The following is a 72,089-nucleotide window of genomic DNA, read 5'->3' on the forward strand; positions in this document are numbered from 1 at the left end:
ATTGCAACCACACTGATAGCGTGCTGGTGTTAACTGTGAGAGATAATATATGAAATGCTATTGGTGATGCCCTGTGTGAATGAAAAACGAACCACTACACCATGTACTTATTTATTTTATATATTTAATGAGTTTATATAGCGCTGGCTAGACCCGTAGATATCTGAACGCTTTACATTAGGTTACACAATATTACAGAAAATGATAACAATTGCACATTATGTCAAAAATAAGCAACACATTGAAAGAGGAAAGAGAGGTGAGAGAAGTAGGGAGGAGGGGTGAGGGGGGAAGTGTGAAGGGGAGAATGAGGGAACAGACGCCAGGAGAGATGAAGGGAAGTCTGCCCAAAGACCGACTGGGTAGGTGACGTCCGAGGAGGAAATCCACAGCCAGTCTCCCCTTTAGCTAAACAAGGTAGCTCCATCGGGCATCATTCCAATAGCTAGGTCTCAACTGACGAGGGAAAGCTCACATAAGAAAGTCCAGTGGATAAACAGGGAGGGAACTGTGAGCAAGGACGGGTGAGGGCAGAGGTCCATAGCTGGAAAGAAGAGAAGGGTAGAGCGGTAGGGGAAAGGGGGAGGAGGGAGCTATGGTTAGGAGAGATGCAGGAGAGCTTGCCCATAGACCAGCTGGGTAGGTGACTGCCAAGGAGGGAATCCATAGTCCATCTCCCCTTTAGCTCATGAGGTAGCTCCACCGGGCATCAGTCAAAATGGCTGGGTCTCAGCTGTCGATGGAGAGTTCACAGAGTCAATGACTGAGGCGACCATCTTGAGGTCAGGCAGGGGGGGTGAGTCCTTGATGTACGAATTCAGAGGGTCCCCACAATTTTCTATAATCCAGATGTAAGGGGGTGCAAACTAAGCAGAGGATCAGCAAGATGAACATTGTAAGTACTAGACCAACACGTGTCTCTTCGTCCCCAATAAACAGACATGCTACCAAATAATGCAATACCCAATACTGTGCAGTGCGTGAGAGCCAACAACTCAAAGCTGAATCTTACCAAGTCCGAAAACAACTGTTCATACACTGGAATGAAACATAAACCGCAATTATAATTAAAACGATGCCAATATGAATCAGTAGCCGTAATAGACATACTGCTACTTGCAAATACAATGGTTACCTTAATGACTACAACGTGCTGCAGATATTGCAAACCTTTACAAAATCTGAAAGTATCCTCAAGGCTGAAAACAAAAATGTGCTGTAGTCAGTCACCGGTAAACGCGATGCCCGATGCACCTTAAGACAAAAACGCTCCGAGGTCTCACCTAATTCTGTACAAATCATCAAACCCGCTTACTCAGAAGCCCTAGTGATAGTCCTGCCGCGTTTGAATGAACCGCTTCCATCCATAAAACCCTGTTGCTCCTTAGAAAGAAAAAACGGACTCTTGACCAAATGCATTAAACTCTAACGTGAACCGGGGCAGCCATCTTGACCTTTTACGTACCTCTTCTAGTTCTATGGAACATACTACCAATAGGTGGTTTAAATGATATTGTAATATATTCAACATCAAAACTCAATTAATCTCTGCTATGAAAAACTATCAATGTAAACTAAAAGCGCAATCAATCCAGCTAAAATGACTGAATGATTAAGGATCCTATTGACATCATGAAAAAAAAGGTGGTGCTCAAACTCCCAAAGCTATGTGTACATGTACCAACCATGTTAAACATTTGAGTGGTGTAAATGCCCCAATCAGCTTATGAAATACAACCAAGAGCAATAAGTTTTGAAACATTCAAAATATTGACAGACACAAAATCAAATATTGTGTTAACAAAGTCAATGCTGATCAGCACTATAGTTATGCTACTTAATAACACACAATGTACAATAATTGCATTTCATAAACTCATAAAAGTGTAGAAGTGCTCATGTGATACAAAGAAATAATAATTGTCTACCACAACAAATGCCACTAAACAAGGATATATTTCCACTACACACTATACTAACATGCAATGCATTTTTGCCAAAGAAAGATTATGTGAAAAATGCAAGAGCTCAAAAAGGTAATGTGATGGGCAAATAGCATGATTGTTTAGACTGTCTAATGGATTACATCATGGTGGAGTTAATAAACCATGCTGGGTATTAGGTGCTTCATGTTGATCCACCTGCGTGGCATGTGTATGCTTTTGTCCAAGTTTATGGGCACCAGAATGAATATTCAGATGATTAAAGATGGCAGCTCATGTCCAGTTTGTCATTCAAACCTGCGGGCATCATGGTATTCAAATACTTGAGCCACCATATCTCTCTTTGAGATAACCATTTGGCATTGTCCTGATCAGACATTAAAACAATTTTCTCCAAGATCAAAAACTGTAGTTGAGGTATAGTATGGTGAAATTCTAACCAGTGGGTTGCTAAATTGGAATTCAGCTTTTTATTGCATTTCAAGCTTTTGTGTTCGGTGATACGGATTTAAATTTTTCTCTCAGTCTTGCCTACGTTCATTTTGCCACAAGGGCATTTTATGCAGTAGATGACGAACATTGAATTACAACCTGTAGAGTCTTGTAATTTAATAATCTTGCCCGTTTGTGGATGTGTGATTGTTTTCCCGAAAATGATATTGTTGCAGTGTACACAGTTATAAAAATATTTCATACGAGGTTCTGCTGTGATGTTAGGTGTTCCTTGATGTTACGACTCCTGGTATAAGCAAATCACGGTTTCTTGTTAAATAAACCTTTGAAATCAGTCTCGCACTGAAGTAGTTCCCATCGATTGTTCACAATTTTTTTGAAAATTTAGATACGAATACCATTTTGTCCTGATCTTACTTACTCTTAGTTTGTAAATAGAATTCTTCATTCCATTTGAAATAAGAGTGTGGTAAACAATACTGGAGTAACTCAAGTATGAAAACTTCATTCGCAGCGATGCCGATTTGCTGTAATAGAGCCCATTCACAAGCATCCATTCTCTCGTCCAGTGGTATGGAGGTATAGATTGCTGTAACACCGATAGTACACAGAATCCAAGAAGACGTGTCTAAACCTTCGATGTTGTGTAATAGTTGTAGAAAATGTGTTGTATCTTGAATATATGTTGTCCAATGTAACTGTAACAAAGCATTTGGAGATCTCCTGTATATACTTTTTTTACTGTAGTGCTGTCTCTCCCTTTTGGCGCTGTATATTTGATTGTATACGATGCTTAGTTGGGATACACTTAAAATGAGACCTTCTCTCACTTATACGGAGCTTCCATGATTCTCACCTCAAGTCTTGGTTGACATAATATTGACTGCAGCTTGTAAACTGATCTGAATAACTGGAAAAACACCACTGCCACTTCTTTTCAATCCTGTCAGAACTAGGTCTCACTTCTAAGAGGTGCTGATAATATAGCTCTTCAAAACTCTCCCTGACCTCAGATTAGATTTGTTTGGCAGTCACTCAACAACTATTTTGTCACTAGCAAACCTCTATGAACTCCTTCGTATACAATGTTATGGCCTTATCATCATCATTACTTACTATGTATGCCTCCGTTGTTTGTTGCCAAAATATTGCTCCTTTCTGAAAATTGTGCATTGCTTTATTTGTCCAGAGATCTTTCATGCCTCCAATTGTAACCCTCTTAACCAACACAATACTGTTGTGCTTTACTTCTTACTTAAGTCTTAGTTGTTTTCTCTTTACTGATATTTACCTGTTTTGTCCGTATATTATATTGTTTTGCACCATGCTAAATAGCATTTGTCGAAGTGATTGTACACTACACTTTTTTATTGCCTCTCATGTATTCGGCTCAATATTTATGTTGTCTGTATTTATTGTTTCTTCACAGAAAACCCAATAATGCCTTTCGAACTCAAAAAAGGTATGTTTTAACTGACTTTTTCTCCCAACTATAACGTCACTTTAATCTTAGTTTTTTTTCAGCGAATGTATATTTAACTTATAGAACTTTAGTTCTGAAAATGAAGTTTGCCTTAAATGCTTCTAAATTTGAAAATGTTGTCCCACTTTGATTAAGCACTTTTTTGTATGTTTGGTGTCGCACAGGTTGCAGCGAGGGCACTATTAAGCTTTGACGAGGTACTTTCAATATTACAGTTTTGTTGTGTTACTGTAATTGGATTTTGGGTTGTTTCATATCAGTAACCTGAAAGACTAATTGTATTGATCTACTTCGCATTTCTCAGGAAGTAAAGGATTATATTTTGTCACTCTGCATGAAAGCTAGCCAGTATTTAACGAAAAGTTTTTAATGCATGATTTCCATGTGCTGGCTGATCGGGCAATGACCTTGGAAAACGCTGCTTGTGACCTTCTATATTTTTTAAGAGCATAATTCACGGTGGCAAAATAGCTATCACGGTTGGATATACTGTATGATTTAGGTACAAGAAAACAGAGATGCTGAGCGCAGTAGATTGATTTGAGAGCATGACAGAGCTAGACAGTCACAAGTTTTTTTTTCACAGCATCCCTCCGCTGATTTCTCACTACAAGTTGAATATCCCGGGGCACCAATCAGAGACGGAGAGCAGCAGTAATATCTTCCTTTAGGTGAAAGCATATTACATATATTTATAATGAAAACTTTGTCAAAAAGGATTTTCAATTCTGACAGTGTGACCCTGAGAGTGGCTGTGTTGAAGTGATTAACACTAACTTTTCAGAGAGGCCATTTGGAGGCAGCTCCTGCTGGCAAGCGTGCAGTCTGACTTTGTGAGCAAGCGCCATACACTCTTGGAAATGGATCCACGCAAATGTGTTTACGCGTCAAGAAAACACAGTCATTGTTTGACTGGATCAACTGTGGTGTAGCTAATCCTTGAAACTGTCATCTTACAAAACAATGACTTCTGAAGACTAGAGAGTGCATCTGTTGAGTTATGGCACAAAAAATAAGTCAGAAGAAAATTCAAAATATTAATAAATCCAGCGATTATAATTTTATCTAAACACAAGACTAGAAACACGTGTAGCAAATGTATTGCATTTTTAAAAGATACGAAGACATTACAATTTAAACCAAATATATTTTCAAAATATATCCAGCGGGGCTTTTCTTTTAATGCATATTTTCCTCACAAATATTCAGTACAGAGCGTTCTTCATGGATATTATATTTAAGTGATATGTGGAAAACTCATCTTGCTTTTATATTTTAATGCAGGCAGAGACAGCCTTTGTTAAGATAGCGCCCTGTGCGTGGGCGGATAGAAATGTGGCACTCTTGCTGATGGTAATTAATTAAATGAGTCAGCAGGGGGTGCCTTCTGTTTGTAGTGGTCAGTTTCTGGAGGTGCAGGGACTGGACTCAAACAACCTTGGATGTTGCAAGAGCTCACCTAAAATCGCCCATAACTTAGCTGCCTCAAGGATATGATGGTTTTGTTACTGCGAGTCAGCAGGAGTCAGAGGGTAAAGAGAGGGCAAGGAAGTGGGCTAAAGCGGTGTTAAAAACATCACCGCCATTTTTTATTTTTTTTGCAGTTTTATATAGGTCAAACTCGATACCAAGATACTGGAGCACTTTATATGAGCACCAGTTACTTTACACAAGGACGCATTCATTTTCAGTAGGCACATGGAGATTAAGGGATTTGCCCAGAATCACATGATGTTGAGCCAACTCCAACTCTGTTCCCCAGCTCCAAACTCGGAAGCTCTGGCTGGTAGGCCATATCCACTCACCATATGATAATGAAGGACTAAAACCACTTGAAACTGGCTAAACAGACAGAATTGAACAGACAGGGACAATGGCAAGGCTGGGGCAAGATGAGAATGGCGATGTTGTTGGCATAACTTTAAAGCACACAGCTCCATGCACCCCTCAAAATATTGACGCCGTGGGCCTGGGACCAGCTCACCCATGCTAAAGGCTGGCCCTGCCTGCAGGGGACTAGTGACTTGACAAAGGACGGGCAACCATCTTCATCCATTGTGTTTTACATCTGAGAAAAAACACTGTTCTTTTGCATCAGCAATAGGATGCCAACCATACAGTTCCTTCTTCCAGCGCACAGACGCTACTCATGCGCCGATCCTTCTTCTTTCTTCCTAATCTAAAACAGCATACAAAATCACAAAGTGGACACAAGGCTTCAGTGGTGAAAATATCAACAAGTTCTCATCAGTCCCTGAATATCTGGTGATGTTTCGGGATGGGAGAACAGGGAACCAGGAGAAGGACAAAGCAGGCAGCAATGAGATCGAAGACCAATGCTATTAAAGCAAGCATTGATAAATGCATTTGGTTTTATCTATGTGAATAATAATAAGCTGTTTTTTTGTTGTAAGTTGTAGCTTGCTGAGAATTTGTACAATCTAAGTTACCGAAAGTCTCTTAAACCCCTTCGCTGCTAGGCCTCCCCCCTGTGATAAGCCTTTTTTTGGCTATTTGAGGTAGTATGCACTTAGGCCACTGTAACGTTTTGTCCACATAAGGTATCCATGTCAAATTTGCATAATTTTCTTTCAATACCTGGAGTATTTTAAAGGTACACAGGGTTTGTGGATTCCCCCGGAGGGGACCGAGAGATTAGCCAAAATACAGCTAAATGTTGTTTTTTTATGTGGGAAATGGGGAAAAAGTGCTGCAGAAAAATACGGCAGTTTTTTCCCTACAAATGGTATGACCAAAGGGTTTGTGGTGCTATAATCACCATCTTCCTAACTTTCAGGAAGAGGCAGACTTTTGTGAGAAAATCTACATTTTCTACACAGTTTGGGCATTTTACTGGGACATGGCCTATTTTTCCTATTTTCTGTACTCAACCTCCTTCCAGTTAGTGGTAGAAATGTGTGTAAAACCAATAATGGATTCTGGAAAGTTATACATTTATGAACCTTAGACATAATTCTGAATTCAGCAAGGGGTCATTTGTGTAGATCCTTCACAGTTTTCCTATGGAAACAGTTGAAATAAAAAAAGATTGAAATTGATTTGAGAAAAACAGCCATTTGTGCCAACATTTTCACTTGCAACTTCTTCTAAGTATGGCAGATATTTGAAAGCAACATACTGTTACGTTTGCTGCACCTTTATGATTGTGGTGATATATAGGACTTGTAGGTTCACCAAGAACCTGAGATACCCAGAGCTAATAACTGAGCTGTGCCTTGCAATGGTTTTTTATTGTGTACCGGGTATATAGCAATTCATTTTGCAAAAATATAAAGAGCGACAAATAGGTATCAAGAACACCTGTGCATTCCTGAAATGTGAAAAAAATAAAGAGTTTATAAGCAGTAGTTTTTTGCACATCTCCCAAATTGTGGGAACCCATTCTAGGATGTGAATTAGAGGACATTTTTCAAAATGAATTCATTTTTACACATTGTCTTATATTTGGAAGGCGGGATTGCATAAAAAGTCAATGGGTTATAACATTTGTTCTACAATTCTGTGTTCCCCTAAGTCTCCTGATAAAAATGGTACCTCACCTGTGTGGGTAGGCCTAGTGGCCGCTACAGAAAACAGCCCTAAAATCAACATGTGCACATCACATTTTTCTAGTGAAAACTGACCCCTTTTTTGTAATGTGCCTAGCTGTGCATTTTGGGCCCTAGCTCAGCCAGTACCATGAGAAACCTAGTAAACATGTACGTTTTTTAAAACTAGACACCCAGAGGAATCTAGGATGTGTGACTTGTGAGGCTCTCACCAGGTTCTGTTACCCAGAATCACTTGCAAACCCCAAACTTTGTCAAAAAAACAAATTTTCCTCACATTTCTGTGATGGAAAGTTCTGGAATCTGCAGGAATCTACAAACTTCCACCCACCCAGAATGTTCCCAAGTCTCTCAATAAAAACGGTACCTTACTTGTGTGGGTATCCCTAGTGCCACAACAGGAAATGGCCCAAATCACATTTTTCAACTGAAAACTAACCCTTTTTATGCAATGTGCCTAGCTGTGAATTTTGAACCCTTGCTCAGTCGGCACCTAGGGAAACCTAGCGCACCTGTACATTTTTAAAAAATAGACACCAATTTTCTGTGATGTAGAGTTCTGGAATCTGTGGGGAGCCACTAACTTCCACTGACCCAGCATTTCCCTTAGTCTCCCGATAAAAATGGTACCTCACTTGGGTAGGCCTAGTTCCCACGACAGGAAACACCCCAAAATGTACTGTGGACACTTGAAAATTATCAATCGCAAAACTATCTGGTTTTGAAAGGAAGTCACCTGCATTATTGGTCCCGGACTTGGCGGCCACTTAGGGAAACCTACCAAACCCAGACATTTCTGAAAACTAGACACCCAGGGGCGTCCAGGGAAGTGTGGATTGCATGGATCTCCCTACATTTTTCTACCCAGAATCGCTTAAATTTAGCTAAAGAAATCACAATTTCCTCACTTTTCTGTGTGGGAAATTTGTGGGATAACTGGGCTGACACAGATTTCCTACCACCCAACGTTTCCCTAGGTCTCCAGACAAAAATTTCACCTCACTTGTGTGGGTGGGCCAAGCATCCGCAAAAAGGAAGGGCCAAAACGTATTGTGGAGACATCAAAATTATAAATCACAAAACTATCTGGTTTTGCGAGGGAGTCACCTGCTTTTTTGTTCCCGGGCTAGGCAGCCATCTAGGGAAACCTACTGAGCCCAGACATTTCTGAAAACTAGACACCCAGTCCAGGGTCGAGGGAAGTGTGGCTTGCACAGATCTCCAAACATTTTCCTATGCAGAACGTCCAGTAAACCTCAAATTTAGCTAAAAGAAAATCATATTTACCTCACATTTCTGTGTGGGAAATGTGTGGGATAGCTGGGCTGACACATAATTTCCTACCACCCAACGTTCCCCGAGGTCTCTCGATTACATTGGTAAACCTAGAACAGCCTTGGGAGCTGAGGAAGCTATTCCCCAGCCCCTGAAGCTGTTTTGGACTTAAGGAAATCCCTCTGGGGCCCGCACCTGAGGGATTTCCTGTGCCATGTGCACGGACGGCCGGGAGTCGTCCGATGCACAAGAGCACTGTAGCGCCAGACTGCTCGCGGCCATCTGATGCATGGAAGGGGTTAAAGTGTTATGGCTTGTTTATGTTCAAAATGGCAATATATTGTGCTGTTACTAGTAGTATAGTGCAGGTGAGTAATAGCAACATTTTGAAAAATGAAATGAAAGAGGGAAGCAAGAGCAATATTATGTGTTTGGAGGAATTATGACAACTTTTGGGCCTGGTGCCACAGCACCTGCTGCCCCATTCCAATCATGCCCCTAATGCCTGCAAGTTTAAGTATTTGTGACTGCCTGTTTAGTAGTAACATATAGCAATATTTGGTGTTCAGAGCAGTCATGACAACTTTTGGTCCCTGTGCCTCTGCACCTGCTGCACCATTCCAGTCATGCCCCTAGTGCCTGTAAGGTAACAGCACTTATAGTAGTTAAATATAGCAATATTTGGTATTTAGAGGACTTCTGGAAAAATTTGGCCCTAGTGCCACTGCACCTGCAGCATCACTGAAATCATGGCCCTAGTGCCTGCTAAATAGCTGCATTTGTGACTGCCTGTTTAGTAGTAACATTTTGAAATATTCTGTGTTTAGTGGGGCCACCAGCCGCGGTCGGTAGTAGGAGTTCCTGCAGGGCGGTGACGTCGGGAGGGGGAGGGGCAGGGTGGGCGGTAGTAAACTATGGATTATGGAGGTTTACAGGTAAGTAAACATATAAATTAATAAAACGAATTTCGTTGCGTGCACTGCATCCCCAAATGCGATGCGGTGCACGCAACGAAATTCGTTTTATTAATTTATATGTTTACTTACCTGTAAACCTCCATAATCCATAGTTTACTACCCCCCACCCTGCCCCTCCCCCTCCCGACGTCACCGCCCTGCAGGAACTCCTACTACCGAACGCGGCTGGGGGTCACTAGAGGTTTTGGCCCTTGTTCCACTGCACCATTCAAATTAAGCTGCTAGTGCGTTCGACCAGTAGCTGCCTCCCCCACCCCCTTAACCCCTTTAGTCCATCACAGGTGAGTAGCGCGCTCTACAAATGTTTTGATTGATTGCTTGCAAGATAACTGCATTTGTGACTGCCTGTTTAGGAGTAAATTATAGCAATATTTGGTATTTAGAGGAGTTATGACTACTTTTGGTCCCCGTGCCTTTGCACCTGCTGGACCGTTCACATCATGCCCCTAGTGTATGTAAGGTAACTGCACTTATGACTGCTTATTTAGTAGTTCAATATAGCAATGTTAGGTTTTTCGAGGCGTTGTGACAACTTTTGGCCCCGTTGCCACTACACCTGCAGCACACTTGAAATCATGGCTCTTGTGCCTGCTACATAGCTGCATTTATGGGTGCCTGTTTAGTAGTAAAATATAGCAATATTTGGTGTTTAGAAGAGTTCTGACAACTTTTGGTCCCCAAGCCACTGTACCTACAGCACCATTGTAATCATGACGCTATTGCCTGTAAGGTACCTGCACTTGTGACTGCCTGCTTAGGAGTAAAATATTCCTAGAACTTTGGGCCCCGATGTCACTGCACCTCTGCACCATTGACATCATGACACTAGTGCCTGCAATGTAACAGCACTTGTGATTGCTTATTTAGTAGTTAAATATAGCAATATTTTGTGTTTATAGGAGTTCTGGTAATTTTATGCCCCTGTGCCACTGCACCTGTAGCACCATTGAAATCATGACCCTAGTGCCTGCTAAATAGTTGTACTGGTGACTGCCTGTTTAGTAGTAACATTTAGCAATATTCTGCGTTTAGTGGAGTCACTAGAGCTTTTGGCCCTGATGCCACTGCACCTGCTGCACCATTCAAATCAAGCCCCTTTTAACTGCAAGATAACTGCAATTGTGTATATCTCTATAGTAGCAAAAAATATAGCAATATTAGGTGTTTAGAGAAGTTCTGACAACTTTTAGGCCCAGTGCTGCACCATTCAAAACATAATTCTGCAAGGTAATTGCACTTGGGGTTGCCTGTTTAGATATAAAATATAGCAATAATAGGTATTTAATGGGGTGCCTGGAGCTTTTCATCTGGTGCCACTGCACTTGCTGCACTATTGAAATCATGAAACCAGTGCCTGCAAGGTAACTGCATTTGTCACTGCCTGCTTAGTAGTAAAATATTGCAATATTTGGTGATTAGAGGCGTTCCTAGAGCTCTGGGCCCAATGTGACTCCACCTGCTGCGCCACTGAAATCGAGACCCTAGTGCCTGCAAGGTAACTGCACTTGTAACTGCTTGTTTAGTAGTTCATTATAGCAATGTTACGTGTTTAGAGGAATTCTGACAGCTTTTGGCCCCGGTGCCACTGCACCTGCTGTACCATTGAAATCATGATTATGTTGTCTGCAAGGTGACTGCACTTGTGGTTGCCTGTTTATGAATAAAATGTAGCAATTATAGGTATTTAGTGGGGCGTCAGGAGCTTTACGTCCTGGTGCTACTGCAGCACCGAAGGAGTATGCAGTTCCTTTAGGGTGGGAAAAGAACATAAGGAGGCTAGGTTGGGAGTGTGGGTGTCTCCTAATTTGGGAAAGTGAGGCCGTCACACACCCATTTGGATGTCATGCTTCATCATAGGGCTTGCTCCTCATCAGGCCGGCGCTGCAATGCCTGACGGCCACCCGATGAGGGGCACTTTGTCAGAGATCTTTTTGCCAAGCCGTATAGGTGAGGTGCGTGTGAGGGGCCTATTTAATTGTAAAATATTGCAATATTAGGTGTTTAGAAGAGTTCTGACAACATTTCCTCCCCAAGCCACTCCAAACGCTGCACCATTAAAATCATGACCCTAGTGCCGGAAAGATAACTGCACTTTTGACTGCCTATTTAGTAGTAAATTATAGAAATATATGATGTTTAGTGGAGTTTTGACAACTTTTGGCCCTGTGCCACTGCACCTGCAGCACCATCTGAATAAAGCCCTTTTCAACTGCAAGGTAACTGCAATTGTGACTGGCTGGTTAAAAGTAAAATATAGCAATATTATGTTTTTAGAGGAGTTCTCACAACTTTTTGGCCAGGTTCCTCTGCACCTAGGGCACCATTCAGATTATGACTCTAGTGCCTGAAAGACTGCACTTTTGGCTGTTTGTTTAGTAGTAAAATGTAGTAAGCTCTTGTATATTCACTTTATTTTCAACATGCAATGTTTATTACAATATTTAGATTTTGGCCATAACGAGCAAATAGATTACGTTGAAAAAATCAATCTGATAATGCCTACAAAGTGCAAGGATAGGTACATAGGCATGAATTGGAAATGTCACAAACATTTCAAGGCTAGAGCATCCGTTTTACACAACTAAGTATTAAAAAGCACACATTCCAGCATACTGTTAGAAGCCGTTTGCATTTTCAGTGGGAAAAGATCTTATCTTGACAGTGAAAGGGGCTTTAATAGTATGAACAGCTTTAGTAGAATTATCGTAAATGCATGCAGCCAGGGAAAGTAAAAAAAAAAATGTTCCACATAAAAGCAAATTAACACAGTAATTTGGCAATGGGAACTGATAACAGCCTGCTTTTAAGATATATTAAATACAAGAGATTTCACAAGTGCAGCGCAAGCACTGTGCAGGTGAAACCTAAAAACAAAAGACCACAGCGTCTGCTTTAATGAATGTGGAAAAAGGTCTCCTGGGAGGGTGAGGAACGAGCTTTTGTGTAACATCACATAGAAATATTTTCAAAATTCGACACTGCATCATACACACACATAGATCATTAAGCGTCACAATTCATTGTCAGAGTCACTCATCCTGTCCAGATTTCTGTCCTTGAATTCAGGTACATGTAGTCCTGTATATCGTTTTATGAAATCAGAACTGCATGTTAGAGAGTGCAAAGAAACAACTTGAACTGGATGAGCTACTCGTGCATGGACCTGGGAAACGTTAGAGCTCTGCACATTCAAAAATTATGTTCATAGATTGTTAATGTTGATTAAAAAAAATTGAAAGCAAAAAACATTCCTCCTATTTTAATCATAAAATACCATCAAACTTTGGTTTAATAAGGATATATCCTGTCACCCCTGCATTCAATGATCAGATAAAAGCATGTAGCCTTATGCCTTTATACAGACTCCCTAGGATACTGTGGCATGGAGTGGCAAATTTTGCAGCACCAGAAGTGGAAATTTTGGACACAAAATATGTTTTTTGATGCATTTTTGGAGTGCTTTGTTGACCAACATCTGGTTGTCCTATCCCGCACAAATGCTGTGGAGCCAGTTAATCCACTGAACGTTATTGCTTGCCCCCACCTACTCTCCATCCTTTCTTTGTCAGTGTTGCTTGCAGCCACACCTGCCCTTCCACCTTCTTTAGTCCTTGTTGCTTGCCCTTGTTTATCCTCGGCTGTCCACGATGACCTTCCCACAATCTCTCTCTCTGTTGTTTGTGTTGCACCTCTCATCTGTCTGCCTTCCTTCCTTTGTTGCCCTCCACCCACCATAACAAAAAAGAAAAGACTCTGACACTGACACCAGTAGCTCCGTCATAGTTGTTTATTTCCTTACACCCTCCGTTGTCCTTGTTGCACCCACACACACCCTCCCTCATCTTGCCTCACGTCCCACCCTCCCTCATGCCAGTAATAAATAGAAACCCGTTTTAAAAATAGTTTCAACTAGGGTGCATGAGCAGCCACACTGCAGTACATCATGGCAAAAAAACTCTTTAACAAACCCAATAGTACTTGTCTCGTAGGTGAGACCTATTGGCTTTGTCAATGCTTGTTAACTCAGCCATTGGGTAGGTATTGATTTATTTGAGTACTGTTACAAACATGCATATTTTCATCACAGACATATTCTTGATATACAATTAGCTTTGCTTCACAAGTTAAGGTTGGTCTAAATCCAGTTTACCTGCCCCTCCAACTATTACTCCCACTTTTTGCTGAAAAAAAAAACTAAGCTCGGCTGTGCTGAACAAAAATGTAGACTCCTTTATTAGGTTGAAATCTTTTTATTGGTTTAAAATACAAGAAGGACTGGGGCAAGATGGCGGATGCATCTGTATCCGAGTGAGCAGCAGAGACGAGCTCGCTGCTAGTCACTCTCACCTGCAGCTGTCCCTGGGCGTTCGCTCTTCCTCTTTTCATCCGGCCGGAGTTGCTGAGTTGCGGGGGAAGATTCTCCATGGATTTTCGATCATCGGTGTGATCCACGAGTATGCGGCAGGCTGCCCTATTCAAATATCTTTGTTTTCTTCAAGTTGCCTGGCGTGTGGAGCCGTTACCACTGGCTTGCTATCGCGGCGGTATCATCTGGCTACTGAACCACGGCTGTGCTGGATTCGGGACTCTTCGTTAAGACCAGTTGCCATCAACAGACGGATTAAAAACCAAGAAGCACTGGGGAAGCGAGTACGGAGAAGGGGTCCAGCGATGGGACCCAAACCAACCACCAGGGCAGTGGCGGCGGCTGCCGCAACAGTTAGTGGTAAGCCGGGCAACTATGGAACTGTTTCGAATACACAAACAAAAGTTGCTGAACCTATACAGAAGGATAGCAGCCTTAGTAGCACTCCTGCTGATTCTGGTAATCCCACTCCACATAAGCTACACCAAGCCAACCTGGTGCATGCTGGGAGTTGTAGTGTCACTCCCCCCCAAAAAATACCGGGTATGTTTAAAAAAGGGAATAAGACATTAGATAAGTATAAGGATAATTTAAAAGATAACCTGAACTTAAAGACAGTTGGTGACTCACTGGTTGATCCTGAATCCTGTATATTACATCCAAGTGATAAACCCCTGGACAATCCTTCTGTGTTTAGTGGCGATAGCATGAATTTGGTAGTCCCGGCTCCTCTCCCCCTCTCCAGCAATGACGCACGCTGACGGTACAGACTGGTGCTTCCAAAGTAGATGGTGGTAAAAAGGATTTGGTTACCGCTTTGAACCCACAGTTAAAATCCCAGGGTATGTCTTCTGATAACATTGCTGGTTCCACTTCTGGCTCTATATCCCATGCTAATTCTCAGGAGCTGGTCGATAACATTGTGGACGCACATTTGATTGACTCTGCAGGGAATTTTTACTCAATGTCGGATCTATCAGCCGCGCTGGAGGTGGAAAGCTCAGATCAGGATAGGGATGAGGAATGGAGAGACGATGCTAGTATTTCTAGCTCAATTGCTGGGGTTCAAGATAATATTAATCACTCCAGTGAAAAAGGGTCAGTCAACGGTGACTCTCCGTCTGCTCGAATGGCGTGGGGGGGTGAGGAAAATACTGTCCTAATGGGGGGTTCCTTATCAGCAAATCTAGAGGCTGCTAATCATCAAGGATCTCTTGCTCTTATCTCTCCTGGAAATACACATCCAGATTCAAGCGATTCATTGCAGTGTTCTCAGACATCAGGGGTTACCTTAGATATGCTGTACCAAGTGATGGTTCAACACCGGGAAGAAACCAGAGCCGAGAACTTGCGAACGCAGGGGGTCTTACGTAAACTCCAAAATAATGTAAGGCGGGTGATAAAAACATGTAACGAAAACTATGCTAGAGTACAGGAGGCTGAGGGGAGGATCTCTGCTATTGAAGACGTGTTGACTCAGCAGAGTTCCCAGCTTTCTACTCTTGCTAATCTAAAGGAGGACTTTAATTGGAAGCTTGTGGATTTAGAGAACAGATCACGACGCAATAATCTGCGCATTCTGGGCGTTCCCGAAGGTAGTGAAGGGATTAATACTCGACAATTTATTATAGAGCTCTTTTCTGAAGCTTTTCCGGAGTTTACCCAGTGGCAGTGGGACCACGAGATTCTCAGAGCACACAGGTTCCCTTTCCAACCCAAGAAGATTTCTGGAATGGCCTCTAACAACCAACCAAGAGCTATTTTGATTTCGTTGAATAACTTTCTGGCCCGTGAAGCCCTGTATGGTCTTGCTCAGCCAGATCGTAAACGAAGGGGAAAGGGTCTGGACTTTTTTGTTCGTCCTGACTATTGTCACTTTACTGTTCAACAACGTTGGCAATTTCGCCAACTTATCCCTTCATTTCAGACGAAGGGAGCCCAAGCTTTCCTTCTTAACCCTTCGAAACTTAAGGTTATTTTTAAGGAGAGAACTCATTTTTTTACTTTGGAGAGCGTAGCAAAATAATTTCTTTCCAAGATGTGATGATCTAATCCCAGCTGGACTTGTTTTTGACTTTTGGACTAAACCCTATTTAGGGGGCCCACTTTCTCTAATCATTTATTTTGGTTCTATTTTTTCTTTGCTCTTGTTATAGGTGGGCCTATTTCTCTTTACAAGCATTTACTGGTTTTCTGTTTAGCAGATGAGAGTGCGCAGCGAGACGCATTATGCTTCTCAGACCATCACTATCAGGGACTGTTCAGTCCCTTTGCCCCTTATGGGACGGGGGTGGGGTCGGGGTTGAGGGGGGGGTTGGGGGTTTGGGGGAGTGGGGAGGGGGGGGGTGTGGGGATGGGTCAAACAAGTACAGGATTATTGCAGTTAATTTGTATTCCAGTTTAGCAGAGGAAGTTATGGATGCTTTGTATTTTATAGATTTAAGCTTTCTGGTTTTTTTGAATTCTGAATTATGTAAAGAGTGGGGAGAAATGATAAATATACAAAAAAAAAGAAAGGATCTTAAATGGCCAACTTAAGAGTTTGTTCTTGGAATATCTGTGGGTTGAACAATAAGCAAAAGAGGGGCATGTGTGCCCATATTATTCAAAGTATGCGACTAGATGTCCTCTGTTTGCAAGAGACACATCTGACTTGGAATAATAGAAAATGTTTAAATGATCTAGGAATGCATCTTGTGGGATGTACGAGTCAAGGAACTACTACCAGGGGGGTGGCAGTTCTCATCAGAAAGGGGCTAGGGTCATGTATTTGTGTCAAAACTGATCAGTTTGGAAGATGGGTCATAATAGAATTGTTTCTAGATGGTAGACAAATGACTATCTGTTCTATATATGGCCCTAATTCTGATGACCCTGACCTTTTAAATGTTTTAAGTGTCGAACTAGCTGGTTGGCCCACTCCATTAATACTTTGTGGAGATTTCAATATACATATTGACAGAGATGTTAACCTCAGTTCAGAGATTCCTTATTCTGGGCTTAAGAAGAAGGTTTACAAGGCACTAAGAGGTTTAGTTTCAGAGGTTGGCCTCTCTGATGTAGGGTTTGTAAAAAGAGATACGGCACCGGGATTTACGTTTTTTTCAGCCCCACACCGGAAAGTTGTTTGCCTAGATTATTTTTTTGTGTCTTTGGTACTTTTAAATAATATTACCTATGAGGTATTACCCAGAATAATTTCAGATCACAACCCCATATTAATTGAGATTAAGTATGGATTGGGTTTATCCCCGAAGATAAATTCTTGGACATTTGAACGTAAACTTCTGGTTGATCCATTGTATATTGAACACATGTCTAATTGGATTAAGCAATTCTTTGATATTAATCGTGGTTCTGCCTCCACTCAAATGGTTTGGGATTCGTTTAAGGCCGCGGTCCAGGGAGAAACTCTGTCATACTCTATTAATAAACAAAGGTCTTCCCGGGCCCAACTTATTATTTATCAGAAGTTAGTATTAGAGTGGGAGGCTAAATTAGTTTCCGCTATTACTGCAGCCCAAGATATTGAACCTATCAAATCAACACTTGCCATACACAAATCTAGGCTCTATGAGGTCTTTGCCTTGAAATTAGCGGAGCAGGTCACAGCGTTTCGCTCTCAAATTTATGAAGTGGGGGAAATGACAGGGCGGATTTTGGCTAAAAGGCTTAGGCAGCAGGAAGTGTTCAATACTGTGAGTGAGATTCAAGGTAACTCGGGTCAAATCTATACTTTACCGGAAGAAATTTTGGAGGTTTTTCGTTTATTCTATAGCAAACTCTATACTGAGGAAAATGTATCATACTCATCGGAATCCTTGTTAAATTTCTGTGGAACCGATAACATTTCCAAGCTAACTGAGGCCCAATCTGTAGCATTAGATGCAGAAATTTCATGGGATGAAGTAGAGGCAGCTATTCTCTCGCTGGCTTCTGGGAAAGCCATGGGGCCAGATGGTATACCATTAGAGTTTTATAGAGTATTTAGATCCCTCCTTAAACAAGATTTTCTTCGGATTTGCATAGAGGCTCAAAATGCTGTTGCACCCCCTTCCTGGAGTCAATTGACAATCATGGCGTTTCTCAAAAAAGGCAAACCCCATCTTCTTCCTTCATCTTTTAGACCAATATCCCTTATTAATTCTGATAGTAAGGTTTTTTCAAAGATCCTAGCAAATCGTAAATCCAGGGTAATCTCTACAGTAGTATCGCCTTTACAGCATGGCTTTATTCCTCATCGAGATACCTCGGACCATGTTAGGCGAGTAATCACTTTAATGGATTGGGCCGAAACGATGGGGTGTGATTTAGATATTACCCTGTTGGATGCCGAAAAGGCATTCGACAGGGTAGCATGGTCGTTTTTGTGGGAGATGTTAGCAATAAAAGGGTTTGGTCCACGCATCATCCTTGCCTTAAAATCTCTCTACGTATCCCCCACATCTTGTATAAAATTGGGCTCTAAAAAATCTCTTCCCTTTCCTATTTCCAGAGGTACTCGTCAGGGCTGTCCTTCTTCCCCACTTTTGTTTGCCATTTATATAGATATATTTCTAAATAAACTGAATTTAGCATCTGAAATACCTCCAGTTTCCGTTGCTAATAGTAATTACAGAGCGCTTGCCTATGCTGATGACATTATAGTACTTACAACTAACATCTTGAAAGCTCTTCCAGTGGTTGAAGACCTGGCCATTCAGTTTGGGGCCTTTTCTGGGTATAAATTGAACATAGCGAAAACACAGAATGTATTTATAGGTCAGACCCCTCCCCCATCGATTCCTTTAGTATCCGTAGCGACTTATCTGGGTATTCAAATCACATCCCCTGTATCAGATATTCCAGCTATAAACTTTAACCGGGTCTTCAAAATGCAAACTCTACACTTGAACGGATTGATCACCTTCATTTATCTTTAGTTGGTCGGAACAATGTGTTAAAAATGATCATACTTCCAAAATTTCTTTATATGTTTCGATCCATTCCACTTGAGTTTCCCCTGACTCTTTTTAAACAATTGGAAAGATTGGTATCCAGGTTTATCCGTGGTTACAAAAAACATTGTAGGGCATATAAAAAGATGATCTTACCAAAATCTAGGGGGGGATGGGGAATTCCGCATTTTTTGTTTTACTATGCTGCTTCTGTTCTTCAGTTTATTTCTCCCCTGATTATTGGGGAAAAAGTAAGGATTCCTCAGAGTCATTCACCCTCTATATATGAACTTTTAATGGGAGAGGAATGCCGGGGCTGTTTTCTCAAAAATACAGAACCAAGTTACTATAAAAAATTTAAATTTAAGACGTTGAAAGCAGCCTTTGGGGTATGGAAGTTAGTCAGGCATCAATTTGGAATTATGAAACTATTGATTTATACACCTCTTTCTGCCTCTAAAATATTCCCTCCAGTTTTTCAGGATGCAGTCATGTCTAGATGGCGAAATAAAGGAATTTACTGTGTGAATGATATATGGCAGGATAGCCGGTTACTTACCTTCGTGGAATTAACTGAAAGGTATAAACTTTCAATGCAGGATTATTTTAAATATTTACAGATTCATAGTTTTTTCTGTTCTCTGTCAATGTTGGAAGTAGCCGGCATTGTAAGAATCCCACTTATTGATAATCCTTTTGTTAAAAAACGAATTGGTTTTTACTATAGACTTTTTTTGGATACTTGTCTAGATGATTTAGCTGTTCATGCAGCAAGATGGGCTGAGAGGTTAGGTACTAAGGCTATTTGCTTAGAAGAATGAATTACTTTGGCTAATCTGGTTTTGGTTACTGGTAGATCACGTACTCAGCATTATATGGCTGTATTTGATCTATACTACAAGCCTTTAAAAATTTTAAAATGGGGTGGGACAGCGGGAACAGTATGTAATAGGTGTGGTAGTCAGGCTGCAGATTCAATACATATGTTTTTTGCCTGCCCGCGGTTAGCACCCTTTTTTGAGGCAATACAGACTTTTTTTAACACAATGCTTGGGTCTTCACCTACTCTAACGGGGGAACTTGTTTTGATTGGGGTGAACTCAGATACGTTATCAGAAGGAAAACAAGCCTTTTTATTTATTTCTATGGCTTTAATTAGGGCCTGCATAACTCAAGAATGGATTAGTTCATCTCCTCCCTCATTTGAAGCATGGAGAGCGCGTCTCTTAGCCTCCTTTAATATAGAAAAAGCTATTTATAGAACAAAAGGCAGAAGGAAAAGGTGCTTTGGTAGAAAAAATTTGGCACCCTGTTCGGCAATGGATTCAGGGGGAGCTGGCCTGAACAATATTATTATTATTGTATTTGCATTTCTTGTATCTTTTGTTTTTCTTTTTTTTTTTCTTCTTTTTCTTCTTTTCTGTTAATTTTTCTCCTTTGCACTTTTTTGAATTGTCAAGCTTGTAGTAATCCTGTATGTCTTGCAAAAAATAAAAAATATTTTTAAAAATTAAATAAAATACAAGAAGGACAAAACAAGATGCATCAAGCAATAATGCCTAACTTGTGGGCCATAAGCAGTCGAAATGCTACACAGTGCAACGAGAAAAGTCAAGAAAAACATCTCAACCCCCCCCCCCAGTCCCGCCCTTCTCCCCCCTCTTTGCTACCAAAGAGGAAGCTAAGCCTGACAAAGAGCAAATTAGTGGTCCTGAGGCTGGTTGGGATCTCGCGATAGAGCCGAAAGGCGCAGCTGGCGCATAGACCTAGGGAAGGTAAGCTCACGAAATTTGGAGCATAGGAGGGCGATAAAAGTTCACCACAATTCTGCAAAAGAAGCCCCCTCACCCTGGAGAGAGAAAGAAATATGCTCCATACCTAGCAAATACCATAATCTATGTAGCCACCCCTGTATTGAAGGTGCCCTATCTGCGCCCCAAGTTGACAATATGTTCGGTAGTGCGGCCCCTAGGGTTATACCCATTTGCCTCCCTTTGCATGATTTAAGGGGAAATGTAAGTCTATCGGAGATGCCTAAGATAATGAATTCTGGTAAACGATAGATAGTGGTGTCAAAGTGTTGGTCTATCTCATCCAAAACCTGTGTCCAGTAGCATCCTATGCGTTTAGGGTGGCTCGCACTAGCCTGGAGCCATATAAGCCAGAAGGTCTAGAGGCTTTGCAGAGAAAGGGACTCCTCCACAGAGGCTGACCATCTAGAGCTTGCTCCATAAAAATCCAGTGCTTCTCGGACTCTGGTTGAGCCCTCTCCAATAAGTAGCAGATCTGAGTAGCCTTGTAGTAGTGGTGTACATTGGGCATCCCCAACCCCCCCTCTCCTGGAGATCTAAAGCTCATGTCCCTGCTCATCCACGGTTTCCTGTCCGCCCAGACAAAAGAAGAGAATTCCACCTGGAGCTGCTTCAGCATGCCTGGGGTGGCTCCACAGGCAAGGTCTGAGCAAGGTATAACATTTTAGGGAGTATGTTCATTTTAAGGGCTGCTACTCAACCCAGCCTCGAGAGGCCAAACAGGCGCCAACTCCGTAGGTCCTGCTGTATCTGCTGTAATAAACAAGTGTAATTTAGGGAGACTGTCTCTGCGCTTGAAACTGCCAGCGTTATACCTAGATAGGGGATGTTTTTTGGGTCCCAGCTAATAGGGCATGCCTGGACAAGGGTGGCTGTAGTTGATGGCTGCAAAGAGAAACCCAGGGCCTGCGACTTGCCACATTTACTTGGAAACCAGAGGTGGCAGAGAATTACTCCAGTTCAGTGAGGAAAGCCGGGACAGATGACTCGGGGGACTCCAGCGTGGCAATATTATCATCCACGTACAGGCTGATGGTGTGCCTCTCCCCTCCAAAAAGAACCACTCTTATACGCTGGTTCTCCCGGCCCCCTGGGCCAGCGCCTCCATATAGAGGGCAAACAGGAGTGAGGAGACCGGGCAGCCCTGTTGAGTACCTGTGGCAATCAGAAAGGGTTCAGACTTGGAGTAATTCACTCGGACAGTGGTCGAGGGGTGTCTATATCCGCTGAACACCCACCTGTAAAATCGACTCCCTACCCCGAACTGCTCCAAAGTGGTCTCTAAAAAGGGCCAGTGTGCCCTGTCGAATGCCTTTTCTGTGTCAACAGATAAAACAACTTGTTCCACTGGTTGGCGGTGTGCCTTATCCAGGAGGTAAAGCAGCCTCCTAGTGTTATCCCTGCACTGTCTCAATAACACAAATCCAGCCTGAACTGGCTCTATTAGTCCAGGCATCAACAGGCCCTATCTGGCTGCCAACTTCCTGGTAAAGATCTTAAGATCGATGTTCAAGAGGGAGATAGGCCTATATGAGGCACAGTGCCTGCCGTCCTTGCCGGGCTTGGGCAAGACTACCACCGATGCCATAAGCATCGTAGGAAGCATGTCTGAGGTATCTCCAATCGTGTTGAAGATCCTTGTTAGTATTGGGGCCAAAATCGAGCAGAAAGTTTTATAGAAAATGGCTGTAAACCCATTTGATCTGGGGGATTTAAGAAGCTAAGCATGGCTATAGCTGAAATTACCTCCTCAACTCAAATTGGGCTATACAAAGAGGTGGCCTGATCAACTGACAAACAAGAGTGTGGTATGCCCTGGAAGTATGCAGAGGAGTTCTGCTCTGGTATTTGGTGCACTGAATAGAGGTTGCTGTAGAAATCCCCAACGGCGCGAGAGATATATGCCTCTCGAGTAAGTTCAAAGCCCCCCGCATCGATGATTATTGGGACCACTGCTGCCTGGCGCTGGGTGTGCAGTTTATGCACAAACGTGCGGCCACAACTGTCTCCTTCTGTGTAGAACATATGTTTGAGACGGAGGGCCACATACTCAGCTTGATCCAGATCAAGGCTGGCTAATTGAGCTTGTGCTATCTTTAGTTGCCTCCATACCGTCGGAGCACCTGTTCTTTTGTGAATCCCCTCTAACCTGAGATCTGCTTGGAGAGCTCCTCCCTTTTCTTCCCGCATATCCGATTGTCTGCAGAGGGTGTAGCTATTAAGTCACCTCTAGCCACTATTTTGAGTGTTTCCCACAGGGATACTCTTGAGGTTTCTTGGGTGTTATTCTCAGTTAGGTAGTCCTCAATCGTCTTAGTAAGGTGAGCAATAACTTTGGGGCGATGAAGGAGTGTATCTCTAAACCTCCAAGAAAAGGATGGACGAGAGGTGGGGGGAGATAGTAGAGTTGTGGTCAGTGCTTTGTGATCAGATAGTGCCTGTGGATCGATAACCGAGTCTTGAAGAAAGGAAGGAGGGATCGGGACCCCATGAAATAATCTAAGGGGGCAGAAGTTCTGCGGGCGTGAGAATAGAAGGTGTAATCATTTGAATGAGGGTGGAGATGGTGCCAGACATCAATTAACCCGAGGTTGTGACACCACTGCAGAGTACTGTCAGTGAGAGCACCGGTCTGTCCCTTCCTCTAAGCCGAGCGGCCCCGCTGGCCAACAAACACAATATATAGTTCACCCCCCAAAAGAATTTGCCTATCAGAGGAGGACGTCAAGTCCACCACTGCTTCGCGTAGAAACGCCTCCTAACCCTCATTGGGAACAGAGATAGTGGCTAGCATGAGCGTATGCAGCCCTGGAGTCATGGAAAGCGCTATGACCCTCCCCCTGATCTCTAACACCTTTGCTACTACCACCTCTGAGAAAGTCCGGGAAATGAGGATAGCAACCCCTACTCTCTTACTGGGAAGTGAAGTAAAGTATCGCTGAGGAAAGGCCTTGGAGCGTAATCTATTGTGTGTCGCTGCACAATAAGTGGGACTCTTGTAACAAGCAGATGTGAGCTTTGGAATTCTCCAAGTAAGACAGGATGGCTCTGCGTTTAAGAGGGTTATTAAGCCCTTTCACATTGAGGGTCATAATTGTAATACTTATCCAGGAGGATGGCGAGGGCGTGGCGTTGGAGCAGTTTGTGCATCCCCGAAGTGGGGCCATGTGAGATAGCATCTCTAGGGGTCTAGGGCCAGATGTACGGCCATTTCTGCATGCGTAAACGGGTTTGCAAACCCGTTTGCGCATGCAAAAACAGCATGAGGAATGTACAAACCCTATTTTTTGAGTCGCAATTTTTAGCGACTTGCTAAATAGGGTTATGAGACTCGATATTAGGAAGGAACGTTACCTTCCTAATAACAAGCGCAACCCTATGTAAGAATGTTTTGGTTACGCAATTGCGGGCGCAAAATACTCGCAAATTACCACCCTCTTCAAGAGGTTGGTAATGCACTCGCAAAAGGGAAGGGGTCCCAGGGACCACTGCCTGCTCTTAAAAAATGAAAGGAAAACTTTTCAATTTCTTTTTTGTAAATGCATCCCATTTTCTTTTAAGGAAAACGAGATGCATTAAAAAAACTGCTTTATTTAAAAACAGTCCCAAACATGGTGGTCTGCTGAGCCCAGCAGGCCACCATACCTGGGAGGGCCTGCCATTCCCAATAGGGTCGCAAATTGCGAGAGGCTCATTAATATTAGTGAGTCTCTCAATTTGCGACCCCATTGGGAATCGCTAACAGTGTGTAATACACTGTTGTACATTGGAAATAGCGCCTCGCAAATTGCGAGTTGCAAATAACTCGCAATTTTTCGAGGCGCTATTTCCACGGTCGTACATCTGACAAAGAAACACCCCAACTCTGCAAAAACATTAATAATGAAAAATGGCAAATAGTAAATGTCTAGAGCGTACTGTTCCCTGGAGAAGTAATTAAGAGTACCTGTGGCCTGCGGCTCCCCTCACCCCCCAGGTGAGACCTATACAAGTGATTGAAATGTATCCAGCAGTAAGCAAGAGTAATAACAGCAAGTGTTAGAGCTTCTTCCTTGACGTATCCATTTACTCCGAAGACACCCCTGTGACGGACCCAAAGGACTGCCTGACGTTATTTGGCCTTAGTGTCCGGGTAAGGGCATGTCGATGGGCTAGGAGGTTTGATAGTGGTCCACCCATGATTGCAGTGGCGCCTATGCATGTGGTTGTTCTGGAGTGGTTTGTCTGCTATATGGTCCTCGATGTCCAGGAATTTATACGCAACAGAGAGGGATCGGATTTGCCTCAGTTCCCTTTTGAAATGGAAGATCAGTCTGAAGGGGTGTCCCCAGAAGTTTTTAATATCAGCATCGCTAAGATTGAGTAAGGTGGAGGCTGCAAAGTCCTGGTATAACGTAGGCTTTGAGCCTTCAGAGGTGAAGTCCTTGCGGCGCCGGAGCTCTCGAAAGATCAACTCCTTTAACTGAAAAATCATGCACGCACGTCAGGTTTAGGGGTGGGCGGAATTTGCGTAGTCATGCTGTGCAAAGCTCCGCAAAACGGTAAACAATCTCCGTGAGCACGCAGAAATTCCGCAGAAACGCGGAATTGCTTGTTCGGGATGCTTTTTTCCTGTTGGCGAATGCTGTTTGCATGCTCGGGGGGATACATCTTGTGAGCACGCATTTTGAGAAGGCGAAAAAGCAACAAATTCCGCGAAGCCACGGAACGCACAATTTTCAGCAATTCCGCGTTCTCCGCAGAACGCGAAATTACCCAAATTCCGCAAGCGGAACGGAATTTACCGCCCAGGCCTAGCCAGGATAGCCACTGGTGGAGCCGGGATCGCTCTCCTAGGGCCCACTCTGTGGGTGCAGTCCAATTTGATGGGGAACTCAGTGGATTCTCCCAAAATGGAGCAGAAGAGACCTACCACTAGTGCTACGATGTCGCAGTCTCCCTCGCCCTGGTCATTGCCAAAGATGTGTATATTCCGCCGGGACCTGTTCCACAGGTCCTCTGTGTGGGCCTGGAGGTCCAGGTTTTGTTATTGCAGTTTGATGACTTTCTACTGAAGGTGCTCGAGTTCTTCAAAATGGCCTGCTTCATGCTCCTCTAAGGTGTTGACCCGTTCACCTAGCGAGTCCACATCCCGTCGGATTTCCTTCATATCCGCTAAGAGCTCGCGTTTCATGGTGAGCAAATCCTCATGGAGCGAATAGAACAGCATCTCCATGAAAGATCGGCTGACCGAGCCCTCTGGCCCATCACTGCCCTAAGCCCCTTCCGGGTGCTTCACCGTTGGCGTACCCACAGCTTGCTGAGCCGCCGGCTTAAGCTACAAGTTTTTCACTGATCTATCCTTCTTGCCTTTTGCGGCCACTATTTCACCATTTCACCGTCACTGTGTTGCCTTTCTGTATGGGTGCAGGCCCAGAGCGGGAGGCCTGGCGGTTGGGTCGGTGTAGTGTGGCCCCAGTAGTGGTAAGGTGCAATTTCAATGAGCTTGTCCCACTCGCCCCTCTTTGATCGCCAGCGGGGGTATTCACTATTCTGCTAGGGCCCCTGCATCGAGACCTCCCTGTCACACCGTTATCTTGTCCCTGTCCCTTCTACCACTCTCACCTCTTCTCTGGGTCCGTGTTCTAGCTGTGGGCTCAGCAGTCTGACGTGATGGTGCGGGAGGCAGACTTAATGCTGAGGACAGGTGCACTCCTGTACTCCACCCCTGTTAAGAAGGCTAGTGCCACTAAGTGCACTGATGCTCCCGATGCTCCAGTACCATATGGGTCGATGAAGACTCTTGGCAAGGTTCCCCTTCAGCAGGGGTTTGTTGGCTGTATGTGGTTCCTCCAGAGGATTTAAAAAGGCTGTGAGATGTCCTCCTGCGAGGACCTTCTGTCTCTCGTGGTCCGGGTGGGAGTTTTATGGGCGGGAGGGCTGCACAGGCCAGGCATGCAACCGGTGTGGGCAACAACAGAGGTGTCCAATGAGGGGCTCACCTAAGGGTCCGACAGAACCTGTGAGGCCAGGACCCCATGCTAGATCTCCTCCGGGTAGGCCTGTGTTCTTTGCATGTGTCTCCCTGCATCCAAGGAGGCAGTTAACTGCCCCCCACTAAGATCTTCACTCCTGTGTCCTTGGTGGGAAGTCTAGGCTAGGCTGAAGAGCGGGCTCTCTGTGTGCTTGGCGCAGGCGTCACCTCCCTTGATAAAGTGCTGCAGGGACAAGGGCCCGACTAGGCTAGCCACGGGGGCCTCGTGCAGTGCACGCAGCCCAGGCTCACCTCCGGCAGACCGTCAAGAAGGTAGCCCAGGCACCTTTGCTTTAACATTTGCCGCCGAGGGTCTACTTCCACAGAGCCTGTAATCTTGCACTTGTTGCCCTGGATCCCAGGGGGCTAATACCTGCAGGCCCACAAAGTTTGTCGCTCTTGTGGTCTTGGGGGAATGTCTTTGTAGGCCAGGCAATGAAGCGGGTTCTTTACTTGCGTCCGCTCCCTCGGTGAGGTTCTGCAGAAACAAGCGCCCAACTAGGCCTTCCAAGCCGGGGCATCATGTAGTGCGCGCAGCTCAGGCTCGCCTCTATGGCCACTGGTGCAAGATGTTGCAGTCACGGCAGGGGTCGCTGCCTAGAGGATGTTTTGCAGCAATGGTAGCCCCCTTGTACAGGTCTGGGGGACTGCCAATAAGCCTGCCCGGGCACCCTTACTTTAAGGCCCACGGCCTCCCCCATTATTCCAGCACGCCCTCGGCTGCTCCGTCGCAGGTCCGATGCTGCCTCTTTACCAGGGACCTGAGTCACTGCAGCCTCCCAGGGTGTGCCCCAGCTCTTCCTCAACTGCCCAAGCAGGCGCCAGTGCACTTTCACCTGCTGGAAGTTCAGACTAGGGCCTGCAAAAGTGGAGAGCCGCGCGGCTGCGTCCTATTGAGACACCATCTAGGCCACGCCCCTGGGGGAAACTTCGTAGACTCCTTTATTTTGTAAAATGAAGGTGATTTTGGATGTGAACACTGGGATAGGAATTCGATTTTAGACATTATTTAACTGAGAGTACTTGTCAGAGGATTTATGCACATTAATGTCGGTTAACAAGGCCTGCAACTCAGATACAAGAGAAGAGATAAGAAAGAGTTATGGCAGGCATCCACTCTCTCTCCTCGAGGTAACTTCTGTAGTAGAAAACATGAGGAAAGGGCATGGCTGAGCCCCAACTAACATGGCCGCACAGCGATGAAGCTCTGGAACTGACCGCCCGCATGAAGAGGGTAGCAGACTCCATCCTCCCTTCTTCCACCCACCAACACAGAGATTTTGCATCCACTTGCTTCCCAGGGAGATGCAGTGACCCCCGGGCTCCCACCCCCAACCACTGTGAGCCACTGAGGGGAAGTGTGGCCCAGCTCACCTCGAATGCACTGAGGTGACAGGGAATGCGGGTGAGCCTGAGGCTAAGGCTGCAGAGCCTTGCTGGGCCCCCCTATCTCCACATGAACCTGCCAGGACCACCTGTTTCTTTTTTGTGCCCCTGCTGTTGGGCTGCGCTGGCTCACCTCGGAGGCCCCAGTGAAGATAAGTGCTGCAGGCAGGCCTGGGGTCACTACGGCGGCATCCGGCTAGGCCCAGCTCAGACACTGAGAGGGCCTCCATTGCTCATCACTGTGCCTGCAGCTTCGGGATAGCATCTGTTCCTCCCCCGTGGTGAAGGCCACCACCCACTGGGACCTAGTACACTACATTGTGCCCTCCAGGATGTCCGGCACTTCTGCCCTGTAGGCCACACCCTGAATGGCTGCAGCTGAGTGGAGACCTTTGTTGTGGTCCCTGCCAGGACAGGATCTAGCTGATCACTGCTGCTTGGGGCGGCACCGCCTTTAAACTGCTTCTACCTCCTGTGGACCTTACCAGCCAACAGTGAGTACATGCTAGTGGTGCCCCCAACCTCCAATGCTCTATTTTGAGGCCTCAGCCTTCCACAACTCTTCATTAGGGGTAGGGCCCCAAATCTCATATTTACCTTTAACTCCACCACTACTGGCTACTGCAGCAGTGCCTCATCCGGGGCACCCATTGGAACTTTCTGTACTGTGCCACGATCGAGGGGCCCTTCTTCATGATGCAGAGCTCCTCGCCCCCGCCCTCCTACCTCCCGCACCCCCCTCAACCACCAGACCTCGACCCTATTGCAGGTGCCCTCCCACCATGGGTTGTAGAAACCCCACGCAGCAGAGACTTACATTTGACAAACCTAAATCTGCATACCGACTGGGCCGATGATGCCCAAGTGATGGTTGACCTCTTGGACCTTCCGGGGGTTTTGCTGTCATTATGGCCAAGTTTCAGACTGGTTTCGCGCTTTTGGCAGTACACTGAGGGCCCACTTAGACCACATGGGGGAGCGCCTAGACAGGCGCGGTGCACGGCATGATGCAATGAAGGAGCGAGTGTCGAACCAAGAGAACAACAGCACCACACTTGCCCACTTGCTGAAGCAGACGGAATGTCTATTAAAGGCAGTGGCCATTAAAAACGAGGTGTGGTTCTGCCGGAACAATATTTGCATCATCAGCCTGGTCGAATCCACCAGCATAGAGTGCCCTGAACACTTTATTGAAACTCTGCTCAATGATCTCCTGGGATGCCAACACTTTTCCTCCACCTTCACGGTTGTAAGGGTCCATAGGTGTTTGGGCCCACATTCCCTGCCAAGGAAGCCACCAAACCCTTTTCTGTCCTACATTTTAAACTACAGAAACCGCAACACTATACTTCAGCTGGACTAGGAGGAATCCCATTGCAGTACCAGGATTCCACGCTTTTGATCTACCCCGACTTCACTCTTGCAGTGCAAGAAGCATGGCAGAAATTAACTGACGCAAAGGCACAGATTAGAAAGCATAGGCTGAGATACGGTATGCTGCAGCCGGCCAGGCTCAATGATCTCCTGGGAGCCCAACACTTTTCCTCCACCTTCATAGTTGAAAGTGTCCATAGGTTTTTGGGCCCACATTCCCTGCTGAGGGCGACACCACACCCTTTTGTGGCCTATATTTTAAACTACATGGACCGCAACACAATACTTGAACTGGCCTGGGAAAAATCCCCACTGTATTGCCAGGGTTCCATGCTTTCGATCTTCCCTGACTTCACGCTTGTAGTGCAAGATGCATGGCGGAAATTCACTGACGCAAAGTCACAACTTAGACAGCATGGACTGAGATACGGTATGCTGTGCCGGCCAGGCTCTGCGTAGCACATACCCTTCATTCTTTCCTGCAGGAGGGCTATCCTCTCTTTGATGCTATGCTATTGTGACCACGTTTTGAACATCCTCTCCTTGATTACTCCCTATACCTGCACTCACGAGTTTACAATGCTATCTTACACTCTGCAGAATGGACACCGAGTTCCAAGGCGTTGTCCATCCCCCATGGAAGACTCTGTATCACGCTTTATTTATGTTTTATTTGAATTTTAAAAGTTTTATATAGTGTGAACAAGACCACATGGAGTACCAATGCACTTTACAGATTGACAGTTACGAAGGTCCAGGAAGTGGAAACAGTAGCACAACCAGACAAGAACGGAACAAAACAGATCATAACAATCATGACAGTTCAGGAAAGACAAGTGAAAAAAGAGAGTCCTAGGGTGCAGGAGATCTAGCCCAGAAATGTCTTTAGCAGAATCTCTTTAACTTCCAGTTTGAAAGAAGCTGTGGAATTATTCAGTCCTATTTCAGGTTGCAGGAATTCCAAATTCTTGGTACAATACCCAAGAATGCTCGATTGCTTCTTTTTATGAAATTTCTGTGAATTGAGCAGTAAAGTACTGGAGCCCCTAGGGAATCTGGAGCCCACAGAGAGCTTGAGTTTTTCACAAGATATATTGGGGTGTTGAAATGTAAATATTTGTGGGTCATGCATGCAATTTTTAGATGTATCCTTGCTTCACAAGGGAACCAATTTAGTGACTTCAACTCAGGCGTGATGTGATGTTTGAGCCAGTAATGAGCCTTGCAGCTAAGTGCGGCTATCTTTGACCTAGGAAGACCACAGAGGGTCGCGCTACCATAATCCAGTTTAGAAATCACTAGGGCTTGCACCGCAATCTTGAAGTCATTGTGGGGTATGCTCGTTTTTCTTTTCCTTAGGATGCTCAATTTGAAGTTTTCTTCTTTGGTAAGAGCAATAAAGTGCTTCTACATGTTCAGATGCTTATCTAGCATTATCCCCAGAAAGCTTGTGGAATCAATGATGTTTGGAGTGTAGTTAGGAGCTGTTAGCTGATGCATCCATTCTTCAATGTCTGGACTGTTTGGCTGGGGTGATGAGAGGAATTCTGTTTTGAGAGCATTTAATTTGAGTGTCAACCAACTTTGCATTTCCAGATGTACTGAGTTGAGGGACCTGATGTCTTCTGGGAAGGAGACTTTCAGGTACAGTAGAGTGTCATCAGCATACATGTGATGATGGATGTTGGACAATTTCAGGATTTCTGTTAGAAGCTCCATGAACAGGTTGAAAAGAGTTGGTGAAAATGTGGACCCCTGTGGGCCCCCCACAGTGAGTGTAGAGTGGTTAGACCAAGACTAATTCACCTTGAGGCTTTGGGTTCTATTGTGTAGGAATAAGGAGAACCAGTTTAGCACAGTCCCTGATAGCCCCATCCTATACTTGAGTAGATCGATAAAGGGATCATGTTTGATTGAATCAAAAGCGGACTATAGGTCCAGTATTCGTAGTGAACCATCAACAATGTGGGTAAGAGTGGATTCCATGCTATGACCCTGATGGAAGCCGAGTTTGTTTGGTTGTTTGTTCATTGGATTGAAGCCATGGGGATTCGCTAGGTTTTCTTAACCCGGTGTGGGTGGGGGGTGCAATTATTTGGGTTTAGTTGAGATTGTACCTCATTCTTGTCTTTTCTTTCATTTTACCATTCCCTCTTTCTTGCATAAGGCAAGGCTAATTGTAAACCAGTATGTGAACTGGGGCAGGGATATCATGTCGCATTTTTTATGTTAAGGGGCTCTAGACAAACTGTGGATTTGGTGTTTCTCCCTTGGAATGTTTGCGATTTGAAGAATCCACGAAAGGGCAAATTAGTCTTATCATATCTCAATTGGCAGGAGATTAAAGTTGCGTTTTTGCAAGAAACACACCTCCTCCCACAGGCAAATGCCCCTTTGCATCCTCATGGGGACCACACAGATAGTTTGCCAACTATAGCACTTACTCCAGAGTGGTTTGTATCTTAATACACAAAAGCCTCCCCTTTGTACACCATGCTACTGTGGTACACAATTAGTGTCATTACCTGCTGATGACAGGGATGATGCTGGTGAGGAAATTCTGTTTCTAAACATATATGCCCCAAACACAGACAAGCCTCCACTTTTTTATAGTGGCTCCACCTTCTTGGACAGGTTCAAATCTAATACCAAACTGTTGGGCGGTGACTTAAACTTATTATTGGACCCCACTCTAGACTTTTCAAGTTCTTGTTTAGGAGGAAGACTGCGTTCCTTACATATTCTCCGGGAGTTTACTGACATACACATATTCAAGGATGCCTGGTGCCAGCCTAATCCAAATGCTCCAGGCTACACTCGTTATTCGTCCCCAGACTTGGTATGGTCTCGCCTGGACTACTGGTTCCTCTCTGCAGCCTCTTGCGTGTGGCTTCGGGATGTATATGTTTTACCACGCACACTATCAGACCACCCTCCGGTTCATTTGCAGCTCATGCTCCCCAAAGGGGGGTGCTGGGAGCGTCGCTGGTCCCTTTCCACGACTGCCTTGCTGGACGAGGTTTTCAGCTCCAAACTCTGCAGCGCAATACTTAAATACTTTGGGATTAATACAGAATCGGTGAGTCAGTATGCCACTTTGTGGGATGCCCTCAAGGCATATAGCCACAGCAACTGCATCTCGAAGTGGGTCGGAGTATTGCGTGACCTCCGCAACAGTTTGTCACTGGTGGAGCTCAAGCTGGTGTCCATCGACACAGAGGCTATTCCCCGACCCTCCTTGTCATCCCTTCACAACCACTCAGTCCTTATAGAGGAATTCAATGACTTGGTAAACAGAGAAGCTACTCTACTGGGTAAGCATGTAGGGGGGCGTAGATACGGTGAGGGAGAACTCCAAGGGTGCACACTGCCCACCTCCTGCACCCCCCTCGTAGAACGGGACATATTGAAGATCTCTGCCTAGATGATGGCACCCATGTGTTGAGCAACATTGCCATTTGCCGCAAGCTTGCCTCATATTATAAATCCTTATGTACTACCCGGTTGTCTTCAGATGAAATGGTCCCTATGGCCTACCTCAAAGAGGCAGAAATGGTTTGACTCACTACCGGACAGACCCAGGTCTTGAGTGAGCCCTTCTCGATGGAGGAGAGCGCCAGGCAATTGAGTCTCTAGATGGCATGAAGGACCCTGGCCTCAACTGCCTCTCTTGTGCTTTTTACAAGGCGTACAAGCACATCTCCTCACTGCTTAAACCAGGTAAGGGCCCCACCCAATGTTCATCCTACAGACCTCTATCCCTACTTAATTTTGACAATAAAATACTAGCCAAAGTAATGGCCAACAGGCTATCACTTCTTCTTGACCAAATACTGTCTCCAATCCAAACCGGGCTTATACCGCATAGGTCCACCTCACTTAACCTTCAAGCCATTATCTCTGTCTTGAATCCTGTGTCCCCAGATATGCCAGCAGTGGTTGCTCATTTGGATGCGTAGAAGACTTTCGATTCTCACAAATGGCCCTTTCCTTCATGCGACGCTGCACAAACTCTGCATCCTCAACAAATTCACAGCCTTAGTCTCCCTGCTATATTCCAACCCCACTTCCGGTCTGTGGGTCAATGAGTCCTTCTCAGAACCCTTCTCCATATCCCGAGGCACCAGGCAAGGTTGCCAGCTATCCCCCTTTTATTTGTTATAGCCATGGACCATCTAATTCGCCAACTACAGGATATGCATCGAGGCCTTCAATTTAAATCCGTCCCTCGCTTGGTATCAATGTATGTAGACGATATCCTGTTGGTTGTTTGACATCCTTCAAATATTCTGGAACCCTTAGTGCAGGAGATTGTATGATTTGGCAGCCACTCAGGTCTACGTGTCAACTAGGCAAAATCCATACGGTTTCCTATAACAGAAGCCACCACCCTCCTGTCTTGTGAACACCCCTTCAGGTGATTACCTAACTCCTCCAAATAGTTGGAGATCATCCTCCACAGAGACAAAAAGGTAAATATTTGTCTGAATTACAGCCCTGCCATGGATTGTCCCTCCTTGCAGGTAGACCAGTGGATTCAATTGCCCCTCTCCATGGCTGGCCCCATAGATATTATTAAAATAATTTTTCTTCCTTGCTTCCTATACCTATTCGCAAACTTTCCTATCCCTCTGACAAACTCCTTTTTCACATAGCTGCCCAGCCATTTGTTCAAATCAATCTGGGCTGGTCGTACGCCTCTAATTGCTTGGGAAATTCTCACCCCCTCTTTGACTGAGGCGGGTTCGCTGTCCCTGATCTCCGTTTATACAATTTGGTTGTGCAGGCTAAATTGGCATATTATTGTTCCATCCAGACACCTACCTATCCTACAATAAGCAGGAAAAAGATGTACAGACCATACACCCCTAAACGCATTGTTGCTGCGTGGCCTCAAGTTTGACCCGACAGATATTCAGACCATATCCACAACATGCTGGTCATGGTGGAAACTGCGGGACATTCAGCTCTGATCTTCTATACTCTCCCAACCTACCTCTTTCCCAGAACCCCTGGCTCACGCTCAGGGCAGAGAAGCTAGTACAACACACCATGACAAGGCCTCACTCACTTACACACCTTTGGGGAAGTATTAAAATATGGGTATGTCTGAACACTTTCTACCATCGCACAGGATGAGACGACATTGTATATGGATAGGTTTGTCCTCAATATACTACACAGTACGTTGCAGTCCCACATAGCCTCTTATCCCCTCGTCCCGAAGGACTTGCCTCCACTTACTCTTTTAATAACGGATTCTGGGGGCCCCCATCTGATCACCAATCTTTACTGTGCGTGTATGGCTCTCAAACATACACATCATAGTGGGGTGTAACAACGCTGGGAGAAGGACCTAGGTCATCCTATCACCGACAAAGAATGGACTATAGAATGTGCACAAACTAAACTTGTGTCCCCCAATCACTGTCATAAACCTCTCCATTTCCATTTCTTGCATCACTCTTACACCACCTCTCTCAGGGTCACCAAGATTGGCCCCACCAGACCCTCATACTGCCCTAAGTGTCATTCCCCAGAGGCAGACTTTGCTCACCTGACCTGGATCAGTCCAATCATTGGCACATACTTGAGAGCAGTATTCAACATTATTTCACAGATTGTTGCCCTAGATTTGAATCTTTCCACTGTGTTGGCACTGCTGGGCAATGTCGCATCCATTCGGTGAGCTACCGCAGGTACACGCTCATTGCTCTATTATTAATGAAGAAAGAGATCGTAATGGACTGGGGTAGCAGAGTATGCCCCACCACAACTGCCTGGCTCCGTAGTATGACTCACTGCGATCTGAATAGTGAAGTTTACTCTACATTACAATCCCCCTGCATGACCAAAAGACATGTGGCAACCCCTTCATACGTATTTACTTGCCTTAGACATTGACTCACTGTCGCTGTCCCCCCACTCATCCAAAGATGCACCTTCCCCTCATCCCGCCAGCCAGCTCACTGGCTCTTAACCCTGCCCACACCCAGTGAACCCTTTACTCTCTAGTTGACCATTACTCACTCAACCTGGAGATATACTTATCAGTTCCTCCTCATCCTCTGTAACAGAATGTATAAAGTGAAATGTTGTAAAATTGTCAAGCAATCTCATGTATACAGCCTGTATTGTGTTTATTGGACCTCGCCTCCCCTTCTCCGTTTCTATGCTTTATTTCTGGAAACTCTTAAATTAAGCATTAAAAAAATAAAATAAAGAAAAGACAAAAGAAAGCCATGCCTCCTATTTTGAGTTCACCTGTGATGTTTAGCACTGCTCTTTCCCCACACCGTGTCCTCCATCTCCCTGGGAAGGCAGTAGCAAAATGCTGTGAGTAAAGGGGAAAGGAAGATCATGGGACTTCACAAATATAGCAGCAATTTTCATGAATCGCGAAATCGCTATATACCGGAGTGTTTGTCTATATTTAGCCATGAACAAATGAGTTGCGTACACATCCTTATGATGTACAGTGATGCAGCTATTAAAAACCCTTTTCCTTATGACATCAACCCAGAAAACCCCTACACCTATTTACGAATATAAACCTATATCGGTGGGGCCCATGACACCGAATACACAAATCTACTCAGTTTTCTGGATTAATGATAAGTAGACGAGCTGCTGGACGAACGGGGTACCTTATTAAAATGACCAAATGTTCATTTTCCACATTATATGCATTAATCTTATAAGCTGTCGGTTCTAAACATCAAGGTGCTCCGCTATTCGGTCAAAGGACCAACTAGAAGAATCAGTTGATGGTAATGAAATCCAGCTCAATCACGATTAAAACCTTTAACATTTATTGATCATGTTTAATTTAACAATCACAGACTCTATCTTAGAGTTAGCATATGATTTTATCTGAATTGATTGAATAAAAGTAAATAAGTAAAGTTTTATTAAGCAAATACATTTAACATTATCCATAAGCATTTAAGTAAAATTAAAATAGAAATGGAAAGTACTCATTACCCTTGGCCATAGGGCGATGAAGAGAATGGTTCACCAGAAAGAAGAATGAACGGCAGATCACAGGATAGATCTCCCAACACTGACTGACTGTCCCTCCAACCTCTTTGGACGCAATCTCCCCCCGGGGCAACTCCTGCGACTGTCTCATTCCTACTCCCCATCAAAGTTCGAAGTCCAAAATGACAGAGTCTCTCGTAGCATCAGGATAAAAAAATGAAGGAATGTTGAATCAAATCGAATCTGATCGAACCAAACCAAACAGAGAGAGAGAGAGCCTCATAATGTAAGAGCAGACTCCTTTATACCTTTTCCTCTAACTCGCTACACTCAAAATGTAAATCTTATGGGGCTGATTTCATTCTAATTGGTCCTTTGGAGGGGTGGTGATGCAAACAATAAATGCATACAGTAGTTCTCATGATCCACAATGTCCAAGGGAAATTTTAACTTGTTAATGAAATTTGTAACAAACTCCGATGGTCATCATCTGTAGCTCAGTTCTCCCATCCGTTTCCATGCATATATGCTGAACTTTTGGCACAACTCTCGTTTCAGGTCAGGCTGAGCTTGACATCTCTCACTCCGGGCATAGGCCGCATACACGTGACTGGAACATTCACTCTGCTCATGCGCGGTGCCATCTTTTTCTGCGCACGCAATCCCATCCCTCTCCAGCAGCCATTTTCAGGCATGGCCTACCAGGCCTGAACCAAACTAATATAAGAATAAACACAACAGAATTTAGACGTAGAAAATAAGCCTTTCTGTTTACCACCCGCCATTCTAATAACCCGTGTTAGATATTACCTAGCAAAAGCGACATTTAAAGCCATTTTACTTACCATCTACATTCTTTGCCACAGTATAATTTTACTACACAACAAAATCCATGTAATTTTACTCTATTTATTAAGTATTTCACAAGACCTATGGTATTTAATCCACACTTGTTAAGTAAATTAGATTTTGCAAAGCCAGTTAGTTTCACCACATATAGGCGTCGATTCCGATCCGTAAAAAATATTTTGCGTACGACTTGTATCCGTATTTTTTTACGTACGAATCGTACAAGTACCGTACAAACGGCCAAGTACGATTCGTACGTGAAAAATACATACGAATTGCGTCTGGAAAATGGTCCGAGAGGGAGCCGTAAATGTTTACGTCCGAATAGCGTCGGGAAAAGTGTCCGACAGGGAGCCGGACATTTTTACGTGCAAATCGTAAAACAGAAGTCCGAGGGCGCAAGTACGATCCGTACCGCCCATCCGGATACACAACTGCATGTAAAATGCCCCGTACGGAGCGAACGCGGTAGCCTACATGTACACGGGTAAACTTGTGCCCGGATACGAGTCGTACAGCCCCACACACCCCGCACATGTCAGCACCGTACCCCCATATGTCAGCACCGTACCCCCCTCCGCACCGTACCCCAACACTGTAGCACAGCCCTGTACCTGTATGCACCGTACCCAAACACCCTAGCACATCCCCGCACCTGTACGCACCATACCCCAACACCCTAGCACATCCCCGCACCTGTACGCACCGTACCCCAATACCCTAGCACATCCCCACACCTGTATGCACTGTACCTCAACACCCTAGCACATCCCCGCACCTAAACGCACTGTAACCCAACACCCTAGCACATCCCTGCACCTGTACGCACCATACCCCTAGCCCCCCGTAGGTAAGCGCCATACCCCCACCCCCGTAGGTACGCGCCGTACCCCCAGCCCCCCATAGGTACGCGCCGTACCCCCAGCCCCCCGTAGGTACGTGCCGTACCCCCACCCCGTAGGTACGTGCCGTACCCCCAGCCCCCCGTAGGTACGTGCCGTACCCCAGCCCCCCGTAGGTACGTGCCGTACCCCCAGCCCCCCGTAGGTACGCGCCATACCCCCCATATGTACGCGCCGTACCCCCAGCCACCCGTAGGTATGCACCGTACCCCCAGCACCCCGTAGGTACGCACCGTACCCCCAGCCCCCCGTAGGTATGTGCCGTACCCCCAGCCCCCCATAGGTACGCGCCGTACCCCCAGCCCCCCGAAGGTACGTGCCATACCCCCAGCCCCCCGTAGGTATGCACCATACCCCTAGCCCCCCTGTAGGTACGCGCCGTACACCCAGCCCCCGTAGCTATGTGCCGGGGTACGGCGCTGGGGGTACGGCGCATACCGGGCCCCCTTTTCCTCGTGCATTGCGGCGTACTTAGCTTTTCCGGCACTTTTTGGCTCCCGTAAAAATATAGCCGTGCGGAGTGCTGTGGGTACGAATCGTACTTGCTGGTCCGTAAAACGCTGCCTGACTCCGTGCGGACATCGCGTACACGCTGTCCAGGATCGGAATTGTATGTATTTTTTTGCCGCACGGTGTTTTTTACGATTCGTACGGAAATGATATTTCTGTACGAATCGTACTTGCTGGTTTGTACGGTGGATTTCCTGGGTACGAGTCGTACGGAGAAATCGCTCCGTACGACCATTTGTACCCGGGTTTTACAGGATCGGAATCGGCACCATAGTGTCTAATAAAGGTGCATTTTGTTGATTAGTACATGCGTTCAAACAATTAGGATCATTAAAGTTATGAGGTCATTAATTTCAAAGGGGCACAAACATATTTTGTTTCCCCTGCTCCATCAATTCCCCCATTAATGATTTTTAATATCACCACTAAAACCTATCTGTATCAAATTTATCAGGAATCATGTTTCTTGTCCGTTTGCATTTGTTATTTCAGACAATTGTGTTCTTTTCATTTTGTTTCTTAGACTTATTATACAGATTCTCTTTAAATTATTCTCATTCAATCTCTCTCATTTCTCGATCTCTTTCCTTATTTTTCTAATTTTCTCTTTTTACTTTGTTTTGTCTTTTTCTCCTTTTAACACACACACATGCTAATCTCAACATTAATGTCGTCAATAATAAAAATTTCACTGGAATTAGTATTTTCCCAATTAGGGAACTACCTACTTTGGTGAACCATCTCTTTATTGAGGAAAAACTCTTACCAAGCTTCCCCCAAGCACCTTCAACCTCCAGTGCGCAATTTCTTTATGCAATTCAGTAATGTTCTTTATATGTTTTTGTATATTCGGACTCTTATCTGGAATGTAAGTGCAACAATGTTGTACCTTGAGCATTCCACAGACTCCACCCTCTTTTGCCAAAATAATGTCAAGGGCAAGTCGATTTTGCATCACCATAGCTCTCATGGCAACCATCTTGGTATTTACCATCAAGAACCCTCCAGCAGAATTTGTTGACAAACGATCTACTACTGTAGATAATTTCAGAATTTTGTGTGCATTCAAAGATACACCCACTGCTGGTATCAACGCTCCATAAATTTCACCTATTATTTCTAAGAAGCTTTTCCTTCTTCTACGTGTTAATGGTTTACCTATCTCGTGAATTCCCTCAGTTCCCCTTTCCATATGAAATATCTTTGGAAAGACAAGGCCTAGATAACATGTTCCACACCAATGGTCTGGTAACCTATAATAAGCTTTATTCCTGCAAATATAATAGATCCCTGGAAATACTGGATCTTTTGTAGGGGCGGGCGGAATTTGCGTAATCGCGTTACGCAAATCTCCGCGAAACGGTAAAAAATCTCCGCGAACATGCAGAAATTCCGCGAACACGCGAAATTGCATGTTCGCGATGCTTTTTTCCTGTTCACAGTTGCTGTCTGCGTGCTCGGGGAGAAATATCTCGCGAACACGCATCTTGAGAACGCGAACAAGAAAAAATTTCGCGAAGTCGCGAAAAGCTGAATTTGGGCAATTTCGCGTTCTCCGCGGAACGCGAAATTACCAAAATTCCGCAAATTCCGCGAGCGGAACGGAATTTACCGCTTAGGCCTAATCTTTTCCTCCTTTGAATTCCCATCCTCGTAGTCCTGGAAACTTTAGCAAAAACAGCATCTATGTCAGTGTAATAATATTGTAATTTGCCTGTCTTATAAAATAAGCTTGCTAGAACACTACAAGTTAGTGCATACGTTAAAGGAAGGTGATGATATGTTACACCTTCTGACACAGAAGCAGGTAACTGCATGCAGACATAACAATCCCTGACGTCCAATGTCTCTACATGTTCATACAAATGTTTTGTGAAAACATTCTTTGAAAATTCAGTTATTGACTTGTCTCTATGAAGTTCAGTGTTATCTATCAGTGTTGTGGTGTCCTTTAAGTTAGATGTCTTGTAACTATTTGTGTCATTGTTGATTTTAGATGTATTTTCTTCAACTAGTCTAAGTGGAATAATTATTGCTAAAATAAACCAAATAAGCATCAGCAAACCTGTGCAATAGAAACACATCGTACACCATCTACGGAGGAACTCAAATCTAGATCTTCTACTCTTAGGTGCCGATCACGATCCGGTAAAAAATTCCCCCGTGCGACTCGTATCCGGTCTTTTTACCCTACGAATTGTACAAGTGCCGTACGAACTGGCAATCACGATTCGCATGGTAAAAAGTCCATACGAACCGCATTGGGAACATTTCCCCACACGTCCTCGGGTCGGAAAATGTGTCCGATACGTCCTCGGACGATTTACCGCACAAACGTGAAAAGTCAAGTCCGACCGAGGAATCACGATCCATCCCGTGCGTCCGAACTCACAACCGTATGGAAAAAACACCGTCCGCACCGAACTCCTACAGCAACCATGGAGACATGTGCCCGCATACGCGCCCAACACTCCCCCCAGCCCCCGTACGTCCGACATGTACCCCCCGTGTATGTACACCCCCACCCGTCTAGGTACACCCCAGTACGTCCGAGTCCTACCCCCACACCTGTACGTGTCATACCCCCGTGTACCCACACCCCAGTACGTGTCGTCCCACCGTCTATGTACACCCCAGTACGTTCCAGTCGTACCCCCACCCCAGTACGTGTCGTACCCCCGTGTACCCCCACCCCAGTACGTGTCGTACCCCCCGTGTACCTACACCCCAGTACGTTCCAGTCGTACCCCCACCCCAGTACGTGTCATACCCCCCCGTGTACCTACACCCCAGTACGTTCCAGTCGTACCCCCACCCCAGTACGTGTCATACCCCCATGTACCTACACCCCAGTACGTTCCAGTCGTACCCCCACCCCAGTACATGTCATACCCCCCGTGTACCTACACCCCAGTACGTTCCAGTCCTACCCCCACCCCAGTACGTGTCTTACCATCGTCAATGTACACCCCAGTACGTTCCAGTCCTACCCCCACCCCAGTACGTGTCGTACCACCGTCTATGTACACCCCAGTACGTTCCAGTCCTACCCCCACCCCAGTACGTGTCATACCCCCCGTGTACCTACACCCCAGTACGTTCCAGTCATACCCCCACCCCAGTACGTGTCATACCCCCGTGTACCTACACCCCAGTACGTTCCAGTCGTACCCCCACCCCGGTACGTGTCGTACCACCGTCTATGTACACCCCAGTACGTTCCAGTCCTACCCCCACCACAGTACGTGTCGTACCACCGTCAATGTACACCCCAGTACGTTCCAGTCGTACCCCCACCCCAGTACGTGTCGTACCACCGTCTATGTACACCCCAGTACGTTCGAGCCCCACCCCCACCCCAGTACGTGTCATACCCCCGTGTACCTACACCCCAGTACGTTCCAGTCGTACCCCCACTCCAGTACGTGTCGTACCACCGTCTATGTACACCCCAGTACGTTCCAGTCCTACCCCCACCACAGTACGTGTCGTCCCACCGTCTATGTACACCCCAGTACGTTCCAGTCCTACCCCCACCCCAGTACGTGTCGTACCACCGTCAATGTACACCCCAGTACGTTCCAGTCGTACCCCCACCCCAGTACGTGTCGTACCACCGTCTATGTACACCCCAGTACGTTCGAGCCCCACCCCCACCCCAGTACGTGTCATACCCCCGTGTACCTACACCCCAGTACGTTCCAGTCGTACCCCCACCCATTACGTGTCGTACCACCGTCTATGTACACCCCAGTACGTTCGAGCCCCACCCCCACCCCAGTACGTGTCATACCCCCGTGTACCTACACCCCAGTACGTTCCAGTCGTACCCCCACCCCAGTACGTGTCATACCCCCGTGTACCTACACCCCAGTACGTTCCAGTCGTACCCCCACCCCAGTACGTGTCGTACCCCCGTGTACCTACACCCCAGTACGTTCCAGTCGTACCCCCACCCCAGTACATGTCATACCCCCGTGTACCTACACCCCAGTACGTTCCAGTCGTACCCCCACCCCAGTACGTGTCATACCCCCCGTGTACCTACACCCCAGTACGTTCCAGTCGTACCCCCACCCAGTATGTGTCATACCCCCATGTACCTACACCCCAGTACGTTCCAGTCCTACCCCCACCCCAGTACGTGTCATACCCCCTGTGTACCTACACCCCAGTACGTTCCAGTCCTACCCCCACCCCAGTACGTGTCGTACCATCGTCAATGTACACCCCAGTACGTTCCAGTCCTACCCCCACCCCAGTACGTGTCGTACCACCGTCTATGTACACCCCAGTACGTTCCAGTCCTACCCCCACCCCAGTACGTGTCATACCCCCCGTGTACCTACACCCCAGTACGTTCCAGTCGTACCCCCACCCCAGTACGTGTCATACCCCCGTGTACCTACACCCCAGTACGTTCCAGTCGTACCCCCACCCCAGTACGTGTCGTACCACCGTCTATGTACACCCCAGTACGTTCCAGTCCTACCCCCACCACAGTACGTGTCGTACCACCGTCAATGTACACCCCAGTACGTTCCAGTCGTACCCCCACCCCAGTACGTGTCGTACCACCGTCTATGTACACCCCAGTACGTTCGAGCCCCACCCCCACCCCAGTACGTGTCATACCCCCCGTGTACCTACACCCCAGTACGTTCCAGTCGTACCCCCACCCCAGTACGTGTCGTACCACCGTCTATGTACACCCCAGTACGTTCCAGTCCTACCCCCACCACAGTACGTGTCGTCCCACCGTCTATGTACACCCCAGTACGTTCCAGTCCTACCCCCACCCCAGTACGTGTCGTACCACCGTCAATGTACACCCCAGTACGTTCCAGTCGTACCCCCACCCCAGTACGTGTCGTACCACCGTCTATGTACACCCCAGTACGTTCGAGCCCCACCCCCACCCCAGTACGTGTCATACCCCCCGTGTACCTACACCCCAGTACGTTCCAGTCGTACCCCCACCCCAGTACGTGTCGTACCACCGTCTATGTACACCCCAGTACGTTCGAGCCCCACCCCCACCCCAGTACGTGTCATACCCCCGTGTACCTACACCCCAGTACGTTCCAGTCGTACCCCCACCCCAGTACGTGTCATACCCCCCGTGTACCTACACCCCAGTACGTTCCAGTCGTACCCCCACCCCAGTACGTGTCGTACCCCCCGTGTACCTACACCCCAGTACGTTCCAGTCGTACCCCCACCCCAGTACGTGTCATACCCCCGTGTACCTACACCCCAGTACGTTCCAGTCGTACCCCCACCCCAGTACGTGTCATACCCCCCGTGTACCTACACCCCAGTACGTTCCAGTCATACCCCCACCCCAGTACGTGTCATACCCCCGTGTACCTACACCCCAGTATGTTCCAGTCCTACCCCCACCCCAGTACGTGTCATACCCCCGTGTACCTACACCCCAGTACGTTCCAGTCCTACCCCCACCCCAGTACGTGTCGTACCATCGTCAATGTACACCCCAGTACGTTCCAGTCCTATCCCCACCCCAGTACGTGTCGTACCACCGTCTATGTACACCCCAGTACGTTCCAGTCCTACCCCCACCACAGTACGTGTCGTACCACCGTCTATGTACACCCCAGTATGTTCCAGTCCTACCCCCACCACAGTACGTGTCGTCCCACCGTCTATGTACACCCCAGTACGTTCCAGTCCTACCCCCACCCCAGTACGTGTCGTACCACCGTCAATGTACACCCCAGTACGTTCCAGTCATACCCCCACCCCAGTACGTGTCGTACCACCGTCTATGTACACCCCAGTACGTTCGAGCCCCACCCCCACCCCAGTACGTGTCATACCCCCCATGTACCTACACCCCAGTACGTTCCAGTCGTACCCCCATCCCAGTACGTGTCGTACCACCGTCTATGTACACCCCAGTACGTTAGAGCCCCACCCCCACCCCAGTACGTGTCATACCCCCCGTGTACCTACACCCCAGTACGTTCCAGTCGTACCCCCACCCCAGTACGTGTCATACCCCCCGTGTACCTACACCCCAGTACGTTCCAGTCGTACCCCCACCCCAGTACGTGTCGTACCCCCCGTGTACCTACACCCCAGTACGTTCCAGTCGTACCCCCACCCCAGTACGTGTCATACCCCCGTGTACCTACACCCCAGTACGTTCCAGTCGTACCCCCACCCCAGTACGTGTCATACCCCCCGTGTACCTACACCCCAGTACGTTCCAGTCGTACCCCCACCCCAGTACGTGTCATACCCCCATGTACCTACACCCCAGTATGTTCCAGTCCTACCCCCACCCCAGTACGTGTCATACCCCCGTGTACCTACACCCCAGTACGTTCCAGTCCTACCCCCACCCCAGTACGTGTCGTACCATCGTCAATGTACACCCCAGTACGTTCCAGTCCTATCCCCACCCCAGTACGTGTCGTACCACCGTCTATGTACACCCCAGTACGTTCCAGTCCTACCCCCACCCCAGTACGTGTCGTACCATCGTCAATGTACACCCCAGTACGTTCCAGTCCTACCCCCACCCCAGTACGTTCCGGTCCTACCCCCAACACAACCTCCTAAGTACGGAGCGCACCCCAGGCCCCAACATCACCACCGCATGTACGAGTCGTACCAACCCACACACAAGGACAGCACCGTACAACCAAATGGCCCATGTACACACCGTACACACGCTCAAAACGCACGTACACAACCAGGACAAAACAAAACAACACAAGAATACACCATTCGAATGGCACAAAGCCACTAAACATGTCCAACAACCACTAAAACAACACATTCACTGACCTGCAACTGCCAAATACAAACAGAGGCCAAATACACCACCACTCCTTATAACCAACCCACCCAAGATTCAAACACAGCCACACCCACCAATGGACCAATAAAAAGGGCCCACACACACAAACCATGAGCCTTTGCAACAGACTCACTGCTGCCAGACACCACAGAACCACACTACAAGCTACACCACATCTTACACTTGCACACCTTCACACAACCACCCTCACAAACACCCCCTTATCACATTCACACACACACACACACAACCATCCACACCCCCCCAACATCCACCCCCCCCCCACCATCCCCACCCACACCCCTCACCATGCCCACCACCAAGAATCCAAAGTTCAGTAACCGAGAATTGGAGGTCCTTGTTGATCAAATCCTCAGAGTCGAGCCACAGATCTTTGGCACATTGGTCAGAAGCACCAGCCTGGCAGCAAAAACTGCCATGTGGCAGACCATCGTCGATGCTGTGAATGCTGTTGCGGACACCAGACGGACCAAGCAGGAATGCCAGAACAGGTGGTACGATCTGCGGAGGAGGGTCCGAGCCAAGAGGCAGGATGAACACGACCAGGCCAACGCCACCGGAGGAGGGCCCTCCCGCAGACCCGTACACTACCATCCCTGGGAGGAGAGGGTGATGGCCATACTGCCGGTGGAGGCAGTCGAAGGATTAGAAGGACTCCGAGACCCGGGTGAGTACACAAACAACGCACCTCACAAGGGGGGAACGGCATCCACAACCAAAATCACCAACAGGCACGCAACCACCACAAGCCATCGCATGACTCAACCACACTCCATGAGCACGCACATGCCACTGCTGCCACCATGCCCCATGCACCCAGCTGGACAATGTCAAGTCACAGGCCACAGAAGACAACAACACATGACACGGTAACCCGGATGGCGGCAGGCTGGGCCCAAAAAAGCACATAGTGCAACTCAGAAGCAGACAACAATTCACTCTACCCATATGGCCTAGGTCACAGCCAGACAAACAGTGTGTCCCAACACAGGAATGACTTGCCAGCAAATGGCGGACGCCTTGCATCAACACATGGGGGTGAAGGCACTGTTTTGCACATGACAGCAGCTAATGAACAGCCAACATTGTGAACGAGTGGCAGCACACACCACCACAGCAGCAGCGCACAGACACAGACACTACACCCAATGGGTGCCTGGAGATCAGAAACAAACTCACATCAACAATCCAAGGGCCACTCAAAGATCTGCTAACAGTGTGTGCCCAGGAAGCTGGGCAGAGGTGACAGAGGGTGACACACGGAGGGAGGGAGAGGGGGACAGAGAGGGAGGGAGACGGACAGAGGGAGGAGGCTGACACACGGAGGGAGGGAGAGGGGGACTGAGAGGGAGGGAGAGGGGGACAGAGAGGGAGGGAGAGGGGGACAGAGATGGAGGGAGACGGACAGAGGGAGGAGGCTGACACACGGAGGGAGGGAGAGGGGGACAGAGATGGAGGGAGAGGGGGACAGAGATGGAGGGAGAGGGGGACAGAGAGGGAGGGAGACGGACAGAGGGAGGAGGCTGACTCACGGAGGGAGGGAGAGGGGGACTGAGAGGGAGGGAGAGGGGGACAGAGAGGGAGGGAGAGGGGGACAGAGATGGAGGGAGAGGGGGACAGAGATGGAGGGAGAGGGGGACAGAGAGGGAGGGAGAGGGGGACAGAGAGGGAGGGAGAGGGGGACAGAGATGGAGGGAGAGGGGGACAGAGATGGAGGGAGAGGGGGACAGAGAGGGAGGGAGACGGACAGAGGGAGGAGGCTGACACACGGAGGGAGGGAGAGGGGGACTGAGAGGGAGGGAGAGGGGGACAGAGAGGGAGGGAGAGGGGGACAGAGATGGAGGGAGAGGGGGACAGAGAGGGAGGGAGAGGGGGACAGAGATGGAGGGAGAGGGGGACAGAGAGGGAGGGAGAGGGGGACAGAGATGGAGGGAGAGGGGGACAGAGAGGGAGGGAGAGGGGGACACAGAGGGAGCGAGACACAGGGAGAGCCAATCAGCCGTGTTGCGTGTGTGAATGTCTGCTCGTCAGCAGGTAGACTGCGTGCATGTAGACAAGGGTGGCCAGTGCCAGAAGCCCCCCTCTTCACCATGGCAAAACACATGGCCATGTCACAACCTGTTCACGAGCACAAGGACAGCTACCTGGATCATATAAGTGTGTGGATCCACTCCATGTGCACATGTACAGTGCATGGCTCACCACACCTGCCCACTCCACTGCTGACTGCAGTCACACTTGACGCAGCAAGTAAGACTGTGCCACACATAGTTAAAGGGGCCAAAGTGGTGCCCAAGGGACACACCCATGCACAAGTGCACTGTGAGTGGAATGCAAGACAAATCCTAATTCCAAGAGGAAATGTGCCAACTGTGAAAATGATGAAACATGGATGTTGCATGGACAAAAATTAACATTGTCTCTCTCACACACAGGTCAACGTCGTGGTGCACCCCCCAACACTGGGGGGGAACACTCACAGGACCTGGATCTGCAGGAGCCCGATCCCACCGGCAGCGACCACTCTCACCACTCTGCGGACGACCCCGACCAACCTGGCCCCTCTGGTGTCCAACCACCTGCAGCACCTGCGTCAGGTACAACTGTGCCAACCACCACCCCCACTCCTGCCACATCCCAGGAGACACCCAGGATCCCTGCCCCAACACCACAATGCAGCCAGGCTCACCAGGAGGGACACGGTGTCCCGGGCACCCAGGAGGAGGCAGGCGACAACGCCAATGCCACCCCTCAGGGGTCCCGGACACCCCATGTGCCCACAAGTGCAGGCCAGGTGCAAGTGGGCAGGGGTGGTGGGAGTGGAGGACGGCGGAGGCGCGAGCCTGACCAGTTGGCTGGGGATCCGGTATTTTCCCATGTCCGTAACATCCTGGACTCATACCGGCAGGAACCATGGGCATGGCCCAGGTTGTGTCCGTCCTCGAGGGGATCAAGGCCCAGCAGGCCCAGCAACATGCGGAGCTAATTGCCTGTCTACTGGTACACCAACGGAGGATGGAGGACAGACAGGCTGAGCAAGTGACGGCATTCCAGGGGATTCACGCTACACTCCGTCGGATGGCCGACATCATGGCCGACCCTCCCTGTGCCAGAAGGCGGAGAACATCACCACCCACAGGGAGGGATCAGGAGGAGGAGGAGGAAACATCCGACGGAGCATCCCAGACGTCGTCACGGCCTGCTGGTGAGGTTCCCCGCAGGAGGCCGGGTCGTCCACGGAAAGGACCGTGAGGGTGGCTGCTACATCACCATCTCCCAGGACACCTGGCCTGGCACCTGGCCCACTGGAGCAACAGCATCACAGCATCAAGAGACATTCTCTGCCACATGGCCCTGCTGGTCACTGGCTGACCAATGTTGACAAAGACTGTGGCATGGACTCTGAGGATTTCCAATGGCAAGGACCCCAACTCCCCTACTGAACTTTGGATTCAAACATCCCGGAAAGACCCTTACTTTGCCCCCCCCCCCCACTAATAAATCACACTATGATGAGTAGATGCCTGCTGGTAGCATTATTAACTAACATGTGTCTTGTAAAGTCAAAACATGCCTGAGTCATCTTTTGTCTTCAACCATCCACACCCTGGGGCCTGAGTCTGGCACAGGACACATGGGTCACAGTGTATTAGGCAAGACAGACATGGAGCACCATACACACCCGTGATGGGCCCAACCAGCTGAGGGGGTTGCCGAACAACCGTGCTGACACACACATTGAGTACAGCAACTGTCATGCGCAGTGGTCAGGGATCCAGTCCAGTGTCCTGGGGGCACCCAGGCATGTGTACACAGGTGGCAGAACCATGTCCTGCAAGCCGGAGTCCGGTGGATGCCGAGAATGGGGGCCTGGCCAACGTTGGATGCATGGGGATGGCACATGTCACAATACCAACACAGTCATGGACATCATGCCCAATACACAGTCTCAGCCCACACACACAGCTTGCATCTTGCAACTCGACACATTGACACATAGCAACAATCAGGGAATACCATGCCAGACATGCAGGATGCACCGTGGCAACACACCAGCATTGACTGAGAAGAGGCACCTTGGAGGCATAGGGACACCTTTATTAGACATGTATTCGGGATTGCAGAGGCCACTCGAAGTACACATGAACACATCATGTGGAGTAACATGTGGGTCCAACACTGGCACCCCCCTTCTGCAGCACACATGCGTGTTTGCCATGGAAGTGGCACACAAGCGTCGGCTAACAGCTAAATACCCACAGCTGCACACGGAGAGCCTGCCATACACCATAGATCCGCTGATGTCGAAGTCCCACACCATGTCCAGCCAATGCTAACCGTATGTGGCCAAGGGCAGTGTCACACACATTGATGCCATCATCACAATCCCCTATCCCATCACTGATGCCTGTCAACCAGGCAGACCATCTATTCGGGTGTACACAGCTGCATGTCGTGTCCCATGGGGATGCGACATGGCTGCAGAGGAACAACACATCGACAGGGGCAGTGTGCATACATCGTGAACAACTGCCACACCCAATACACCCCAGATGCATCCCTTACCCCATGGAGACTTCCAAACGTGTCCGTGCCTGTAACGCTGAGTCAGCCCACGATGTCATGTCCATGATGAATAGCAGTGCCACAACAATGCAACCAGCAGACGACATGTGCAGGTACCTGGGGAAGAGAGACACACAAGAAGTCAGCCACAAAAATGCACAGCCACTTGCATGTGCATTTACTCGACACATGTATGGATGACAACATGCTAGGTCAATATAATGACTGGGGAAATACTACCATCACTGGCACCATCACTCCAGTGACACACCCACACACACCTCTGAGTCACGTGCCATACATGCAGGTGGAGACACACATCACAACGCATGCCACACGGGGACCAATGCGTGCACACTCAGACACTGGTACTCACCACTAAGCAAAGAAGTCGCGTATGAGCCGAGTCCGGATGTCCTCTTGCGGCTCCATATCCTCCACATCACTAGCCCCATTGCCAAGCCCTTCGTCCTCCACGGGTGGATGGTCCTCGTCATGTTGATTCAGGATGAGTGGCACAGCTCTTTCAACTGCCATGTTGTGCAGCATGCAGCAGACCATGAAGATCTTGCAGACCTTTGCCGGGGCATAAGGGAGTGCACCGCCGGTCTTGTGGAGGCACCGGAATCGGCTCTTCAGCATGCCAAACGACCTCTCTATCACTCGCCTTGTCCGGCCATGGGCGGTGTTGTAGCGGAGCTGTGCCGGCGTGATGGGGTTGCGGAGAGGTGTGATCAGCCATGGCATGTTGGGATAGCCAGCGTCCCCTACATGGGAAGCACATGGTCATCGTTAGAAGTGGTGAAGCGGTTGTGCTGGTAGGCGATACAGAATAGAAGACAGACAGACTGTACCCACCTACAACACATGCCCGTTCGTTGCGCAACTGCATCATCATATCAGGCATCCCGCTACGCCTCATGATGTAGGCATCGTGTGCTGATCCTGGAAAACGAGCACAGACATGTGAAATCACCATGTTGGAGAGACACACCACAAGGGCATTGATGGAGTGGTAGTGCTTCCGATTGCGGTACGCCACCTCCCGTGCGTGTGGTGGTACCAAAGCTACATGTGTCCCATCTATGGACCCTATGACATGGGGCATCCCTCCCAGGGCATAGAATCCACGCTTGACCTCAGTCATCTGTTCAGGGGTTGGGAACTTGATGAAGTCATCCAGGTGAATCAACATGGCCTCCAAGAAATCATGCAGCACACCGCTGAACATGCTCTGGGACATACCACCAACATGAGCTATGGTATTTTGAAAGGTACCCGTGGCAAGAAAATGTAGGGCAGCCATTACCTTCAGCTGGGGTGTCAGTGCCGTAGGATACCTGTGCAGCGGTTGCAGGTGTGGTGCCAGTCTCGCGGTAAACTCCAGAATCAACGGTTGGGTGAAGCGGTAGAGCCGGATGCTGTCATTCTCCTGCATGGCAGCCAAGTCTGGAATTATTCGGGCAAGAGGCGGCGCTCTGCAGTAATTTGGAAGTGACAAGGAAGAGTGAGTGCACCACGACAACAACTCATGTCTACTGAGCACATGTTAATCTGGCAATACACACATGCTACATAGGGAGTCAGGTATGTGCTACATGGCCAGCACACGTATGGATGCAAGGTGGCACTCCTTCCAAGACCCAGCTACACACGGAGATTGAGAACCTCCCCATGCCACGCCATGGGAATAGCTGTGTCCCAGTGCAAGTGAACAGCCAGATGCAAGACAGGAGTGACATACACCCACACATCAGCAGAAGTAGGATGCCGATTGCAGAGACTGGTCGCGGAACACTGGAGCCACAGGTCACATGACATTACACTAGGACAGCCCACACACCTTGCCATGAAGGTGCACATGTCATGACTCACCACACATTCCTTGTGAGGATGCAGACATGGCCTTGTCACGCGACTCCGTGTCCCATGCATACATGTGCACCTCACATCCGATACCACATGTGGCATGGTGTGCGGAACAGTGTGCAATGACAATCTACACACAGACACATGTTGGTTGCTGCTACGGCTGCAGCTTATGAGGGTGCTACAACATCAACCTGATGTAAATCCCCCACACATAAATGACATAGTCACATTGTGCACTGTGGGTAGTGACAAGTCAGGTGTCATAACCCCTGTCCCGGGCATCATGGGACACTTCCGTGTGTTGGTGTCCGTGCCATGCCAGTGACGCTTACCCCAAGTGTGCAGTCCGACATGCACACATGTCAAAGGAGTCAAGGGCATGGCTGGCACACATTGCACCGTCACACAGTACACCTATACACATCTCATCATACATCTGGTGCCTTCTCCACTCAGGAGTCATGTTCCACATCACAGCCTGTCACACCTGTGCCCCACACATGTAGTAATGCACAGACGATGCCTTGATGTCCATTCCTGGACAAGTATGTCCATCCATGGACAAGTATGTCCATCCATGGACAAGTATGTCCGCCCTATTCCTACCTGTGTGTCGCCTATCACCACTGTGATGTGTAAAAACCGCCGTACTGCTGCTAAGAGGGCCTGTGTACGTTCCCAAATCACTGTGGGAGTGCTGCCGTATGTGTACCCATCGTGATGGCGAGCGTACAGGCATTTGTACGGTCCGTGACAGGGCCGTACACACGCATCTACGCTCACTATCACTATGGGTCTGCACGCGTATGCGTACTCGTAGTGGTACGGACCGTACACACGCATCTACGCTCACTATCACTATGGGTCTGCACGCGTATGCGTACTCGTAGTGGTACGGACCGTACACACGCATCTACGCTCACTATCACTATGGGTCTGCACGCGTATGCGTACTCGTAGTGGTACGGACCGTACACACGCATCTACGCTCACTATCAGTATGGGTGTCCTCGCGTATGCGTACTCGTAGTGGTACGGACCGTACACACGCATCTACGTTCACTATCACTATGGGTCTGCACGCGTATGCGTACTCGTAGTGGTACGGACCGTACACACGCATCTACGCTCACTATCACTATGGGTCTGCACGCGTATACGTACTCGTAGTGATAGTGAGCGGACATGCGTGTGTACGGGCCGTACCACTACGAGTACGCATACGCGTGCAGACCCATAGTGATAGTGAGCGTAGATGCGTGTGTATGGTCCGTACCACTACGAATACGTATACGCGAGGACACCCATACTGATAGTGAACGTAGGCATGCGTGTACGGGCCGTTGCAACGCATTTGGGGTGCCCTAGGGCCCCGAAACGCACCATACCTGTGTGTGATGCTCCAAATTACATAGGGGACAAGTATTGAGGCCTACATGCATGCTGGTTGGCATGGAGACCAAGTTCAAAATCCGAAATTGTTCTGGAAGGTGCACAGCAGAAGTCAGTTGGAATTCTTCTACATTGTTGCAATGTGTTTGTGGGTCTGACATCATGCAGGAGAATGAAACCGATAGAGAACCCACAGACTTCTAGGTTTGAAGGGATTGGTGGAAACATAGGATGCAAATGTGAGTGACCAATCACTCTGTACTCCTGTGCATGAGACAGGGCAGAAAGGCAGTGCCGTGAGGGGTGTGGATGGTCGGAGGCGGAGCCTGCCCCAGGTGAGGAAACGCTGGCAGGATATCCGGTGCTGGACGCGGAGGATTGCACGGCTCCTGCTGGGGGACTCACCTGAGAGCCACAAGAACCGCGGCCGCCGCCGTCTGAGCCACCTCCACAGGCGTGTGCTGCCGGTGGTCTTTCCAGACCTGGAGAGGCGCTTACAGGTGATGCAGCAGCCGGAAGGGGGTAGGTACATGTGCGTTTGTTGTGTGTCACCGGCATTTGTAAGGGCACGGTAGCATTAATTCACTGGCAGGGTTTAAAGGTGCTGTGCAGATCCTGTTTGCCCCAGTATAGCGCTGCGCCCCTGCCACCCTTCCCCTCCTTGCAATGTGTTCCCTGGTCTGTGTGTGGTCACTCCTTCACAAGGTAATGTAGGCTGGTGCTTTGTCCACGAGAACAATGCCTGTAGCATCATGTGTGGGGGTGGTGTGTAACAGCTTTTTGGACCTTGGCTGTGCCCTGTCAAGTGCACTGCATGTGGGTTCCATGTCAGTTGGCACTGATGCTGACTCCAGACATGGGAGTTGGTCTCTCATGTGTCATGCCTTACAGCGCGCATGTCCTATGTAGTGGCCTGTGACATGATGTGCATGAGTGTGCGATACGCATAGTGCAGGGATGGTGGCGTGTGTTGCAGTCATTACCATTCAGTAGCATGTGGTTGTGTGGCCACTACTGTCCCCTGGAGCACCTTTTCCTCAGTGGTGTGTGTCATCATAAACGTGGACACTCTCAGTGTCTACAGCGTAGGTTGTGCTCTGTGCCATTGTCCCCTGGCACCATGTATATAGACGTGCTATTTTGTACAGGTGTCCACTGTACAGCCTGACCTGATTGTCCTTCTTCATACTCACAGTTGGCAGTGCCTGTGTGTCTTGTTATACTCATCTGAGGATGGGCACTGGTACCTCATTATTTGTACAGGTGCACCTTGGCTGTTTGGCGTCCAATCTTGCATTTTGCCTGCCCCTGTGTTTATCACCCAGACTATGAGATGTTGGTGCCACCTGTGTCTCAACAATTTGCCTCGTGTAGGGGTTGGTTGGGGCGGGCAATGCCTATATGTAAATTCCTGATTTCTACTTGCTGGGTCTGGGCAGTGTGTGATGTTTGTCTGGACACACACGCAAGGTACAGTGACCGAGTCATGTTGGGCATGTTTCCAGCATTACCTATGCAGCATGTATCTCAAGTTCGTGCATATGGTCCCTGGTCATCGGTATGTTCACCGACGCTGTGTGGTGCAGATGCAGTGCTGGATTGTCCCCAGGGCCTGGGTGCTATGTCAGACTACGTTTCCTGTCTTGAGCTATTGTCTCATGCTCTCCATGGTGTTGCAGTGGCATGGTGGCTCAACCAACTGTGTGTTTCATGCCCTACATCGGTCCCTTGTTTAGTAGATGTCAGGGATCTTCCTTTTCAGGCTATGCAATGTTACCTATGTAGATTGGACTCATGTGACTGATGTGTACAGCTGTCTGATTAATTTCTGTCTCTCCACCCTGCCCACAGCATCGTCGGGGGACACAGAGGGAGACATGGACACAGGCAAGGTGGAGGGACCGAGCACCAGTGCCAGCCGTGACATCGGGGCTGGCACATCGAGTGGGACAGAGGTGGAGGATAGTGCGGCCGAGGACCTGTCGACTGGCACGTCAGAATACGAAGCTGACAGGTCCGAGGAGGATGTCTCCGAGTGGGCGGTGGCTGCACCAGCAGCTGACAGCGGAACAACACCTCGTACCGCCCCCTCAGTTCCCATCAGCCGCCTCCCACTTGCTCGTGTCCCTTCCCAGCGTGTCCGGTCACAGCATGTCTCCTTCCTGCCAGGCACCGCATCCCCTGCCCCTGTCTCCACTGCTGCCGCCAATGCAGAGTCTGTGGACATCCAGCGGCAACTGCAGGTTGGTCAGGCTGCGATCCTTAATGTCCTCCATGCCCACGGCAAAACCCTCACCAACATCGAGGCATTCTTGGAGGGCATTCATTCATCGCAGGCTGACCAACGCAACTTGCTGAGGTCCATAGACTCCACACTGACTGCAGCAGTGAGTCTCCTGCAGCGCGCCCTCCCCCCACCTACCCCTGCCCCATCCACACTTCCCACTCCCATGCCTGTCCCACGTACACCCAGACGTCGGCATGCACCCACATCAACGGACACGTGCACCACACCAGCAGGGAAGGTCCACCGCACTCCTCCTGACACGCACACACAGGGTGAGGTAGGCACACCCACTGGGTCGGGGGGCAAACGTGTGACACGCAGCCATAGTGGGAGTCTGCATTCCACCCAGTCCACTCCCTCCAAATCCCCTCCCCTCAGCTCTCCTGGCCACATCTCCCCCAAGGACTCCTTCATGGCCGCTCTGTCCCTGAGCCCCACAGTTACACCACCACGCAAGCGGTCAAGGAGGTCCCCGGTCAGGGTGGTTGAGTCTCCCCCCCTGTCTCCACCCTCCCCCGGTGGCGCTGCGACCCATCCCTCTGACCCCCCCCCCATCCTTGGGGCCTGAGGTCCCTTCGGGTGCAGGGGACTCCCTGGAGGACCTTGCAAAGGTGTGTAGTGCCATCCTGGCCTCCGCCTTTGGCACTGACCCACCCCCTGTGGTGGAGTCCTCCATCCCTGCACCCACAACCCCGCCCCTTTGCCCTGATGTCCCTGCGGTGCCTGTTGCTTCCCCCCCCCCTGATGCCCTCACCAGTGTGGAAGACGATGCCATTTGACTGTGCAGGCAAGGTAGGGGACACGCATCCCACTGTGTCCCCCATCCAGCTGAGAATCATTGACTGCCCTATGGGCTTTGTGAATATTGAACTGCCTGCGATCCACGGACATTGTGCTCATGCTGAATAAAGCTTAATTTTGTTTTCATTATCACACTACTGCTATGCTGGTATTGGTGTTGGTGGGGCTGCTACATGGTTTTGGGTGGTGTTTAAGGGTTTGGGTGTGTGGGATATGTAGTAGTGTGCTGCTCATTGGTGGGACCCTGGGATCTGTGTGCCATCACAAGGTGTTGGCTAACTTTCTTTGTTCATGTAAGCAGTTACTGCATGGTGCACTTGTCCCAGGGTGTATTCCTTCCTCTGTGTACCCAGCTTTCTTCCCTGCAGGGTGTTCCCAATGTTTAGCGCAGAGCTGTGTCTACATGAGCTGTGTGTGTGACGGAGCCCTTCTACTTTGGCCATGCATGCAGGGCCATGTCTCCACCTGCAACAATCGTGGCATCCTTGGTGATCACTGTACTTGTGTGTGGAGTCTGTTGACATGAGTTCATGGGGACATGTTCCCTTGTAGGCAGTATGCATGTGGATAATTCTGGCCTCACACACATGTGTTACACCCCTCCTGTCTCAGGGCACTGCTGTTAGTGATAGGCACCCAACCCTCCTGTCTCAGGGCACTGCTGGGAGGACTCCACACCCACCCCTCCTGGCTCAGGGCACTGCTGGGAGTGATAGGCACCCACCCCTCCTGTCTCAGGGCACCGCTGGGTGGACTCTGCACCCACCTCTCCTGTCTCAGGGCACTGCTGGGTGGACTCTGCACCCACCCCTCCTGTCCCAGGGCACTGCTGTTAGTGATAGGCACCCACCCCTCCTGTCTCAGAGCACTGCTGGGAGGACTCCACACCCACCCCTCCTGTCTCTGGGCACTGCTGGGAGGACTCTGCACACACCCCTCCTGTCTCTGGGCACTGCTGTTAGTGATAGGCACCCAACCCTCCTGTCTCAGGGCACTGCTGGGAGGACTCCACACCCACCCCTCCTGGCTCAGGGCACTGCTGGGAGTGATAGGCACCCACCCCTCCTGTCTCAGGGCACCGCTGGGTGGACTCTGCACCCACCCCTCCTGTCTCAGGGCACTGCTGGGAGTGATAGGCACACACCCCTCCTGTCTCAGGGCACTGCTGGGAGGACTCCAAACCCACCCCTCCTGTCTCTGGGCACTGCTGGGAGGACTCCACACCCACCCCTCCTGTCTCAGGGCACTGCTGGGTGGACTCTGCACACACCCCTCCTGGCTCAGGGCACTGCTGGGAGTGATAGGCACCCACCCCTCCTGTCTCTGGGCACTGCTGGGAGGTCTCTGCACACACCCCTCCTGTCTCAGGGCACTGCTGGGAGTGATAGGCACCCACCCCTCCTGTCTCAGGGCACTGCTGGGAGTGATAGGCACCCACCCCTCCTGTCTCAGGGCACTGCTGGGAGGACTCCACACCCACCCCTCCTGGCTCAGGGCACTGCTGGGAGTGATAGGCACCCACCCCTCCTGTCTCTGGGCACTGCTGGGAGGTCTCTGCACACACCCCTCCTGTCTCAGGGCACTGCTGGGAGTGATAGGCACCCACCCCTCCTGTCTCAGGGCACTGCTGTTAGTGATAGGCACCCAACCCTCCTGTCTCAGGGCACTGCTGGGAGGACTCCACACCCACCCCTCCTGGCTCAGGGCACTGCTGGGAGTGATAGGCACCCACCCCTCCTGTCTCAGGGCACCGCTGGGTGGACTCTGCACCCACCCCTCCTGTCTCAGGGCACTGCTGGGAGTGATAGGCACACACCCCTCCTGTCTCAGGGCACTGCTGGGAGGACTCCAAACCCACCCCTCCTGTCTCTGGGCACTGCTGGGAGGACTCCACACCCACCCCTCCTGTCTCAGGGCACTGCTGGGTGGACTCTGCACACACCCCTCCTGGCTCAGGGCACTGCTGGGAGTGATAGGCACCCACCCCTCCTGTCTCTGGGCACTGCTGGGAGGTCTCTGCACACACCCCTCCTGTCTCAGGGCACTGCTGGGAGTGATAGGCACCCACCCCTCCTGTCTCAGGGCACTGCTGGGAGTGATAGGCACCCACCCCTCCTGTCTCAGGGCACTGCTGTTAGTGATAGGCACCCACCCCTCCTGTCTCAGGGCACTGCTGGGAGGACTCCACACCCACCCCTCCTGTCTCAGGGCACTGCTGGGTGGACTCTGCACACACACCTCCGATTTCAGGATATGTACGCTTGGAACATACACGGTGGGGGTACGCTCAATGCATTCGAGGTGAGGGTACGAGTCTACTTACACTGGTGTGGTGGGGGTACGCTCCATGCATACGCGGGTGAGGGTACGGGTCGTACTTACACTGTTGGGGTGTGGGGTACGCTCCTTGCATATGCGGGTGAGGGTACGGGACGTACTTACACTGTTGGGGTGGGGGGTACGCTCCTTGCATACGTGGGTGAGGGTACGGGTCGTACTTACACTGTTGGGGTGGGGGTACGGTCCGTGAGTCCGCGGGTGGGGGTAGGAGTCGTACTTACACTGGTGGGGGTGGGGGTACGGTCCGTACGTCCGCGGGTGAGGGTTCGAGTCGTACTTACACTGTTGGCATGGGGGGTACGCTCCATGCATACGCGGGTGGGGGTACGGGTCGTACTTACACTGTTGGCATGGGGGGTACACTCCATGCATACGCGGGTGGGGGTACGGGTCGTACTTACACTGTTGGGGTGGGGGGTACGCTCCATGCATACGCGGGTGGGGGTACGGGTCGTACTTACACTGTTGGGGTGGGGGGTACGCTCCTTGCATACGCGGGTGAGGGTACGGGTCGTACTTACACTGTTGGGGTGTGGGGTACGCTCCTTGCATACGTGGGTGAGGGTACGGGTCGTACTTACACTGTTGGGGTGGGGGTACGGTCCGTGAGTCCGCGGGTGGGGGTAGGAGTCGTACTTACACTGGTGGGGGTGGGGGTACGGTCCGTACGTCCGCGGGTGAGGGTTCGAGTCGTACTTACACTGTTGGCATGGGGGGTACGCTCCATGCATACGCGGGTGGGGGTACGGGTCGTACTTACACTGTTGGCATGGGGGTACGCTCCATGCATACGCGGGTGGGGGTACGGGTCATACTTACACTGTTGGGCTGGGGGGTAGGCTCCATGCATACGCGGGTGGGGGTACGGGTCGTACTTACACTGTTGGGGTGTGGGGTACGCTCCTTGCATACGCGGGTGAGGGTACGGGTCGTACTTACACTGTTGGGGTGGGGGTACGCTCCATGCATACGCGGGTGGGGGTACGGGTCGTACTTTCACTGTTGGGGTGGGGGGTACGCTCCTTGCATACGGGGTGGGGGTAGGGTCCGTACATATACGTCCCCACGCTATGTGATGCTTGTGCGGCCCGTACCCAGGCCTTTGCCACGTGGGTGCGATCCGTCCGGCCATTGTTGGGGTGACGTGTGTGGGCGTGGTACGACTCGTACCCACGCTCTTCAGGCGTGGGTACGGGACGTACCTGTCTGGTTGTGTTGCCGGTTCGCGTGGTGACGGACTTCCGTTGTGGCGGTCGCTGGCTTATCAGGACACGCCCCCACCCCCTCGTGGTGACCAGGGCATGGGAGTCAGGTATGTCCAGGCCATGTGTGGTGTGTGACTTATGTGGTTGTTTTGTGGCCTGCCCTGGTCGTGCCACCCCCACCCCACCCCACTTTCCCCCCTCCCTTAGTTATTCTGACCTTCTGCGGCGTCTGCGTCGTAACCTGTAGAGGAGGTGGACTGCTATGAGGGCAGGGATGACTCGTAGGTTCGGGTCCATGTCTGTCCGTCGCGTACTGGTACTCCTTGATCGCGTCGTCCTGTCGCGTACGGGTCCTCCTTGATCGCGTCGTCCTGTCGCGTACGGGTCCTCCTTGGTCGCGTCGTCCTGTGTGTCCGTCGCGTACTGGTCCTCCTTGTTCGCGTCATCTTGTCTGTCCGTCGCGTACTGGTGGTCCTTGTTCGCATCGTCCTGATTTCCCGGCAGTTTTTGGGTGCCGGAAAATATTCACCGTGCGGGATGACGTCGGTTCGAATCGTAATTCCTGGGTCGTGAATGGCTGGCTGCGAGCGTCCCGACGTCAGGTCGGCGCTTTCCCGGATGGCATTGGTAGGGTTTTTTTGTTCGGTCGGGCTTTTTTACGAATCGTACGGTGATGGTGTACCCGTGTGAATCGTAATTCCTTGTTTGTATGAATTGACGACCGGGTACGCGTCGGACGGAGATTATGCTCCGTCCGACGGTTCGTACCCGGTTTTTACCGGATCGTGATCGGCACCACAGTGTCTACCATAGTGAAGTATAATCTAAAATACGCGTACCGGGCCCCCTTTTCCTCGTGCATTGCGGCGTACTTAGCTTTTCCGGCACTTTTTGGCTCCCGTAAAAATATAGCCGTGTGGAGTGCTGTGGGTACGAATCGTACTTGCTGGTCCGTAAAACGCTGCCTGACTCCATGCGGACATCGCGTACGCGCTGTCCAGGATCGGAATTGTATGTATTTTTTTGCCGCACGGTGTTTTTTACGATTCGTACGGAAATGGTATTTCTGTACAAATCGGACTTGCTGGTTTGTACGGTGGATTTCCCGGGTACGAGTCGTACGGAGAAAACGCTCCGTACGACCATTTGTACCCGGGTTTTACAGGATCGGAATCGGCACCATAGTGTCTAATAAAGGTGCATTTTGTTGATTAGTACATGCGTTCAAACAATTAGGATCATTAAAGTTATGAGGTCATTAATTTCAAAGGGGTACAAACATATTTTGTTTCCCCTGCTCCATCAATTCCCCCATTAATGATTTTTAATATCACCACTAAAACCTATCTTTATCAAATTTATCAGGAATCATGTTTCTTGTCCGTTTGCATTTGTTATTTCAGACAATTGTGTTCTTTTCATTTTGTTTCTTAGACTTATTGTACAGATTCTCTTTAAATTCTTCTCATTCAATCTCTCTCATTTCTCGATCTCTTTCCTTATTTTTCTAATTTTCTCTTTTTACTTTGTTTTGTCTTTTTCTCCTTTTAACACACACACATGCTAATCTCAACATTAATGCCGTCAATAATAAAAATTTCACTGGAATTAGTATTTTCCCAATTAGGGAACTACCTACTTTGGAGAACCATTTCTTTATTGAGGAAAAACTCTTACCAAGCTTCCCCCAAGCACCTTCAACCTCCAGTGGGGCAATTTCTTTATGCAATTCAGTAATGTTCTTTATATGTTTTTGTATATTCGGACTCTTATCTGGAATGTAAGTGCAACAATGTTGTACCTTGAGCATTCCACAGACTCCACCCTCTTTTGCCAATATAATGTCAAGGGCAAGTCGATTTTGCATCACCATAGCTCTCATGGCAACCATCTTGGTATTTACCATCAAGAACCCTCCAGCAGAATTTGTTGACAAACGATCTACTACTGTAGATAATTTCAGAATTTTGTGTGCATTCAAAGATACACCCACTGCTGGTATCAACGCTCCATAAATTTCACCTATTATTTCTAAGAAGCTTTTCCTTCTTCTACGTGTTAATGGTTTACCTATCTCGTGAATTCCCTTAGTTCCCCTTTCCATATGAAATATCTTTGGAAAGACCAGGCCTAGATAACATGTTCCACACCAATGGTCTGGTAACCTATAATAAGCTTTATTCCTGCAAATATAATAGATCCCTGGAAATACTGGATCTTTTCCTCCTTTGAATTCCCATCCTCGTAGTCCTGGAAACTTTAGCAAAAACAGCATCTATGTCAGTGTAATAATATTGTAATTTGCCTGTCTTATAAAATAAGCTTGCTAGAACACTACAAGTTAGTGCATACGTTAAAGGAAGGTGATGATATGTTACACCTTCTGACACAGAAGCAGGTAACTGCATGCAGACATAACAATCCCTGACGTCCATTGTCTCTACATATTCATACAAATGTTTTGTGAAAACATTCTTTGAAAATTCAGTTATTGACTTGTCTCTATGAAGTTCAGTTTTATCTATCAGTGTTGTGGTGTCCTTTAAGTTAGATGACTTGTAACTATGAGTGTCATTGTTGATTTTAGATGTATTTCTTAATTATTGCTAAAATAAACCAAATAAGCATCAGCAAACCTGTGCAATAGAAACACATCGTACACCATCTACGGAGGAACTCACATCTAGATCATCTACTCTTAGTGTCTACCATAGTGAAGTATAATCTAAAATATGTACAGGAAAAATGTATCTTTCTACACTCCCAGAATGACCTTTCTGGGAGTTTCTCTTATTGTTGACCAGAGTCAAATGCTTTTAGCATACTTTTTAGTCCTTAAAAACTTTTCTTTTGACTTTATCAGTCCATGTGTCTTTTCTGGTTTCTTTGGTCTCCTCAAAAAGTGAACAGTTCACTCTCACCCACTTGTTTACAGTCCTCGTTTGGGTTTTCATGACTGCTATCCACCTCTTCAATGTCAGGCAGTGCTATGTATGTCCATTCAGGCGATTTGTATTTCAAATTAGGTCTTTTCGGTCGCTGCAATTGTCCTTTGTTCAATTGTATTTGTTTTCTCTGGCTTGCTATTTCATTCATTTGTTCTTCTTTATTTTTGTTCAAATTTATTATTTTATATCTCAGTCTTGTATTTTCGTCAGGCCAATTGTCTCCTTTCCTTGGCCTTTTTAGTTCCTTTTCCTTTTCCCCACGTTCCACTTTCCAAGCTCTCTTTCTCGGTCCCCGTCTTTACCTTATCTCTTCTTCACTTTCCTCGGATTCTGTTTCAGATCTCACTTCACCTTCTTTACTTTGAATTTTATGATCTCTGATCCTTGGTCTGAATCTAGATTTTCTTCTGTTGTTTCAATTATTTCGGAAGGGATTTCCCCAAAACTTGGTTGTTCACTATCACTGTGAATTATTTCAGTCTCTCCTGTTTCTGCATCAATTATTTGTCTTTCAAATTCTTCTACTTGTCTTTCACTAGATTCAGATAGTTCTGTTTCAGATGTCGAACTGGTATCTGATATTTCCAGATGTCGACTTACAGGTCGACCTTCAGAATCTGGAACTCTGAATGCTTTAGTTTCTGCTTCAGATGCCGAACTGGTGTCTGATATTTCCAGATGTCGACTTACAGGTCGATCTTCAGGATCTGGAACTCTGATTGTATGGCTGGTATGAATCCAATTTTTCAATTTTTCACACCTGCACACTTTACTGCTGTAGTAGTCACCAGAATCACCTGTTGTGGCTTATCCCAATGAGGAACCAAGCAATTTCTTCTTCTGTGGACTTTTATACGGACCCAATCTCCTGGACTCAGATCATGAGCTGGTTTTCTCAAAAGAGTGGTCGCATTCGGCCCAACCTGATGAAACACAGAAAAATTCTCAAACGATGGGAGATCATAGAACAAGACCATGACTTCAAAGAAGTTTTTTGTGAAACACCCATTTTCGCATTTTCCAGATCCAAAAACATTAAGGAAATACTTGGCAAGAAAACGCAAGAGTCTGACAAATCCACCAGATTAGGCATGAGAAAGTGTTACAATTGCGGACACTATGGTAATGTGATGGTCGGTGACAAATTCACACACCCTCACACGGGCAAATTGATCAAGCTAAAACACTCCTCTGATTGCAACACTGCGATGGTGATATACGCCATTAAATGTCCTTGTGGACTTGTCTATGTGGGGAGAACTACCAGGAAGATAAAAATAAGGGTGACTGAACACAAAAGCTCTATTCGCACAACCAACATGAAATCCTGTTTAGCTGCACACTGGTCCACACACAAACATACCATACCTCAATTACGTTTCACCGTTCTGGAGCAGGTATCGGTACAAGCACATGTTGACCCAAACAAACATTTGGCACAAAGAGAAACTTTCTGGATTCGTTTTTTAAAAACCTTAAGCCCGTGTGGTCTGAATGATAAAATTGAATTGATTCATTTTCTCTGAAAATATGCGATTGTTAGTATTGATCCAACGTTATTTGTTAACTGTCAATCTTTGTAATACAACTTTCTACATTTTCACTCTGTGTTTATTTATGGGGATTTGAAAAGTGCAGAACAATCACACAGATGTTTAGATCTATCATGTATTTGTGCTTATCATGCTTCTTGTGTGATATATATAGTCATGTTTATCTATTGCAGTTTTTTCACACTTTCATGTTTTCTTTTCTCATCCTTAACCACACCCCGTTTGTTTCTTAACTTTTGTAGGGTTCACGGAGCTTATACCTCTTACCAGTTTTCATATTCCTTAGACGCTTTGACTTACAGAATTATGTGGATCATGGGGCACCAGTTTCTCAACTTTATTTCATCCATTGAGCACTTGTTTTAAGATTTTGCCACTGAGTGTACTTCGAGAAGTTCGACTTTCTACATTAGTCCTCTCTCTATGTTAGGCGCACTGCACCGTACGTCATGCAGTCTTCTCTTTATATCTATTACGGTCTAGCGCACGCACGGCTATTCATCTTTGCTGTTGTTACCTTAAGCGACCGGACCTCGTGGATGAGTTTAGCGATTACGCGATTAAGGTAATTGCACACAGTCCGGTGGCATGCACTTTGCTAATGTTTATTGAGTTTATATGACTCTAGACTACATATGCGCCACGTACTTATTGCCATTATTATTCATACAGACGCCTTGGGCATACTAACACTATAAACTTCCGGGTGACCAACGCACTCCATGAGTACGCGTTCGACTTACAGCGGCTAAGTAAGTGGGAATCCATTACATTTTCGTTGTTTAACTATGTGAATCCTTTAGGCTTCAGACGCCAGGAACATATTTAGGTAACACCCTTGTTCGTTCCTGTTCACTCCATCCAGTATCGTCATTTGGCAACAAGTTAACCTAGATCGTTACAGCAAGTGTTCAGAGACTTTCGGAGGTGAGCCCTCCAATCATATTAAAGTAGGATATCACACACATTGGTGCATTGGGGATTAGTGTAAGTTAGGTAGATTTCCTCCCTTCGTTCTGTCTCTTCACATTGATGTGTTCACGTGGTTTTGGTGGTCCCACAGGTGTAATCTTCACATTTTTTCTTCTTTTTCTTTTTCTTCTTGTTTATCACACGGAGCTTATGTAACATGAATGTGAAAATTTTCTGCATGTTTTCAAACGCTTTGTTTTCTAATGCCTTTATTGCATTTGATTACCAGTTGGTCTTTGTTTTATCTATTAACATGTAATTGGCTGGTATATAGTACTGGATGTTAAGCTTAAGCAGTGTTATATGTGTAGTGCGTCTTGCTTCTGAATAGTATCAGATGCTTATTCTTTGCACTTTAGAAATGAATCATATACATGTATATATATATCTTTGCAGCATTCCCCTGACGAAGGGTTTGATACCGAAATGCATTGGGACGCCATGATGTTGTTTTGAAAGCATTTGTTCATTTGAATCACATGGAATAAGAAAATAAAGAAGATTCCTGACATTGGTTTCATATACATTCGTGAAGTTATGTTTGAAGAGTATTGACATTCGTCATGTAATGCGAACTGACTTCTGATGTTGTAATTATTATTATTTCCACCTAGGATCATAATGTTGAATATTGTTGTTCACAAGACACTGTTATTTATGGTTTTGATCACATCATTACATGAAGGTTATCATATCATCGTATTATTGTCGTTCTGAAAATGTTTTTGAAACATTGAAATTAGCACCTTATAGGGCTGGTGAATAGTGCGCCTTTGTTTTCAAACTTCTGTTTGAAAAATGTTGCATGTTTATTTCTGAGCCTGTTTGGGGGTTGATCAGGTCATACAAAGGCAGCACCTTTTTGTAATTGGAAGACTCATTTTGATTCTCTTTTTTTTTTTTTAAACTTACTTTTTGGACTCAGCTAGGTGTGCAGGTTGTCTCCCCTCATTCTTGAAACACAGAATGCACCACATCAGCCAATCCTTTGCATTAGTCCAGAATGAGATCATCAGTTATAGTCAGCAGTTTGTTGACAGGTACGTGTGCTTGTCTCATTACTCGTCCCATTATTATTTCATGAGGACTCAGACCTGTTTTTCTGTCTGGTACGCTCCTTATGCTCATTAGCATGAGGGGCAAGGCATCTAGCCGTCTGAGTCCTGTGGCCAGACACATTTTTCCCAGCCTATTCTTGATGGTGCCATTTACTTGCTCTACCACCCCAGAAGCCTCTGGTCTATAGGCACAGTGCAGCTTTTGTTGAATATCCAGCGCTTCACATATCATCTGAATAATTTCATTCTGGAAATGGCTTCCTCTATCTGTTTCTATTGTTACTGAAAAACCATATCTAGGAATGAATTCTCTCAGTAGGAGCTTAGCTACAGTAACTCCATCATTCCTTCTTGTCAGATAGGCTTCCACCCAACGAGAGAACAAACAGACAACCAAAAAGACATACCTCAATCTGTTACTCGGGGGCATTTCAATAAAATCTAATTGCATTCTGGTAAAAGGACCTCCTTCAAGTCCTATTGTTCCCAAACTCACTACCGTCTTCCTTCCAGGGTTTAGCTGTTGGCATATAAAACATCTTTGGCAAAGGCTTTCAGCTATAGCCCTAAATTTAGGGTTGTACCAAGTCTGTTTGAAAAGTCTAATCATGGCATCTCTACCTATGTGTGCCTGTCCATGGTACATCCGTGCCATGTTAGAGATCATACTATCAGGCATAACTGGTCTTTCATCTCTGTAAACCCAAACTTCATCTTCCTCTCTTTGTCTACAGCCTGCTTTTACCCATGTATTTTTTTCCTCATCACTTGCTTCTTCTTGCAGTTGTCTCACCTCATCCCACGTTTCAACTTCGTTAGTAAACAGCAATGGACATGAAACATGTTCTTTTGCCCTCCTCCGATTTATTGAGGTCATATTTCTAGCACAATATTAAGCTATCTCCTCAGCAAACTTGTTTCCCTCTGTAATGTAGTCATTTCCATTTTTGTGTGCAGCACATTTCACCACTGCAATTTGTTTAGGCAGCTGTATCGCCTCAAGCAACATCTTTACAAACTCGCCATTCCTAATTGGAGACCCTGAGGAACTCAGGAATCCCCTCTGGGACCAGATCTGTTCAAAATCATGGACCACTCCGAAGCCATACTGGCTATCTGTGATCACAGTGATTTGGAAATTTCGTCCCAGTTTCCAAGCTCGGATTTGAGCGATCAGCTCAGCAACTTGGCTTAACGTATTCCTCTCAAACAAGACACTTCCGTTATGGCTGCCACCGTGCATACAGCATACGGAGCGCTTAAAACTCCTTCTTTTGTACTCAGGCATAATCCATCCACAAACATCACATAATCTGACTCTTCTACAGGTTCATCTCTAATGTCAGGACGGGGTTTTATGCAGAATTCGAGCACATTCAAACAATTATGTCTACATCATCTTTGACCTCTGCATTTACTGCATCAGGCAGTAAGGTGGAAGGATTCACACTTATGCATCTTACAATCGTCACATTATCTGCACCCACAATCACATTTTCATACCTAGTCAGCCAACTGTATGTCATGTACTGTGTTTTTGTTCTGGTCAGAAGAATCTCAACTGAATGTGGGACGTATACCCGTAAAGGGTATCCCATTACAATGCCCTCACTCTGTTCCAGACTCACACATGTAGCAGCTACTATTTTCAGACATCCAGGCAACACCTTTGCTACTGGGTCAAAAACAGCTGAAAAGTAGGCAATTGGTCGTCTCATTCTTCCATGTCTTTGTACTAGTACTGAAAGTGCATATCCGTCTCTTTCACTACAGTACAATTCAAATTCTTTCTCATAATCAGGCACTCCCAATGCTGGGGCTTCACATAAACTGGTTCTCAGTTTCTCAAAAGCTTCCATCTCTTCCTCATTCAGCACAATCGGATCTTTTACATCACGTTTTGTTAATCGCTGTAAAGGTTTTGCAATCAATGAAAATCCACTTATCCACTGTCGACAATAACCAACCATTCCCAGGAACATTTTTGCCTCTCTCTGTGTCATTGGGGCTCTCATTCCTTTAATAATCCTGATTCTTTCTGTTGTCACTTTTCTCATTCCTTTTTCAATCTTATGACCTAGATACCGTACTTCTTGTTGACAAAACTGCAATTTTGATGGGGACACCTTGTCTCCTCCTTCTGCCAAATGATTCAATAATGCAATTGTGTCGGTGACATGTACTGGACCATCACAGATTTTTCAGGCATATTCAAACTCTCTAAACATTTTTTCAAAATTTGATTGAAAATGGAAGGACTTTCAGTATACCCCTGAGGAATTCGGCACCATGGCAAAATACGCTTGCCAAACTGAAACGCAAATAATGGCTGCCTGTCAGGGTTTAATGGAATAGAAAAGAATGCATGGCACAAATCAATGACTGTGTACCATTCTGCATCATGAGGAATTTGGTACAGTATTACAGCAGGATTTGGCATAATTGGGCAGCAAGGGACAACAATTTTGTTCACCTTTCTTAGATCTTGCACTATCCTATATGTCCCATTAGGCTTCTTCAATCGCATTATAGGTGAATCACAGGAACTGCTCATTATCTCTCTCAAAATTCCCTGTTCAATCATTTTGTCAATCACAGGGGTTATTCCTTCAATAAATACTGGCATCAATTTGTACTGCGGCGTATTCAGGATATTTGTTCTTTCTTTTACAGTAATCTTTACAGGGTCAACTCCTTTCATTAGACCTATATCTTCACCGGTGAAATCCCACACATCGGTCCTCACTATTCCTTTCAATTAAGTAGGGATTTTCTCTGTATCAAACACAGGAAACGTATCACACATTTCTGGTTCTAGTTCTGTCATAGTCACTTTATACAGAACATCATCATCTGGTGTCTGGAAAGCAATACCATTCGGGGTACAGTAGATGGTGTAATTCATCTTACAAAGTATATCGCATCCTAGTAAATTTACAGGACTGCAATTGCACACTACAAAGCGATGCATATCTCTTAATGGACCAATTTCCACCTCTACTGGTTTTGTAAGAAGGGTTTTATATTTGTCTGTTAGAGACACCTACAACTTGGATGAATTCTCATTAGAGAGGAAGGTTTGAGATCTCCACTGATCTTACAGTAGAACGGGTAGCACCAGTGTCCACTAGGAAAGTAACATTTACACCATTCACCTTTCCATCCACAAATGGACCTGACTGATCTACCTCTAGAGTTGCACCAAGCACCCACTCCACTTCCTCTCCTAGGCACCGTCATAAGCTTTCATCCAATTAATATCCATCTGGCTGTAGTCAATATTGTGAAACAGCAGCTGTGCACGGCAATTTTGTTACCTGCTCTCCACTGTAGAATCCAGCCTCTGCACTGTATCTTTGAGGATTTACACTCTTTGGGAGAGGCGGTTGTGGCACCTGACTCTGTTGAGTAACTACCTGCTGCTGTCGCGGTTGTTGATAACTCACCTCATTCTGCACCTGTGGATTTAATGATTGATTCTCGGTATTAACTTTTGGAGGTAATTTACACTCGTTTTTCCAGTGTCCTAATTTTCTGCAATCATTACATGGCCATTTCTTTTTCACTTCTTCTATGCTCATCTGACCTTTTCCTTTACCAATGTTAGGTCTGAACCTGGTCTGCCCTGCATCACTAATCTGGTTACTTTACTGGGCTTCTTGCTGTTCTGCAACCTTTACTTGTGCCCACATTGCTTTTTCTTTGAGTTTACGTTGTCTGGCCTCATTATCATCACTACAATATTTTGCATCCTGTAGTACCTCATCTACTATACTAGACTGCCAACACAACATATGCTGCTTAATCATTTCACTTATCTCAGGTCTCAACCCATACCCAAATCAGTATATAGAATGACTCATGTCCTTTTCACTCAGATTCTCGTATCCACTATACTGTTTAAAGACTTAAAGCAACCTTTCATAATAAGCATGCACAGACTCCTTATTCTCCTGAGTTGTTCTATCAACCTTTACCCAGTCCGTTTCTTTTGGTGGGATCTTATTTATTAATTGCCTGCTCATACTTTCTCATTACTTCTGGACCTGGGGCTCCTGTTTTTGCATCTCTAGGATATTATTCCTTCGGCCAGTCAATTGTAATTTTACATTCCATCCATTAATCAGCAGGAACAACAATCTCAAATAATCCATCCAAATCTTCCCACAACACTTTTGAAACTTTTACAAACCTTTCCACCTGTCTATACCATTCTATAGGCTTTTCTCTCAATCTTGGAAAATCATTCGTAAACGACAATATATCTTGTCTGGACCATGGGACGTGTACATAACCTCCTCCTGGAATTTCTCTCATCGGACATTCTATTACCATTAGTTCTTTTTCTTTTACGGGGAAAGCTAATGTTGCCTTATCAGCCGTTCCTTCTTTTCTCCTTATCCACCTTCTTCTCCACCTATCTACGTTTCCCCATTTTCTCAGTACCATAATCAGTTCTTTTATCTGTGTTAATCGTCCTGAAGTGTTCAGGGTTTTTTATATCTTTTTCAATAAAATCTACTCTGTACGGTTTCTGTAATCCTCAGATTTTTACAAAATCTACTCCCAATTCATTTGCGGTTTCTTCCAATTTTTCATGCAAGTTCCTAGCTCTCCAAGTAATACTTTTACACATAAATATTAATTCATCATCTTGATAGGATTTTAGTCGATCTGTACCAATAGTCCCTAGAATCAATTTCCATATCTATCTTCAACCTAACCACATCCAAAGGTTGTTGTTCTGTATCTTTCTTCTGCAAACTCCTTACCCATTCATTTAATTCTTCCGCAGTTGGACCCACAGGGGTCGTGTTTATTTCTACCCTATTTACACTTCTCTCTGGGTTTTCAGTTGCTGACTCAGTTCCAATAGGAATTTTATTTATTGGACTCTGATTTATTGTCAGATTCATAGGTGGAGTTGATCTAACCTCATCTTTTGCCTCCCTGATTTCCGGAATTATCTTTTCTCGTACTTTTTGCATGCTAGAATTCAAGGGAATGGTTAAGACATTTTCATCTATCTTTTGATTCTCAAACACTGGTACTGCTGGACCTATAGTTACCAGCACATTTACAGCTTCTACATTCTTTGTCAATTCTCTTATCTTTTCAGTCAACTCTCTTGTTGTTCTGGCTAGTTCGGTCGCATTTTGATTATCAGGTTCCACAGTCCGTGGTATTTTTTGTCTATTAAATGAACTATCTATTTAAAAAAATTGTTCAGGGTTTGGATTTTTCACATTTTCCATTGGCGGTGCATTTTGTGTCACCACCGCAGAAGCCTGTTGATATGGAGGGGGTCTTTTATTTAAAATGTCCTCCAGCAACTCATCATCAGTATTGCTACCTCCATACACACACCTCTCTGATACTGCATACTTCTTTTTCTCTGTGCACTTTTTCCCTGTTA

This window comes from Triturus cristatus, chromosome 8, assembly GCF_964204655.1.
Source record: "Triturus cristatus chromosome 8, aTriCri1.1, whole genome shotgun sequence".
NCBI classification, from domain to species: domain Eukaryota; kingdom Metazoa; phylum Chordata; class Amphibia; order Caudata; family Salamandridae; genus Triturus; species Triturus cristatus.